The sequence below is a fragment of the Haemaphysalis longicornis genome, unplaced genomic scaffold, assembly GCF_048455015.1.
Source record: "Haemaphysalis longicornis isolate Haplotype H1 unplaced genomic scaffold, Haemaphysalis longicornis Haplotype H1 scaffold_7, whole genome shotgun sequence".
Classification (NCBI taxonomy): Eukaryota; Metazoa; Arthropoda; class Arachnida; order Ixodida; family Ixodidae; genus Haemaphysalis; species Haemaphysalis longicornis.
The window spans coordinates 104,057,572-104,118,519 of NW_027526422.1; the positions used below are offsets into that span (position 1 = coordinate 104,057,572).

The window sequence follows — 60,948 nt, forward strand, 5'->3', positions numbered from 1 at the left end:
ATATTTTCGCATTGATTTACAGAAGGTCCCCCCGACAGTTTTACATTGGGACCTCCTTCTGTACTAATAACTGCGTGCGATGTGTATGTACCGAAAAACCTTTTATAAAATCCTTGAAATCCTATTTGAGAATAACAGGTCACATCAAAGAAATAGAACACACAAGATTTCTGCGAAGATCTCGGGGAATAAATCAGGCATCTCCTGTCTTTGGGGAGTCTTTCATGCCAAGGTGAGTCCCTCGATGCTGGATGAGATGTGCCTTCATTCAGATGCACTTCACGCAAGTGAAAGACGCCATTGCTCCCTCGTTGTTCCCCCACGCCGTTACAGAAACTAGGACCCTTCCACCCTTACCGATTATGAACATTGACGAACCCGTGCCGGAACTCGATTTCCCTTCTACTTTTGGCTAACTGTAAGTAGCCGTTTCTCAAGGCAAGTCAAAATCAACTCCAGTCCCCATCACATAAAATGGCAAAACCTCCGAAACCTGTCCTCACACGGCCTCGATACTCGACTACATTTGGCAAAGCACTCTTGGAACTCAGGCGAGATACCGAACCCCTTGAGGGTGACGATCATTTATCCGATATTCAAGCCTTGTTAAGATCCTCGTATTTCTGAGTATCTTCGGCCCATAGCTCTAACCTCCGTAATACGGGTTTATCGAGCGTATGCTTAACGATGGGCTCGTAAACCACTTGGAAGGTACAAATTGGTTCACGCCTGCCTAATTGGTTTCTGTCCCCATATTGCTACCCACGGTTACCTATGGCTGCTCCGGAGAGTTATTAATCGAACCTCGCGCAACGCCTTGCCGGAATACGTACTAGCCTTAGACATGCAGAAATTATTTGATAATGTCAAGAAGTCAGGTAAAGTTCAAGAACGTTTACTCGACTTTTATAGACCAAAGGCTCAGAAATGAATAAGCCGTTTTATATATCGTCCGTCGAACCGTCTTAACCCTCAAGCACACCAGCCCACAACGTTTTATCTCCAGACAGGAGTCCCACAGGAGCCCATTTTGGCTTCTGTTCTCTTGAACCTGGCAACAAACCGCATGGACCGAACTCTTGAGCAGGACACTGCCGCATGATTCGCCATTTATACAGAAGATATTGGGATATGAACAGAAGCCTCGGATTACAACTCAAAGGAAACTATGCGAACAGAGTTGTAAGCAGCAGGCATGAGCTTGGAACGTACGCTTTAACACTTCCTGCTACAGCATTCCCCAACCAAGACAGAACTGCTCAGCGTTGACTGCAAGCTTGGCACAAATAAGGAACAAATTATCTGTTTAATGTGGGGGATAAGCTACTCGAATACCAAAATTACACTATTCGACTGCTGGGTGTTCCCATCAACAGTTGTAATGGCCAAAAACTGTGGATAGCCTCACTTAAGAAAACCCGGCGCTCCACCTTACACCGAATATGCAGCCGCCACCGTTGCCTCCTCAAATTCCCCCTCGCCAAATACCTGCGATGTCCTCCCGGTTGAAGGGGAACTTTCCCCGTTAGAAGGCCGGTGTGAGCGAGCCTATAATTATTCGTTAGCATAAAACGCTTTCCGAGCGACACATGCACCGGTATATTTCTCGCCTGAGTGTGCGCTCATCATCGGTTTCGGGTTTTGCGTGCACGGCTTGGGGATGCAAGCAAGCGGACGTGCGTGCACAGGTGGGCTTCATGCTGCTACTGATGACATTCCCGTTGTGCTGGTGGGAAATTTGAATGTGGAAGTCTCATGCCTAAATGTGCCCTATCAGTTGTCCGCCGCAATCGAGCGTTTCACGTAGGGGTTGGTGTGTTACAAACTTTTTTGTTCGGTCGAATAAAGCTCGAGGACTTCCATGATTTACCTCGTTATGGAACGGACACGTGTCGTTCGCATGGAGGAAAAGGAGCGGGATCTAAAGAAGCGTCGGCCCGAACAGAAGTGCAAATGGGTGTGAAACAAGGAAAAGCCGCGGCCGCCTAAAGTTCCAGCTGGTCCAGTAGCTGCGAATCCCTCCGGAATGAGCATCAACTATAGCCCGCTTGGAACGCTGGCGTGAGCCAACATTACTCATTCAGTTTAAAGGGACTCGGAATGGCATTTTTGACGATGTCATTCCTTTCTAGCAACGCAGACATAACCAGTTGCCGGTTGTGCGTGCACGGATGGATAACGGAGGGACGGGGGCGTGCACGTGCAACTATTGGCGTCACGCCCTTTCTGATGCCGTGCCCATGTGCAGGCGGTAGGTTTAACCGCCAACGTCAAAAGGCTCAATGCGACCTGCCCGGTTCCCTGAATGTGTCAAGCAGGTGTTGGTGTTTCACGCAAACAGTAAGACGCCTTTCGCAAGGAGGCAGACAGACAGCTCCATGATAATCAGCTAGAATAAAGCTAGGGTTCATCCAAGGTTCGTTCAGCTAATTGGCTAGGAAGTATGCTCAATCGCAAATCACAAACAAACTTGTTTTTCTTTGTACACTCTGTGCGGTACATCCCCCTTCGCAGGTCATCCTTCTTCACAGAGTGGAGGGAAATAATTTTTATACGGAAACCATATTAAAGCTTGGTGCTGTACATGCAATACTATTGAAATAGGAGCACAGTAACTCTCAGGCCTACCGTTTTTAGAACGATGTGCACAACTAGCATCAAGAAGCGCGTGGAAGTAAACTCAGACACGTGACATTCTTTTTAATGCTACTTTCTACCGTTGACGTCGAAAATTGTTGTGCTACAATATAGTCGTAACAAAACTAATGGCTCAGGCCTACGACTTCAAACCCGAACACGGCCAGGGCCAGTGGTTTTGATCCCGGGCGCGAGGATAAACGCTTCTGGCCGCGGCCTGGCCCACGGGCGAAGCTGATTTCGGGCTTTCCGGTCATCCCGGGCCCGTTCGGTCATCTAGGCAGAAGGCCAGCCAGGCCGACCAGACAGCTTGCTGCCCTGGAATTTAATTGGAGTAAAGTATTTGCCTTAAGAAAATTTATGAGGTGTCGCAGTCGGTATTAATCACGTTAGAGCCACATTCTCGCTATCCTTGTACTTGAATTTAATAATCGGAAGGTCGTTTTGTCCCTTTGAGGTACTGCAACGACATATTGTTTTTGCCGCGGTTTCCTGTTGCTTTATCTCCAAGCTTCGTACCGCAGATCCTTAGATCCATGGAACTTGTCGAGGCTTTTCGTATGGCGGATTTTCTATCTCTGGCATGGCATATGGTCGCAACGTTATGTTGGTATGCACTGGTACGGCTAAAGGCAGTCTAGGAAATTATAGGCGATAAAATACATCGCAACCCCTTTCTATCATGCATGAATATAATCATATTACAAGTGTGATGCTGTGCGTAGGTTAATGGCACACAATAAAACAGAGTACATATTACATGGCCTGCGGTACAGCAGTTCGGATGTTAAGGAGCCAGCAAAAAGCTACAGCCAGAAAGAAAACAACCTATAAGGACTAGTCTAGGACAAAGGCCTCTCCAATTTACGTGCAACCACTCCTTTCCTGCGCTATTGAGTCCATTCTTTACCCCAAGTTTTCTTATTTCGGCCCTTCATGGAGTTATTGGCCCTGCCCGGCTTCCAGTATCATCTCTTGGTATCCAGTCTCTTAATCTTCTGGTACATCTGTTTCCATTTCGTCTGACTACATGGTCAGCATAAGCCCATTCCTTTTTAATTGCTTCAGCTATGATATCATCTACACGGTTTTTTCCATAATTGAGGAGGCTCGCTTAGTTTCCCTAAGTGATACTCATATTATTAGTCGTTCCATTGTCTTTTGGGCTGACCCAGGTTGGCTTTCCAGTTGTGCAGCAAGTCGCCCACTTCCCACTCTAAACAACTCTCACCACAATTGAGTACGTGTAAAGTTAGTTTATACAAACCATTAGAGAACTCCTTGGACAGATTGATTGATTGATTGATTGTAGGGGTTTAACGCGCCGACGCAACGCAGGCGATGAGGGGCGCCGTAGTGGAGGGCTCCGGATTAATTTTGACCGCCTGGGGATCTTTAAAGTGCGCGGAAATCTCGTACACACGGATGTTTTTGCTTTTCGCCTCCATCAGAATAGTGGCCGGCACGGCCGGGAATCGAACCCGCAACCTCGTGCTCAGCAGCGCAGCTCCTTAGAAACTGAGCCACCGCGACGGGTGAACTCCTTAGACAGAGAAACCAGGGAGGGACAAAAAGAGAAAGAAACATGTTCAAGCTGGCTCTCATTGACATGTGATTTAAAAAGGCCGTGAAACCGTTTTACAAAGTACAGGTATTCCGACATGTTTTATGGGCATTCGCAACGCAGTTGCAAACCCTACATAAAAAATTATTTTACACGAACAATTACATAACTTCTTTCTGCTGTGAATGTTTCTCCTACTTCTGCTTTTAAACCTGCTGGCAATAAGCCCCTTAAATAAAACGGAGTGCTTAGCTTCTGTTTTGAGCTTCTTAACTGCTTAGAGTATCTAATTTGTATACAGAATCACTGCATTAACTACCACGCACAACGCCAGGCATATACTTTCCTACTCTGTCTGGCGTCTGGTTGTAACAGTCGAACCCTGCTGTAGTGACATTTGTGAGCGCAGCCTTATTTTTGATTTCTGTGGCAATCTTAAGAGGTAACGACGCGCAGCGATGGCGACGAGCTACGCAAAAAATGTCACTAAACGGGTACAGCAAATAGTGTTGTGCCAGAGCGCCTGGCCCAAAGGCGTTGCACGAGGCGACGCGCCGACAGCGAGGCTGAGTCACGCCTCTCCCTTTGTCGCTGCGGCGCGGCCGAATCCTGCATCTCGAAACGCTGCGGCGCGGCCGACTCCTGCATCTCGAAACGCTGCGGCGCGGCCGAATCTCTCAGCGGAGAACGACCCAAACAAGGGCATGTCGCTACGCTCGGAGGCGAGGTCACGGAGACGGCGGCGGCATATGGCGGCATCGCTCTCCCTTTCCCCATTGGCGGCGCAGCTGCTCACCGCTTCGCTACCATTCGTCGGAATTCAAACTTCAGGCAGCGAGAGCCCTGATTGGAGCATTTCGAACTTCTTGGGGCCACAACGAACTCCCGGGCTATAAAAGAAGCCCGGAGGCTCTCATCGTCGGCTTTCCTCGGCGGCTTCTCTCCGGCACCAGTCTCTTCGGAAGCACCGAGTAAAAGGGTGCTGTCGCCTTTGTGCGAATGATGTAACGTTTGCTTACCTTGTACATACTGTATATAAATGTTACTTCAAGTTTTCGTCGGCTCGAGAACTTCTTCGCTCGGCTCTGCGCCGCGTCGATAGCGGACGGAGCAAGGCAACATCGCTACACCGGTGACTGCGCTCGGGTGGCCAATCGCAACAGCGGAGACAGCGTCGGGATGGCTGATTCCCACCCTCGGTGACGAGCAGGAAGGCGAGTCACAACCTTGGCGACCGCCCTGGGATAGTCATTCCCAACAGTGGTGGCAGCGGTGGGATAGTCATTTCCCAACAGTAGGCAGTGTGGGCGACAGCGACAAGCGAAAAAATTTATCCACATGCTGCCGGGCGGTCACGGCCCGTCGCCTGCTCGATTCCAGAAGAAGCAGCTCACAAACGAGCAGCAGCGACGACGGCGGAACCCATTGGTGCCAGTGTATTATTTCTCCTCTCTTGTCCCTGTCCCCCACGCTATCTGTTTGTTGTATCTATTGAGTTTAGCTTTTCTCGACGCTTGTCGCCGTCGCGGCATGTGGTTACCACTTTATGCAAGTATTAAGAGTGACAGTCTTGTATTTGCAGCACTCATCCTGTGTATTTTCTTCTGTGTATATTTTAGGCTGTGTTGTTTCGCAACCTGCATGAATACCAACTTGTAAAAGCTTTGAAGCTCCGCCTTTACAGGTACACATGTACCTGCGTGCCAACTGTGCTCGGAGGGAAGACCTTAGTCAGGCTATTCACCGTTTGCCTTTCCTCCATTTTAATGAATTAAAAAAAAACAAATAAAAATATGAAAAAGTGAGCACTGTAGTCAGGCTATTCACCGTTTGCCTTTCCTCCATTTTAATGAATTCATAAAAGAACAAATAAAAATATGAAAACGTGAGCACTGTAGTTAAGGATATTTCTCCAACCAGGGAAAAAAGCTGGGACTACAAACAATCGGACGAGATTATGGCTGTCTAGTACGAAGTTCAGATTTAAAAAACGCTGAAGTGTAATTAGTGTCGTAGCAATTGTAATAGTCATCAAAGCTACCGCCTTTACAATATTTGGAGAACGAATGAGTCCTTAATAGCTCAAAACAGGAAAGAATGAGGGCCATTAACTTAGCTGCTTTACTTTCAGGGATGTAGATAGGCTAAAGAAGTGGTAGCAGAAACAGACTCGTCATGCCTCGTCATTCTCTCACCAGAAATAATATATTAAACCTGCTGGCACTTGTCGCACTTGTCGCGTAACCATGTCCAGCTGCCGAAGGGCAGCTGGACATGGTTACGCGACAAGTGCGACAAATCCTCGGGCTTTGCAACAAATCTGGTTCATATTCTGTGGCGCTGCTAATTTCTCACAAGCAAAACATTGCTAGCTTTTTATGGCCAGCTACCCCTAAATTTCCACGCATACTTTGTGACATTACCAAAATAGCAGTATGAAGCATGAAAAGCCGAGAAATGTCTTCTTTTTATTTAGCGCCATTGTTAATTACCCCTCTTGGCATGGTTGTTCAGCAAGTGCAACGTGCACCACTAACCCAGTTCACAACGCCTAATTCGATACAGCTGCACCGATTCTCACCATGTCCCATTCAGTGTAAGGCACTGCATTTTGAAAACAATGCATCACCTGCTGCTGCGGTCTAAATAGTATAAGGGTCATGTAAAGTTCAAAAAATTGTGGCGGCGTTTAGAAATAACCTAGATACAGAGCCAACTCTCCGCCCCTGAGTTTGAAATTGTAATAGCAAACACACAACTGCGTGGCCAAGCTATGCAAAATAAAGTAAGATGTAATGGACCTTGTCTTCCGTTTGAACGGCACCGTAACGTTCAGCTTAACTGTTTCTGCTGCATCGAAACAGACTGAAGATGAAATTTCGGAAGCTTCCCATCAGCAGTTTTTCAAAGCGATGCTTGTAAATATAAGGGTTATTACAGAGATTGTGTAGACTAAACTTTTGGGATTACCACAAGGTTCAGCCCTAGCATGTAAGAAAGCTCTGCTTTCTTCTCCTCTCGGCGATCCCGCAAATCATTTCGACAGATAGAATAAAGGTTTCGCCCTGTCTTTGCCTTTTTTCTTTAGTTCTCTCGTGTGTGCTTCTATAGATGAGAAAAGCCTAGAATGACATCAACGATTCAATGAAGAGCTGCAATAGGCAGAAAACGTTTCTGTAGAGGGGGGTGGGCGACAGCGACAGTTCAGTTCGTTCAAGCTTTTAACAGGGAATAACTAACAGAATACTTACTACAGCCTTCACGAAGACTTCTTCATCCCGTACCAAATGGTGGATGTTATGCAATGTGCAACAAAACTGAGTTCATTGCTGTGGACAGACGGTGTAGGCTGGAGATTTTTTTCTGTTTACGTAGCTAATATAAGATTATGAGTGGCTGTCACGGGTCTCACGCGGCAGAGAAATGAGGCTCGGGTTAAGGTATTCGATGTCCACACAATATATTTACGAAACACAACCTCAAACGAACGGGATCATAGCGAATGAACACACATATAACACTAAACAAAACAATATACAAGCACAACCTCACACTATCAAAAATCTACTCAAAAAGTCACTATGACACATTAATTGTCTATGCCAAATTCAAACAAATTCTACCGCCGGTACCACGATGAACCCGGTACGATGCCGATGACGTGGCCCAGTGGGCCGGCTGGCTTACGCGGTGAGGCACGCAGCAGCACGTCGGGATGGCGCGTGGTGGTCTTCAGTGGTCCGGTGACCGTGGTGCGATGGCACGGATTCCTTGAGGCGCACGCCTCAGCAGGAGGCCAGCAGTGAGAAGCTGCTGGTAATAGGTGGTTCCGAGCGCCGCTGCCAAACGGTGCGATGCCGCTGGTGCGTTGTGGGGCACGGCCCGAACTTGCCACCATTCCTCAGCCATCACGGAGCAAAGCAAAATCTACGGCGAAAGATTTCTCAAGATAGAGACAGCGCTGAAACCCATGATGTCGCAGGGAGTACATACGGAGCAACAATGAAACCATGTACAGCAGTGATTTTGGGGCAATGGAACTGTCGCGACCTCGATAGAAAATCGACAGTGCTACAACAATATATTGAGAACAGTGAGCAAGAACCTGATATACTTCTACTGCAGGAGACCTTATCGAAGACCCGGCCGTTACATAAATACAGGACAATTTGGTCGACAAAAAAGTATGGCAGAGGCTTATGCGTCATGACCAAGAAGACACACACCGCATTAGAAATAGAGCTCACAAACGTCGCAACCGACCACGCATTGGTGGGAGGTTGTTATCAGAAAAAGGCCAAAAAGAAGGAGAGCATCTATGTGCTGAATATTTATAGTAACCCGAGCAAACGCAAACAACGGTTCCGGGCACTCTTCATCAAGGCCAGCGCGCAAGCAAACGGGCCAAACTGCTCGTGTGCAGCGATTTCAGCGCGGCAGACCAGTGTTGGGGTTATATCAGAGTCAACGCGAAGGGCAAGCATCTGGCGGAGGACGCGGTCGACAACGGATATATCCTAGTCACGGACCTGACCAATCCAACGAGAACCGGAAAGTCCGTGTCCCGGGACACAACGCCTGATCTCATCTTCGTTAAGAACATTGCGGAGGAAGAGGTCACGTGGAGGAACACTGTGACGGACCTAGGCAGCGATCACGCTGTAGTAGATACCAGGATCAGATTAAAGACACGAACGCCACAAATACGAAAACACCACTGGGTCGACTGGGAAGCATTTCGGACGCAGAGGGCCGAACGAGCAGAGGAAGAAATCACGGACATAAGCGCCTGGACGGAGAGAGTCACTTGTGACGTCAATGCGGTCACGAAAGAGATTACAACGGTCGACGACAGGATAGATGGCGTCGACAGCCGGCTAGCCCCCTTCTGGAGGCCAAGCGCTCTATACGACAACGACGGAAAAAGCAAAGACTTAACAGGAGACTGCGCAAAAAGGTGGCTGAACTCAATTGCAAAATCGAGGAGCACAGCCGCGTGCTCAGCAACCAAAAATAGAACGAAATTTGCAATGGCGCAGACGGCCAAATGCATAATAGAAATACTTGGAATCTGTTTCGTCACCTCTTGGACGAAACCCAGACAAAATCTCACCAGCGGGACAGACTAGCAAAAATTATGCATCGGGAAATCAAAGAAAAGGGAGCGACGGCGGTGGCGCAGCAGCTACTCAAGAAGTACATTTCCGACTCGCCGAAGGTCACGCACGGCAAGTATCCAAGCAGAATGAACGAAAAATTACACAGAAAAATTAGTGTGGCGGAAGTACGAGTGGCATTGCAAGCGCTTAACAGCAGGTCGGCGCCGGGACCAGACAGGGGGCCCAATAGGGCGCTCCGGAACCTGGACGAAGCGTCGATAGTAGCGCTGACCAAATATTACAATGACTGATGGCGTACGGGAATCGTACTGCAAGAATGGAAGAGCACACGGATGCTCCTGATCCCTAAGCCAGGCAAATCACCAAATATCGACAACCTCCGACCAATCTCACTGACGTCCTGCGTGGGCAAAGTGTTCGAGCACGTCCTGATGGCACGGTGGCAAGATTACCTCGAAGACAACGACCTCTACCCCGCAACGATGATTGGGTTCCGGCGGCATCTCTGCACACAAGACGCCATGCTGCAGTTGAGACACCTAACCACCGACAGGGACACCCGAGAACCCAGGGCTGTATTGGGGCTCGACCTACAAGGAGCTTTTGATAACGTTAAATACTCGGCAATACTCGAGCAAGTTTCGAGGTTGGACATGGGCAAAAGGTCTTACGAGTATATGAAGAGCTTCCTGAAGGGGCGAACGGCGGTGCTCATCACCGGAGATGTCGAGACGAAAGCCAAGGAGATCGGAAACCGAGGTACGCCTCAAGAGTCAGTGATTTCTTCGCTCCTGTTCAACCTGGTGATGATAAGGGTCGCCCACCCGCTCGCAGAGGTGGAGAACATCAAGCATACGATATATGCCGACGATATCACCCTGTGGGTCAAGGGAGGTAGCGACGCCCAAGTGGAAGAGGTCCTACAGAAAGCAGTGAGGAGCGTCGAGGGGAGCCTCGAGGGCACTAGCCTGAGATGCTCACCGAGTAAGTTTGAGCTGCTTTTGTACAAGCCCAAAGACAGTCAGCGTGAACAACGAAGAGAACGAGATGAGATTAAGATATACACCCAGGACAGGGCGGCGATCCCCAGAGTATCCGACATCAGAATACTGGGCATGCTTCTCAACGAGAAGGGCAACAATGGGGGCACATTGGCGAAGAGCGCCGGTAAAGCGGCCAGCGCCATTCGGGTCATGAAACGGGTGTCCAACAGGAAGAGGGGACTGCGCGAGGAGAACCTCATACGACTAGGGGAGTCTCTCGTCATGAGCCACATAACATACGTGGCGGCGTTTCACAAGTGGAAAACCTGGAATCACTCATCCGAAGGGCGTATAAGACGGCCATCGGACTACCCGAATCCACAAGTACCGAGCGACTGATAATATTGGGCGTACACAACACCTTGGACGAAGTCATCAAGGCCCAACAGGTGGCGCAGCTAGGGAGTACTAAGCAAGTACCGGAAAATTGGCGTAAGAGCAGGATGAAGATGATATATAAAGGTAAAGGAGGCAGGGCTGATGCCAATTCGTACAGGCCTATTACAGTTACCTCAGTGGCATACAGGCTGGCAATGCAAGCTATAAAAGCGGAACTACAGGCTTGGATAGAGGCAACAGCATACTGAAAGAACTAAAAAATGGTTTCACACGAGACAGACGCTTAGAGGACAATTTATTTGTCCTAACCCAATGCGTAGAGGTGTCAATGGCTCAGGAGCGACCACTATGGATAGGATTTCTCGACATAAAGGGAGCCTACGACAACGTAGGTAGAGAACTTCTATGGAGCATACTTGAGCGGGAGGGATTAGGCCAGGACTTTATACAGCTGTTTCAAGGAATTTACAATGAGAGCGAGGTGCAAATTACCTGGGAGGAACAAAAGTGCACGGAACCGGTAGTCGCAAATAGAGGTTTAAAGCAGGGTTGTCCTCTGTCGCCATTGCTGTTCATGCTGTACATGGCTAGACTAGAAAGAAAGCTTGAAAGCAGTAAAATATGTTTCAATCTATGTTATAGCCGCAAAGGACAGGAAGTGGAACAACACATCCCGGGACTGATATATGCAGATGACATAGTACTCCTAGCAGACAGCAAACAGTGTCTGCAGCAGCTCACAGATATCTGCAGGAAGAAGCCACTGAACTGGGGTTAGAGTTTAGCACAGCAAAGTCGGGAGTTCTAGTTTTTAATGACAACGCCCGTAACAAATCGGTATTTGTTCAAAAAGCAGCAATATCGTGGGTAACGGAATACAAATATTTGGGCATATGGTTAAACGAAGGTCAGGCGTATCTAAAAACTTATGAGGATCATTTAAGAATGAAAGGCAGAAGAAACGCCTCTATCATGAAGCACAGAGCACTGTGGGGATATAACAGATATGAAGTAGTGAGAGGAATCTGGAAGGGAGTAATGGTACCAGCACTCACCTTTTCAAACGCAGTAGTGTGTGTCAAATCAGAGATTCAATCAGGGCTAGAAGTAAATCAGAGGGCCGTAGGTCGATTGGCATTAGGAGCACAGAGTAAAACAACAAATCAGGCAGGACAGGGAGACATGGGATGGGCATCCTTCGAAGTGAGAGAACCACAGAGCAAAATATGTTTTGAAGAACGACTTAGAAATATGGATGATCAGAGATGGGCGGCCAAAGTGTTACGGTATCTTTACATGAAAAGCTAGAACACACAATGGAGGAAAAGAACCAGAAGGCTCAGGACAAAGTAAATGAAATCTGGAAGTGCAGAGGAAACAACCAAGGCAATAAAAAATGAAGTGAAAGAAACAGAAACAATGACCTGAAAAAGGAGGATGGATGCGAAGAAGTCCTTAGATATCTACAGGATCGGGAAGAAGGAGATCTCAAGGAAAAAATTATTGGATAATACAAAAGGGAGTGCATTGCTTTTTGAAGCCCGAGCGGGTTGCTTGCGGACAAAAACACTTATCCGCGAGCCGGTACAGGAAGAACTATACGCAGACTGCGGAAATGAGCCGGAAACCATGCGACATATTGTAACTAAGTGCTAAAGTATCCGTCCAGCCCTCGATGATGGAGCCATGCAGCGTCTGGAAGCCCTTGGCTTTAAGGTTAGCGGAAAAGTGAACTGGACAGCAGTAGAGGTTAGTAAAAGAAAGTTAGAATGTTGGTGGGAAAAGAGCAGATAACAATCTGGGAAGGCATGCGAACAAAGAAGTCAGACCAGCACAAAAATTTCGTAAAAATATTTGCTTTTTATTTTGACATTTTTATTTATTTTGTTTGTATTTTTTGGCGAGGTGATTGTACAGTGGCGTTGAGACTAAGGCCGCTGTGCAACGCCACCCCATTACAAAGGGGAAGCCACTAATCATCATCATCATCATCATCATCACACCATAACCAAAGCAGGCAGATAAATCCTGGACCAGCTGGGATACAACTACCATGAACAGCAGGGAACCAAGACGCAGCTACGTGGCGACACAAGGGACAAAATCCAGGTGGATGCAGTCCCGCGCAACATGCACCCGGAGTACAACGAGGGCAGGCAGCAAGCACGGGCCAAGGCGCTGGCGGAGCTCCACGCCGGGGATGCTGGAGCACGCTACGTCGATGCAGCAGAATACTGCAACGAACGTGGCTTCGTTGCGACGGTGGTCGACGCCGAGGGCAACCTCCGAGCGGAGGCCAGCGTTGCAAGCGGGAGACCCGAGGAAGCAGAGGAGGTGGCGATCGCGCTGGCCCTGAAAGATACAGGCTGCACAACGGTCCTGAGTGATTCCAGGCAAGCTGTCACAAACTTCTCCGGAGGCAAGGTTTCCCCCGTAACGCAGAAACTACTGCGAAGAGAACCAAGCCTCATGGGGAAGACGAGAATCAAGTGATTCCCGGCACACGCAGGGACGGTGTGGGCACGTGCTGAGAACCACAATTAAACCGCACACGCTCGTGCGCGCGAGCTCACTAACCGTGCCGAGCAAAGTGGCGGAGAGCATTTGTGGCACAGCACACGCACCGAATGACTACCTACAAAGAAATTACTCAGGCCCATCCACTTGCCAGACGCAAGCTCCCGCCACGCTGCAAAGAATTTAACAGGGAGTAGGCGGTCATCTATAGGCAACTCCAAACAAAGACGGTCCCGAGCCCCTACCTAAAGCACAAGATGTACCCGGAGACACACCCTGGTGCCACCTGTCGGGTGTGTCGCAAAGCTCCAGCAAGGCTCGAGCACATCGTCTGGGATTGCCTCGCTAACCCGGACGAATCCTACACAAGAACGATGCCACCTGCCTGCGAGGAGGTGGTGCGGACTGAAGACATAAATCTTCAACTCCAGGCTGTCCAAGTCATGAAGACCTAGCAATAGGACTTTATTCACAAGCCCCCAAAAGTTTTTCCAATCGAATCCAATCCCTAGACCTCGTTCCAATTTGTCTACTCCAACTTCGTAGTCCTCCTCTTCAGTTGTTGTTGTTGTAAACTTTATTAGAAAGGAAGGCCTCTACAGCTCGCATTATACCGTGTGAGGCTGCCATTTGTTGGTTAATGGTTAAGCTAACCTCCTCCTCTTCCATCCCCCTGTGTATCTTCTTCATTGGTCCCTTAAAAATCCTTCTCGCCATCCCGTAAACTGATTCTTCTTTTTAGTCTTTTCTTCCATCATCTTCTTCTCGCGCCAATCCCTCTACGGGCATGAGCTACTCTTGCTTTAGTCACCGGGCCCCACACCTCGCAACATGACAGTGGCAAGAAACAAGCCAGTGCAATCCGCGGAACAGTCTATCGGCCCTTTTCTAGCGATGATTGCGGCAATGCAGTAGAGGAATCATCTTGCTTAACCTGTCCAGGCAAACAGGCTGTTTTAGATAGTTGTTCGGTGCTCCGCAGCTAATCCTTTTGTTCGGGACCTGTTGGTGCTCAAATAGTGCTAAAGCACTGTATTCTACGCTGCATTTATGGGCGTTTATTTGTTTGCTGTAACACGTGTTGCAGCACCCGGTTAGGGCTACGCTCAGTGAAACTGGGGCCCGTACACGAAACCTTCCGAAGGATTCAAGCCTTGGAGAGTTTTTTTCTCAGTTTTTTTTTGCTATTTAGTGCGTGCGGTGTGCCTCAGCTCATCATACGCCGCTATTTGTCATGGCTCGTGTGCAGTATGGCGACAGCGTAAGAAGCAGTGACAGTAAATATACGTCGAGAACAAAAAATCAAACACTGCAAATGGGTTACCGGCCAATCTGATCCTTCAAAAACCAAAAAGGACGAGGGAAATTAACCAAGGCAAGGCATAAGATCCAGAAAAGGGCGTTTAGAGCCATACATTCTCCTACTGGGATACCCCATGGTGGAATTTTTTTGGAACCACGGTTTCGCAATAAAACACAATTACTTCGTAGCTGCATAACTATCCGCTTGAGAGCCCATCATCATCACCATCAGCGGAAAGTGGCACGGCACGCAATTTAAGGCCCAAGCCACGCACCACGGAACAGTTTGCGTGCGTGGCTGCAGGAGCGCGAGGCGCTGGCCACTTCCAACCTACCGTGGACCCGGACGAACACCGCATCTATAGAAAAATATTTCACCTTGTTCTTGCAGTTGAAAAGATGGAATATACCCCCCCCCCCCCGTCCCGAATAAAAAAATATACGCCGTAAAGTCAACGTCTCCATACTGATGTTTTATCACTGTAAGAAACTATTCAGCCACCTATGATCATTCTCAGTTCATTCTATTTAATATCCGCATTCGATTGTTGTTACATATGCCATATGTGTAAAGAAAACTTGGAATAAATTTTCAACAGCGTGTCTTTAGGCGCAATTATTATTTAAAAATGTGTTGAGGTTTAGAAAAAAAAACATTCTGAGCTCCCATAAGCCCTCTTAGGCGCTTTGATGGCAAAAGCGAATTTCAGGACATCAAATGTCCGCCAATTTCTTCGTTTTGTCTGTCTTCTACGGGGAATCACTACTATCGGCTTTCTTTGTGCTCAACCCTGTTTGTAACTTCCTTGTCTTTTTTTCTTCGTCTCATAGCCCGAACTATATCACCATACAGACGACACACCACACAGCTTGCCTAAATACATTTTTCACAGTGGCTCATGTGTGCTGTTTTACTCTACTGACGTGCCTGAAATTTAGCTGTCAAGCGCCACAAACTGTTATTGACTTTTACTTTTTCAATTAGTAGTTTTGCTAATTTTGGGAAGAACTGTGCGGACTACTGGTCAACATACCGAATGGTTCTGTGCACTGAGAAAGAAACAAGCAAAATATTTCATTTGCTAAAGTTATTTGCACTTGGAAAGGGGAACCTCACACATACATCATTCAATTTTTATCAGTTAACCATGATATTTATTTCTGTAAAAAAAGCAAACGGACAAACGGAAACCAGCGGGTGCATCAGTGCAGTTGTAACTAGTGTGGCTACCTAAAAAAGCGCAAAACGTATTTGTTAGGTGCCAGTATACCTGCAATTGTACAGACACTGAAAATCACAAAATCACACATACGAAGACATTTTAAGGCACAAGTAACCATTGCAGTCCATCTTTGATCAGGGCGCACAGAAAAGGCGAACGAGTTAACGATTGTTCACATAAATCCTTTGCATACCACTTCAAAGCACCCCTATAGCAAACCATGCTCACATAATTCCTCGCGATTGAACGGGGTTTTTTCGGTGTACATATTTGTCATTTTTTAAAACTCTAAACGGTTGAAGCGGTTCGTTTTTTTCAGACGCTTTTAAGCACCCAAGCAAAATATCCGCTTTCGTCATAGTTAAGAGTTTGTTGATCACTGTTGCCTCTCAGATCAGTACAGCGCAATCACTCCCGCTGTGCATTGGGTCTCCAGGGGCGCAACCGAACGCGCTGCCGAAACTCCTGAGGGTTTCAAGTGGACCGTTGCATCTGAACTGAGCGTCCGGCTTGCCGCACTGCAAGAGACACGAGAAGATGAACAGCAGCTGTTTGTCGGTCAGTTCCGGGTAGCGGGGCAGCCGGTAATCTCCCCAATCTCTATCTCCGGCAAAATAGGCGTGGTATGTCATGCGTAAAGCGGTTGCCCGCCCCAACAGTTCGGAAGTTTTCTTGTCCCACAAAAAATGGCTTCCGGCCGTTGAAGTTGCTTTAGAAGTCGCAAAACAAGATGCCTTCTTCTCTAGATTCGTTAACGTGTCATTCCCAGACATACTAATTTGTTTGAAGATGAGCCCGGCGAAGCCAGAAGCCATCTCGCTGCCAAGGGCACCGTAGTTTGCTGCGGCAATGGTATCGTCATCGTAAAAGGGCTCCTCGAATGCAATAGGAAGCAGCTCGAAGTGGTGCCTTCGTAGTCTGTAGGCAGGCTGGACGTCCAGCTCGATGTAATCCAGCAATGTTTCGTTTACCTCGGTTATTCTTCTTGCAATTGTCGCTGCATTGATGTTGTGCCAGATGTCTGTGTTCATATCCGGGAAATGTACGTACTTGCTGTCAAGCATACTTTCATTGCATCTTCTGAATAAGTCTAATATGCTCGTTTCGTTGCCTATGCTCACTGCAGAAAATTGTGCCAGATGCACCTTGAAAGCCGACCTTTTGAGGGCTGTTTGAAATGCGGCAAAGACGTTCTTGAATATTTTACGAGCGCGGCTGACGGTTAGATGCCGAATTTTGTGGTTCACTTGTCCTGCATAAAAAGGAAGGCCAATATAGCTCAAGGTCATTGCAGAACAAAGGTTTGTATGGCCCGTTGACGCTTCGTGTTCACTAGTGTACGAGTACTCAATCAGCTCTTTAGATGCCAGTTGAGACGCTACCTGCACAACGCACCATCCTACGTAGTAGGCTATATAACTCTCTCCATCACTCAATAGCAACTGAAAGAAAGCAGCAAAAAAATTGGTGTTGTATATCGTGACGGAGTATTCATTGAAGCCTCCAGGCGTGCTGCTGAAGTAAGCTTTCAGTTGGTTGTCCCAGTCGGTTCTTTTTATGGTGTGCTTAGACAGCGCTACAACTTCATCAACGCTGGCGTTCGTCATTGTCGTCGAGTTCTTCATCCAGTAGACATTTCGTAAACGTTGTAGCACCCTAGACTCAATAAGTTTGTGCTCTGCGTAAGACAACGCCTGCGAAATAAATAAACACAGAGTTAGCACACGAGAAGTATCCAAATAGGCCGACTGGTGGAGTTCTCGAAACAAATACAAACAATATTACACAAAACAGCTTACTGACCATTGACAATGACCCCCCCCCCCAGACATTGAAGAATGTATTTTCGCAACAACATGGAAAGGGCTACATTACTTAAGATTGTCAGGTGCAATATTTTAAAGAACTTCTGCATACGACCGTATCATCACCCAAGGAAATAAATTATTACGTACGTAATAAATATTTGCCTGCTAGTAAGACTTTCCCGAAAGAATGGGAAACAAGATAGGCAAGTATGAATGCGAAGTGTTAATCCTGCCAGCCCTGGATTTTTAATTTCGAAGAAAACACTTTTGTTTCTGTGTTTATCGAGACTGTTGGACGCAGTGAGCTTACATAAAAAATGAGCTTGTGCGGCAAGTAATTACCCATTTAGAGGCATGATATTTAATTAGGTCATCAGATAATGAAAGTTGTATTTTCCAGGAAAACTTTTTTGCTTGTTTTCTTAAATTTTGAAAAGCCTAATCCCGCATACACAAAATACAGCTGGTAGTGCAAGTAGTTTTAGATTTACAGCCATTTCATCATACTAGGATTTCGGTCCGTCGGGCCACCCCAACGTCAGTCTGCTTTTCACTGCAAGGCCTTCCTTTATCTTTCTGTCAGCTCGAAAAAAGAACCAACAATAGTAACACTTATCGCAAAGAAACAGCCTTGAAGAACCAATTCCCAGAAAACTAGCTGTTTCGGTTTTGTTCTCGACGTGATAGGGAAATTTTTGGGTAATGTCGTCAAAGGAGCACATCAGGGTACTGCAATGACAATAAAATCCTCCGGTTTTAACAAACGAAGACGCCGCGTTTACCTGCAAATGATTTTTTCTATTTGAAACAAAACATCGCATCCTGTATTTTCAAAATGCCAAACGCATCAGTCCGGACCGGCCGACCAAGCCCTCTCCTACTACCCCCAATTGCTAGTCTTCCCAGCACTGTAGTCATGTGACCGGTTCATCTTGGGCGACGCGTGGTGGAAAGCGGCATTGTTTGCGAGACGTGCTCCGCCGCAGCTCTGAGTTTTCTAACGCTGGCGAGAGCGCCATTGCCTGGCAATTTCAAACATTGATTGCCTGAAGGAAAGAAAAGGTTAGGAGAGGCCCTGACGTCATTTTTTGTGAAGCCGCGCCCGCCATGTCGATGAGCCCACTCAGTCCAGCACTCTTCCCATTCTCCTCTGCTGTTTCCGGTTTGATAACAGCTTCGCGTCGCGGTACGGTTGGCTCCCGAAAGCGAACGCCATGGAGGAAAGAAAATGTGGCGAACGCAGACGACGGGAGCCGTGTTTGGGTCCGTACCGCACGGCGGTCTTTGTGCATTACGTCTCAGCTGCGAACTTCGCTTCGCTTCACAACGAAGAAACGCACAGCAAGTAAAGCACCGACTGTGGCTCTCCCCAACACTGAGCGGGGAGGCTTTTGCCGGCTCCGCTAATCTCGAGGTGATGCCAGCGCCGCTGCGGCCGGGATACGAGTTAGGGCCGCCTCCAACGGCGGAGTGTTCAAACTGACTTAATGTAAAAACGTTTGCCGTAGCGACTGCGCTGTGTTGCAAGCGTAGCGAGGCAACCCGATTCAAGCGCCGTAAAAAATTGTCCGTGGCATTTGGCCAGATTTAGCCGCCGCAGCCGTAAAAAACTAGGCAACGCTGTCTATGGGCACAACAAAAACGACGTCACTTCCTCCACACATTTAGCAATGCATTGAGATGCTAGGGGCCTCTCCTGAGTATTCTTTCCCCCATGATTGGTTGCCTTGACAACCAGGCATGAGCCTCTCTCGAATTCAGTTACGGTTGGGTGATCCCGGTTCAGATCGGGGCCCCACCTTACGACACGTGGGCACTGCAGGCGTACCAGTCACTCCCACAGGGAAGCGCGGGATGCGCTTGGAATTGTAAAATACAGGAGGCGATGAACAAAAATAGCCGTAATCCCGTCTTGCGACTATGACTGTCCAGCGAAGCTTTTGTAAGTCACTGCACATGGTGATAGATCATGTTATGTCTTGTTGTTCGTCATCTCGGCTGCCTTGTCGCTTCAGCTCGGCTTCTCTGGCGTCCAATGCTGGGTCATGGTTAGCTTGACACGCGCACTTGGCGTATTGGGCAAGAACTGCTAGGTCCTGACTAGCCTTACGCACTGGTTCGCCCTCAAATGATGCGAATTCCAGTTTTTGAGATCATCTGAAAACCTATTTCAACGAACACATGAGGGGTTCCCATTGTTTGCAGGTGCCTTATTTATTATGCAGTTTCTATGCTTGTTCCGTGGTGTTTTTACACGGATACTCAGCTCTGTGATGTATGTTTGATTAGCCTGACTCATGCACTCGGTATCTTGGTCGTGAACTGCTGGACACTGCCTGGCTTTCTTGCTTTCGATGATACGAAATTACCCGAACAACGAGTAGCAGCTTCTCTGGAAAAACTCGACAGCTTGTGAGCAACATGTTAATGGGGTGTATTTGCTGCATTGCTACGTTCGAAAAACAACGTTGAATATTCCGATTTAAAAACTGCCTACCAAATAAATGGGCTGAGAAAAGCTATACCGCCTCTTTACAATTTTGCAGCACTACCAAATTCGACGTGATTGTTTTTCTTTAGGTGCAGCTTATTGTATTAACCAGGTTACTCCGCTTAAAAAAGGCTTTGTTCATAAACTAGTATTCTCTATGCGTCTGCATTTCAAGCTTCTGTACCATTTGGTAGGGCTAAAAAAGTATAAAAATGTCTGTGCACCTTTCGGGGTTGTACATGAGAGCAACCTTCATCATTCCTTGTTTTAAATGGCGTCATCGCAAGCTGTAAACAACTTGATGTTAAATTTCAAGTCAGCACGGCTGCTGTTACACGGGGCAATTTACGTTCTCGTCTTAAGTTGAGGTTGGCCGTAGTGTACGGCACGACCAAGTGCGAATTATCTTTGCTAGAAGGACAGCTGAGAAGTACAATGTTTCTCTCCCATTGGAATAATGGCCCTAACTGAACGGTTATAAAGGGAGCAGCGAAAAAACGAGGTCGATGGCGACATAGCATGTATTTAGAAGAAAAAGGAGTAATAAAACGCTGTGAATGATGCCGCGTTCTTGTGCCGCTTCTGACAGGTCAATCTTCATAAGAGGAGCGATTACGAGTCATTTTCGCAGCCCACTGGGGTCTTTGGAAACAAAAAGCCCTAAACCCGTGTACTCAAATTTTCTATTAGAACAAACGCTTGGCATCAGATACGAACCCTAGTATTTCCCTTCTGTTCAGCAAAAAGTACCAGCTTTGTGTTTTTACTATTTGCTAGTTTGCGGAGGCTTTTCATTACTTAAGAATTTGCAGCTTCCTACCTTAGCTCTTGGTCTAGAAAAGTCTTCGACGAGTTTCTCGAAGAATCTCTGGTAGTAAGGTTTCTCCGACGCTTGCATGGCTTCAGTCTTCTTCATTGTTACACCAAAAAGTACGGCGGGCTTTGCTTCTAGAATACCAGGCCTGTTGACATAGAAGTGCACGGGACTTCCCCAGTTCCAAGCCAAGGCCATAGAAAAGAATATTTTCAAGACGTTCGATTTGTTGCTGATCTCTGGCCAGAAAACGCCGAAATCAATCAGCGAATCTTTAACCAGTTGAAGGTGATTGAAGTCGTGTTTTAGGACACCAAAACAGGACTGGTAAAATATTGCGGCTTTCTGTACCGCACTTTGTCTGCCTGTATAAATTACGGGGTTGGATGCCATCCTGGACACCTTCCTGAGAAACCTGCGCTCGAATAAAACAACAAACGGCAGAGAGTTAGGTGCATTTTATACTTGCAGCAACACACGTAAGACAGTAGTGAAATAGCAAAAAAGCGTAACTCAACACGCTATGCTGAAATTAGTACACTGAAAATTAGGTAAGTGTCTCGAAAGCCAAATTGATGTGCTAAAGCTGTCAAAATTTATACTGATCAGAGTTTCTCATTATGCTAGCCCTTTCCTGCAGACCGTGCATATATACGCCGGCAAGAGGCAGACATCTCCAAGTAAATTCAATCACGCGTACTTTGCGTATTCACATTACAACGATGTGCAGCGCTTGAAAATATTTAAAACACGATTTACTGCAGGTTCGCCATAAGGGCGTGAACACGTATCCACTTCTAAAGTTTTTACAGACCGTTATTTGCCTATGATGGTAGTTGTGATGTGGTTAAAGGTGCTTTAATTCGTTTAGTCATTACTGGTGCGGAGCCTTCGTATGTCATTTATGCCTGTTCACTCATATCGTTCACAGGACGATGAACCCTTTCACGTGCGGTAGGCAGCGTCGTCATCTTGCAAATGGCGCGCTGTCTCTAAGGGGCTCAGGCATGGCTTTGCGCCACAAACTCGAGTGCACTGTGTGTGCCATCTTCGGTGTATTTTTTATTTTTTCATACCCAACTGCTTTTTGGTGAAACCATTTTTGTGTATGATTGTAAGCTGTAAAGAAAGGGTTTCGTAGGGTCTCGAATACTGGTTTTGAAACTTAACAAGGTATAGCTTTGAGCCAGTTACAGATTCATACTGAACGTTTACTGTGCCGACTAGACGAATACGTATAAAAGAACACGAGACAATGCGCAATTTTCAACTAACTTCGTTAGGGAGACACACTCTTTTCTACAATCACCACATCACAAAGTCATCCTACCCTTTCTGCCAAACGACGCTTCTGGAACGCGTGCTGGCTCACTGCGAAACAATTATTTTTGAGACATGGTGATGCATTGTATTACGTGTAAATTTCGAACGCGTGTCCGGAAGCGTCGTCTGACAGAAGGGGTAGGCTGACTTGGTGATGTGGTGATTGCATGAAAGAGTGTTTGTTCCTAATAAAGTTGTTTGCAAGTTGCGCATTCGTCTAGTCTGCGCAGTGAACGTTCAGCAGGGTGGCTTGAACGGGACGTCAGGAGGATAGTTTAATCGTACCGGATAGTCGCCTCTCCAGATCACGGTGCGCATTACGGTGACGAATGCACTGGTTAAGATTACTATTGGGGATAAATGTGCGTATTTCTGGATGCGCCCAACTCCCACTCGTTAGGTTTCTAAGTTTTGAGCAATAGCTATAGCAAGAGCTTTTTTCAGTCCAGAATAACCGCAGTACGATACAATGTTTCGCTCATAGATTTTTTAGCGGTTAAAGTGCAAATACAAGCCGCTATTATGCGCAAAACTCAGTTCCACCCGCTCGGAGACGGTTGCAATGCAGTTGAGATGCTCCGTTCCACGCAGCCGGCGTCTTATCACGTAGACCGTTAGTGTTTCACAGAACACTTTCTTGGGCATTTCGTTTACACTCAAGTTTTCGCATAGGTGGTAACGGCTTGTTAGTTATTGTCGTCATGGTCTTATCACTTCAGAAACAAGGACTTGTATCTTGTTCCGATATAGTTTTACGATTTAGGTGTTAGTACAATGACGCCTCAAGTATGCTGGTGAGCGCAGCAGAAGCCACACAAATTTCCGGAAACACTGGGACCAACATTTTATGAAATGCCCTCGAAGCAGCGCGACCAGAAGGTTTACGATAATGAAGGTTGAAGAGTTTCGTCTACTGTCGAACCTTGTGTGAATATATGAGCTCTTCGAATTCGGCCATTTCTTCGAAACGACCTGGCTGCATCGGCAGGTTGCGTTCTTGAATTTGCTGATGCCGACACGGAGCGCTCAACCTAGACTTAAACAGCTTTGTTTGCCCGAGTTTGAGCAATCCAGCTCAAGAAGGAAAGGACTTCTCGTTCAGGTGAAGTGGGTGGACAATGCCCCTAGGATGAGTAAATGTGCTGTTTTCGTGTGGCAGGGCAGACATTTAAGCTTAAGCAAGGTTTATCTTTTTGCCAGTTGTCGTACAAATTGAAGGGTGAAAAATAGGGAAGCACCATGAAACTAGATGACAACTGTTTGTTAATCTAGCTCCATTTCTGTATCACACGATATTTTACATCACCCACCGTTGGGGCTCAGTGGATAAGGCATTGTGCTGCAGCACACGAGGACGAGGGTTCGATTACCGGCCACGGCGGCCGTTTTTTCTGATGGAGGCGAAAAGCAAAAACGCCCGCGTGTATGACATTTCGGCGCGCATGAAAGATTCCCTGGTGTTCAAAATTAATACGGAGCCCTCATCTACGGCACGGATCATCACCTGCGCTGTGTCGGCGCGTTAAAACCTACATCAATCAATCAATCAATCAATCAATCAATCAATCAATCAATCAATCAATCAATCAATCAATCAATCAATCAATGAATTAATGAATCAATCAATTAATCAATGAATCATTAAGTGAATAAATAAATAATAAATAAATAAAAAGGTAATAAAGCAAACAAACAAACAAACAAAGAAATAAATAAATAAATAAATAATAAACTAAATAATTAAATAAACAAACAAATAAAAATAAATAAATAAATAAACAAATAAATAAAAATAAATAAATTTGACGTCGACCAGAAAACGTTTGCAAATGTTTTGAAATACAGCCTTAGCTTGTGGGCTACAAACTGGCACTTACCCTTCCAAGACGTATTTCTGAAGTGACATCGAGTTGTTTGCTTCCCAGCCTGCGCAAACATAGTGGTGAAAGTCCTTGCAGGGGTTTCCTGATGGCGCCAATGTATTGGCTAGAAAGTCGCTGTACAACGTGCAGACGGCGTTTTCACAGACAAGGTACTTATGCCCGCTAACGACCACGAACACAAGAGCTACGATCAGCAGAACCAGCGCTGCGCATCCGATGCCGGCGAAAGTCAGCACGCCCTTCGGAACGTCTGCGACCCGCTGCCTCATGGGAGATGACTGTAGATTCGAAGGGCGCGTTGTCAGCAGCATGGCCAGGCTCTCGTGGTCAATTGGAATCTGAAATGAATTTTGGTACTCACTTCTTGTGGTAATGATATTGATAAGACAGGTTTTGGCAAAACTGCAAACATTTCAAGAAATATCATTGGCCCTACTGCATTTTCTGCCTGAAGGAAATGCAGAAGGCTCCCAGCGGTAACTTTTTGCGGGAGGGGTGGTATATATATATATATATATATATATATATATATCTATATATATATATTCGTGAAGTGAAATCCTTAGTTGCTGCAGGAATACGCACAAAGTAGAGTACGCTCTTCGGAGACTTTATTTCTAACGTTTCGACCTGAGACAGGTCTTCCTGAGACAGGAAGACCTGTCTCAGGTCGAAACGTTGGAAATAAAGTCTCCGAAGAGCGTACTTCTACTTTGTATATATATATATATATATATATATATACATATATATATATTTATATATAAAAAACACATGTATATGCTTATACTATGTTAGCGGCATTGTGGTCTAAGGTAGGTTCCTCAGACGAGTGCCACTTCTCCGTTTTTTGTCTACCACCTATGGACAGGCAATTTTTATTCTTCACGCAGACGCTTTCTGCGTTCATGTGAGGACACCAAAAATCAAGTGGCTCTGCGTGGAGCTGCATGAGTGAAGCCTCAAAAGCGTGCCCCACGCTGCACCAATTTATATATATATATATATATATATATATATATATATATATATATATATATATATAGATATATGAGAACAAAGTTTTACTGGACGCCGGTAGAGACTACACAATTTTTTCAACCAGGGTAAAAAAAGAGAACGGATATTAAATCTGTTCTCTTTGTTTACCGTTGTCAAAGACATTTTTGTATATATATATATATATAAATCTAGAGAAAGATAAACTCACAAAGCGCGCAGAAATAGTATAAGTAAAGAGTCGGATACACAGCAAGAACAATAACAAACAATGTTTACTTACGTAGCGGCAATGGGACTTGCCTTCATCAGAGTAAAGTTACATGATTATGGTGTCGCAAACATTGAACACATTTCTTATATAGGTTTGCATAAAACTGTAAGAAGGAATGGAAAATGTTTCGCAAATGGAGAGTGTGCATACAGTCAGGCTACGCCTACGTTACAACATCAACCAACAAACAACAACAACAAAAAAAAAATATGGGGGGGGGGGGGGCAAGAGAGAGAAAAAGGGGTCGTGTTAACAATGCAGCGTTCAAGGTTGCACCATGACGGGTCAACGTATGCCGCGCGGGCTGCAAGTTCAGACAATGGGGGAAAATGGTCAACCGCGACTGGTTCTAGGGGAAGCGAAGATGGGTGTGCCCCCAGCGGATGAAGAGAATAGATAGGGGGCACAAAAGAGCATTTCACAGAAGCTAGCAATCGAACAGGAAATAGGTAGGGTCACAAAAGGTTAAACATGAATAGATCACAAAGAGTTAAACGTTCTTAAGTGGTGGTGGGAACGAGGCCTCCTTCTCCCGGACAAATGGCATTGTTGAGCCGCATTAAGCTAACAAAGCTGCTGTATTAGGAGAGTTTCTGCGAATTCTGATGGCAAACTCGAGGGTAAGAATAATGAACATAGTTATAAAAATTATGAAGCCGCTAAGTTTATTCGAGGGATAAGCACGTTAGTTTTCCGTAACTTTCATTAATTCCAAGTGTGGCTGACCCAAACTTATAAATGAGATAAGATTCCCGAACCTCGCGGTCGTGGTGCGTTTTGAAGGCGGATTCTAAAATCGTTGCTTTAAGATGATCAAATGCATGCCCGGGACTGTTCACATGTCTTGACAGGGGCAAATAAGGGCAGCTTTTTGCATGAGAGCGGTGATTATTGAACCGTATTCGGAAGGGCGTTTCAGTTTGGCCGATATATTGTTGCCTACAAGCAGTGCACTCTAGAAGATATACGACATTAGCGGAGTCACAGTTAAAGTTACCTTTTATATTTACGTAGTAGTCTGAAGCCGTGCTGGTGGCGCGCTGTGTAGTGGTCATGTGTGGGCATACTTTACATCGGGGTTTATTGCAGGGCATGCAGCCAGTAGTTGCCGGTCGGTTGATACGAGAGTTAGTAAGAAAGTCCCCTAAATTCTTATTACGCCGGTAGACAACGCGTGGTGGTTCGGGGAATATGCTTTTTAAGCGGTCACTTTGCATTAGGATATTGTGATGTTTTTTTAGCACGGTTGACACTCTTGGAGCGGAGGATGAGTGGGTTAAAACTAAGTTAGTTTGCGGGTTCCCGTTCGGGGCTTTTTTCTTGCAGATTTCGTTACGGTCTAATTGGTTGGCTCGCACAATAGCGTCGTCGATAACTTTTTCCGGGTATGTTTTATTCAGGAGGGAGGTCTTGAGTTCTCGACAGTTTGAGTCAAAGTCGGCTTGGTTTGAGCAAATTCTCCTAAATCGGTGGGCTTGGCTGTAAGGTATTGCTGTCTTGCAGTGTCTGACATGGCTACTTCGGAAGTGCAAATACTGCCGCGTGTCTGTCGGTTTTCTATACAGTTTAGTTTGAAGCCGACCTTGGAAGGTAGTAACGGTGACGTCCAGAAAGTTTACACTGTGTTCCGAATAGGAATGAGCAAGGGAAATACTAGGATGGGCTAGATTAAATGCCCCAATGAAGGTGAGGAGTTCCGCCTCACCGTGTTGCCAGATCATGAATATGTCATCAATATACCTTTTATAGTACATTGGCTTTAAATTTTGGGTGTCAAGAAAGTTTGATTCGAGGTGAGCCATAAAGATATTAGCGTAGTTAGGTCCGATTCGAGTTCCCATTGACGTTCCGCTGACTTGCACGTAATGAACTCCGTCGAACTCAAAATTGTTAAGTTCAAGAATAAGCCTAAGGAATGTTTGGAGAGCAGAAGAATCGATAGGTTTGTCGCACGATGACTGCTCATACGCAAGGGATACAGCGGCGATGCCATCTTCATGGGGGATGTTAGTATACAGTGACGCAACATCAAGGGTGACTAGAAGGCAGTTATCAGGAATTTCAATTTTTGAGATGTCTGAGAGAAAGTCATTGGTATCCTTAATGAAGGAGGGAAAGCTGGGCGGAATGTCGCAAATGAGATTATCCACATAGCGCGAGAGGTTTTCGGTAACAGTGCCAATGCCAGAAACAATGGGGCGCCCTGGGTTGTTCACCTTGTGAATCTTTGGGAGAAGATAGAATTTACCGGCTACTGGGCTTAAGGGGACCAGGGAACGAGCCGTGGTTTCATTTATTGTTTTATTTTTAACAAGCTCAGCAAGTTTATCTTTGACAATTTGCTTATAATCTTGAGTGGGATCATTGGGTAGTGCTTTATAGAACGTCGATACTGATAGTTGCTTATTGGCCTCGTTAACATAGTCGGTTTTGTCAAGGATTACGATTGCGCCTCCCTTGTCGGCAGGTTTAATAATTATGTCGGGACAGCTTGCGAGTTCCTCTAGGGCTTTCTTTTCGTTGGTAGTCATGTTGTGGCGGAAAGAATTTTGTGTTTGGTATGCTTTTCGCACATCGCGTTGGACAGCTTTGATGTACATGTCGAGGCAACTATCACGCTGTGTGGGAGGGGTCCAGTGCTTATAGCTAGGTAGGGTTCTGCGGGCTTCTTCCGTCGCGGGGTGATCGTAGAAGTATTCTCGTAGCCTCATGTTTCTGGCGAAGTTATCTAAGTCCTTAAAAAGTTGAAATTCATCAAAACCACCAGTAGCCGGGCAAAAGTTTAGGCCCTTTGACAAGACGTTCATCTGAGCTGGGGAGAGGGTTATGCTTGAAAGGTTCATTACATTCCCGGTAAGGTTTTCTTTTGTGACGGCAGGCGAGGGAAAAATATTAGTACAGTGGTTTAACTGAACTGTTTGGGGTGCAGTAGTCGAAGCATTTATTACAGTCGTAGTGGCATTATCGGCCGTATTGTCAGGGCCGTATTGCCCCAACTCTGACAATACGGCCGATAATGCCACTACGACTGTAATAAATGCTTCGACTACTGCACCCCAAACAGTTCAGTTAAACCACTGTACTAATATTTTTCCCTCGCCTGCCGTCACAAAAGAAAACCTTACCGGGAATGTAATGAACCTTTCAAGCATAACCCTCTCCCCAGCTCAGATGAACGTCTTGTCAAAGGGCCTAAACTTTTGCCCGGCTACTGGTGGTTTTGATGAATTTCAACTTTTTAAGGACTTAGATAACTTCGCCAGAAACATGAGGCTACGAGAATACTTCTACGATCACCCCGCGACGGAAGAAGCCCGTAGAACCCTACCTAGCTATAAGCACTGGACCCCTCCCACACAGCGTGATAGTTGCCTCGACATGTAGTAGTAGTAGTAGTAGTAAGTATTGTTGAATAAGGCGGACTTAGCCTTGCATAGCTGCCGGCAATTGCTCCGCCTAATCGTCCCCAATACCATATCAAATCTCTCAAAGTCATAACACATCACTTAGTCCTAAAATAACAGACCCGCTATGTCACCACACCTCACTTAGTCCTGTGGACTGCAAGAATCCGAGTAGGAGATGAGACACCTCTCTTCGCACAATCCAGTGGTCCCTAGGAAAAATAATGTCCTCTGATGTAGCATGGGGCACTCCTAACTTCTGGAGATCACGAAAAAAGTTCGTCCGCTCAGGGTTGGTTTTGGAGCAGTTCATAATGAAGTGATCAATGTCACCAGTCACACTGCACGAGGGGCACAAAGGGGATGAAACAATGTTGATTTTATGTAGCCAAGCTGGTGTACGGGCTGAGTCTGTTCTTACGCGGTGGAGCAGACAGGCTTCGGCTCTTTTCAGGCCCTTCGTCACGACTGGTTGATGTACTGGTCGCCACAGCTGCCTAAAGTGCTCGCGAACGGTCTGTTTCTGTATGCGTTGGAAATCGCACCGCGTTTGCACCGTCCTTGTAGAAGATAAGGCGTCCTTGGCTAAGCTGTCAGCATGTTCGTTTCCCGCTACACCGACGTGCGACGGGATCCACTGGAATTGCACGGTGAAGCCTTCATGCTTAAGCCGCTTTAGTAGGAGTAGGGATCGCTGACAGGTCTTTTCAACAGGTATACCCCGCTGCAATAGGTGAAGAGCTGACTTTGAATCGCTGAATATTGTGACTTTTTGCCTTTCAAACGATGACAGTTGGCGCAACGCAGCTTCTATGGCAACACACTCACTCGCTGTAGATGAAACCAAAGGCGTCACCCTGGCAGCCCACGAAATATTCAAACTGGGTATGAAAAAAGCCGCCGCGCACACCCCACTATTTGCGTCAACCGATCCATCAGTGTATATGTGCAGAGAGTCCCCGTATTCCCGTTCCAAATGCTCCAGCACCAGCGATCGGGCTTCAGCAATAGGTGTACAACGCTTCGAGCGCATATGAGGGATGGTCAATGCACAATCCACACTCTCGTGGGACCAAGGCGGGTCCAAAGTAGCCCTTTTCCCAGGCCATTTGGGACACAGCACACCAAGAGTGTTTAGTGTTGCATGAGCACGAGACTCTACCCTTAATCGTAGATGCCGCAGCAATGCTAAGCCAGCACTTGTTTCTCCGAGGCGCAGCACTTGCATAAGCAAACGTTGAGACGCCTGAAGACGAAGGGGTGTTGACTGCGCCTCATGGAGGATCTTGTTGTTTCCAGCTGCTTGAGGGACGCCAAGAGACAGCCTAAGCCCTTTCCTGTGCAAGGATTCCAACCGCTCGTATTGTGTCTCTGAAGGCGATATGAGAGGCAGCTGATAAAGCATGCGGTTCAAGATCAAGGCTTCGTGCAACTTGACCATAGAGGCTGGGTGGTTTCCCCACGTCACACCGGCAATTCTCCGCAGTACATTAAGTCTGGGCGCCACAGAGGAAACCATAGAGTCGACGGCCTTTCGCCAATTCAACCTATGGTCGAGAGCAATTCCTAGAAATCGAACATGATTAGCTTGGCGGATGGGGATGCCATTCAGTTCTATCCTGAGACGCGCAGACCGGCGTCGTACACCAGGAAATAGAACAAAACACGATTTCTCCTCTGATATAGTCAGCCCTACTGTTGAAAGATACGCTTGGACAGATGAAACAGCATGTTGCGCTGTTACACGCAATCGCTTTGTCTGGTATCCGGTGAGCCAGATGCAGATGTCATCCGCATATATTGACAAACGAGCTTTTGACCGATGACTCTTCAGCGTAGAAGGCAGGGCAGACATGGCTACATTGAAGAGAATGGGCGACAAAACACTGCCCTGTGGTACGCCTCGTACTACAGTTCTTTTTGAACTAAAAACATTCTCTATCCGCACCTGCATGAAGCGGTCGGTCAAGAAGACTCGAATGAAGCGGAGTAGGTGTCCTGTCACCCCCATTTCTTGCAGATGACTCAAAATAGCACTTGGCAAGACAGAGTCGTATGCCTTAGCCACATCAAGAAACACCGCAACGGTGGACAAGCCATAAGCTCTATTATGTTCCAAGTGGCTGACCAAATCCAATACACTGTCTTGGGCGCTCAGCCGCTGGCGGAAGCCAGTCATGCAGGCAGGAAGCTTTTTCCGATGCTCTAGCCACCACATCAGTCTGGCACAGACTAGCTTTTCCATGAGCTTTGAGACACAAGAAGTAAGCGACACCGGCCTGTATGATGAGAGATCTGCTGTATCTTTGTTAGGTTTAGGCACCGGTACCACCCAGGCCAGCTTCCACGATGACGGAATGTCGCCTGTCGTCCAAATATGGTTAAAAAATTCTAGGAGACTATGCTGGAACTCCAATGGCAAGTTAAGTAGCATTTGGTTCGTGATGCCGTCAGGGCCAGCTGCACACCGTTTGCGTAAGTTAGCGAGGGCTGTTTGAAGCTCCCTCAGCGTGAATGGGGTATCCAGTGCTGAAACTGAGGAGTAAGCGCAAGCCGTTGATGCACTACTGCGTAGTTGCAGTGACACGTCTGTTACGCATGGTGATGTCGAAGATGCGTACACGTCAGCAAACTCCTCAGCCAGAGATGGTAAAGTCTTGCCTTTGATTAGAGCCATTGCCAGAAACGGCTTGGCAGGGCGAGTTTTCCCAAGAAGGGAGTTCACCACTCCCCAGATACGTGGCGATGGAGTAAATACACTTAATGTTGCGCAAAATGCCGCCCATTGGTTTCGCCAGAGTTTGTTTGTGTATCGCCGAATGGCTGAATTTAACCTATTGAAAGTCGTCTTCGATGCCAAATCTTTCTTCCGCGTAAGCTGACGCTCCGCCCTTCTTCGTGCCGCACAGAGGTTTTTAAGCTTTAAGTCAGGGACCGGGAAGTGCCTAGGTATCTTGAGCAGCGTGGTCGCTGCTTCCTTGCTTGCTGTCATGGTGTCCAATACGTTGCCAGAAGCCACTTCTAATTCCGATCGGTACTTGTCCCAGTTGACAACCTGGACAATCTTAGAGGCCCGTAGACGGTATCCTGCTGCGTCAATAAAGATAGGGTAATGATCACTACCCATTCGGTCTGGCGCCACTCTCCACCCTAACTGAATATCAGTGGAAATCAGGGTTAAGTCAATGGCACTGGTAGCACTAGGAGGCCTGAAGAATGTTGGAGTGCCATCATTTGCAACACAGAGGTCCAGCCTATCAATGGCGTCTGCAAGATATTTTCCTCGAGCATCTGTCGCTTTATCACCCCACAGCGGATGGTGCGCATTAAAATCTCCACATATAATACGCGGGGCTGGGCAACGGTCGCAGAGTTGCTCCATGAACAACTTCACATCTACCTTTTTCCGTGGTGGGAGGTAAACGGATGCAATGCTCAATTTCTTGGAGCCTATTTGCAAGCTCACAGCCACAATTTCGGCGACGTCTGAGCAAAGGTCCCGAACAGATATTACAGCGTGAGGAACCTCACGTCGAACATACAAAGCGGCGCTCCCATGTGGAAAAGTGGGAAGGCTGGGATTTTTATGGGGAACGTAACCGGAAAGTGATCTTTTCCCTAATAATCCGGCTTCCGTCAAAGCTAATATTGGTATCGGTGACTCTTTGAGGAATAGATTTAGCTCAGCCAATCGACAGGTAAGCCCAGCACAATTCCATTGCATAATAAAGGGCACTGATTTTGTCTTTGTGGCCGCCGGTTGCTTAAGCAGAGACATCATGCTCTGGCAGGAGCGTCGCAGATAATCCCAATATTACTGGTTCCAAGCTGAGCATGGTCTCAAGAAAGGTTTTTAAAAAGCTTGGGGCCATAGAAGCAAGATGGGACCGGAGGGCTGCAAAAAGGGCTCGTATAACATTCCTACCGTCCGCCATCTTAGTTTCCGTAGAATTAACACGGCGCTCCTTCAAGACGTTGGCATATCTTTCACGTCCCCTTTGAACTTCCGCAGTCTTGAATTCCGCGCCGAGATGAGGTGATCGAGGAGGGGGCTCTCGTGACTCCGGTGGTTGAACACTTCCCGGATTTTCCGTCGTGTTGGATTCATTGTTGGCTTCCTGTGCGTTGAGGGCCGGGAAGCTGGCTTTGTCGGGAGGTGTCAACAGTGCTGGAGAGGATTTGGGTCCCTCGATGAAGGCTTTCCTCCTGTGCAGAGCGCTGACTCGAAATGGGCAGCCGCTGTAACTTGCGGGGTGGTCGCCGTTACAGTTGGCACAAGTGAAACCCGCCGTGCATTTCCGGAAGTCATGCGGGCCGCCACATCGCTTACAGCGCTGATCTCCTCTGCAGGATTTTGCCACATGACCAAAACGCTGGCACTTGAAGCAACGAGGAGGCGTCTCCGTGTAGTCAGCCGTTTCATGCCTTGTAAATCCAAGGTTGATGGTTGTCGGCCGTTCAGTGTTCGGCGCGAACGACAATACCACAGCGTCAGATGGAGTGGTCTTCCATTCGTTCACCGACGAGTCCCTTCGACGCAGAATTCTTCTCACGTGCAGTACACCTTGAGGCCTGAGGTATTCAAGTAGGTCCTCCTCCGTATACCACTTGGGCACACCCTTTATGATGCATGTGTTATGCACGTAGGAGTGTGGGAGTCGAGCAGAAATGGCGATTCCTCCTACTTGGTCGCTTCGCAACAAAACATTCACCTCCTTTTCCGTCGCTACGTCGAGGAGCAAGGCACCCTGAGCAGTGAACCTGCTGCGAATAGGCGCTTTCCCAAGCAAAGTCTTGAAGGCTGAGAATAGGACAATGGGGTTCACCTTTCTGAGGTCTTGATCACTTTTAGCCGGGCACACAAGCACAGGTATGCCGACTGAGCGTTTTTTGCGATGGCTCACGACCTTAAAGCCTTCCTCATCGACGTCAGTCATCTCTACGCCAAGTTCGCTGCCACCAACAATCATGTCATCGTCTCCTTTAGAAGTAGCGTCACTGGCATTGTCTCCTTTAGAAGTAACATAACTAGTATTCTCTTCGCCAACGATGACCGGTGAGGGCTCCATTGAGGCCGCGAGGCGCTTCTCGGCAGGGGGAACCATGTCAGGATCACCGGTACCGGCGTCACTCGATCTGCGATGACCTTTCACGGTGGCGGACTCCGAAGAGGACCCGGGAGGGGCATACGGAGAAAACCTCCGTGATGAGGCAGGTGTTCTGGCCGAAATGATTGCAAAACTCGCAAAATTATCACAAAAAGAAGAGACGAAATACAAGGCAGCTTACGAGCGATCTTCTTCGTCCATGTACATCAAAGCTGTCCAACGCGATGTGCGAAAAGCATACCAAACACAAAATTCTTTCCGCCACAACATGACTACCAACGAAAAGAAAGCCCTAGAGGAACTCGCAAGCTGTCCCGACATAATTATTAAACCTGCCGACAAGGGAGGCGCAATCGTAATCCTTGACAAAACCGACTATGTTAACGAGGCCAATAAGCAACTATCAGTATCGACGTTCTATAAAGCACTACCCAATGATCCCACTCAAGATTATAAGCAAATTGTCAAAGATAAACTTGCTGAGCTTGTTAAAAATAAAACAATAAATGAAACCACGGCTCGTTCCCTGGTCCCCTTAAGCCCAGTAGCCGGTAAATTCTATCTTCTCCCAAAGATTCACAAGGTGAACAACCCAGGGCGCCCCATTGTTTCTGGCATTGGCACTGTTACCGAAAACCTCTCGCGCTATGTGGATAATCTCATTTGCGACATTCCGCCCAGCTTTCCCTCCTTCATTAAGGATACCAATGACTTTCTCTCAGACATCTCAAAAATTGAAATTCCTGATAACTGCCTTCTAGTCACCCTTGATGTTGCGTCACTGTATACTAACATCCCCCATGAAGATGGCATCGCCGCTGTATCCCTTGCGTATGAGCAGTCATCGTGCGACAAACCTATCGATTCTTCTGCTCTCCAAACATTCCTTAGGCTTATTCTTGAACTTAACAATTTTGAGTTCGACGGAGTTCATTACGTGCAAGTCAGCGGAACGTCAATGGGAACTCGAATCGGACCTAACTACGCTAATATCTTTATGGCTCACCTCGAATCAAACTTTCTTGACACCCAAAATTTAAAGCCAATGTACTATAAAAGGTATATTGATGACATATTCATGATCTGGCAACACGGTGAGGCGGAACTCCTCACCTTCATTGAGGCATTTAATCTAGCCCATCCTAGTATTTCCCTTGCTCATTCCTATTCGGAACACAGTGTAAACTTTCTGGACGTCACCGTTACTACCTTCCAAGGTCGGCTTCAAACTAAACTGTATAGAAAACCGACAGACACGCGGCAGTATTTGCACTTCCGAAGTAGCCATGTCAGACACTGCAAGACAGCAATACCTTACAGCCAAGCCCACCGATTTAGGAGAATTTGCTCAAACCAAGCCGACTTTGACTCAAACTGTCGAGAACTCAAGACCTCCCTCCTGAATAAAAAATACCCGGAAAAAGTTATCGACGACGCTATTGTGCGAGCCAACCAATTAGACCGTAACGAAATCTGCAAGAAAAAAGCCCCGAACGGGAACCCGCAAACTAACTTAGTTTTAACCCACTCATCCTCCGCTCCAAGAGTGTCAACCGTGCTAAAAAAACATCACAATATCCTAATGCAAAGTGACCGCTTAAAAAGCATATTCCCCGAACCACCACGCGTTGTCTACCGGCGTAATAAGAATTTAGGGGACTTTCTTACTAACTCTCGTATCAACCGACCGGCAACTACTGGCTGCATGCCCTGCAATAAACCCCGATGTAAAGTATGCCCACACATGACGACTACACAGCGCGCCACCAGCACGGCTTCAGACTACTACGTAAATATAAAAGGTAACTTTAACTGTGACTCCGCTAATGTCGTATATCTTCAAGAGTGCACTGTTTGTAGGCAACAATATATCGGCCAAACTGAAACGCCCTTCCGAATACGGTTCAATAATCACCGCTCTCATGCAAAAAGCTGCCCTTATTTGCCCCTGTCAAGACATGTGAACAGTCCCGGGCATGCATTTGATCATCTTAAAGCAACGATTTTAGAATCCGCCTTCAAAACGCACCACGACCGCGAGGTTCGGGAATCTTATCTCATTTATAAGTTTGGGTCAGCCACACTTGGAATTAATGAAAGTTACGGAAAACTAACGTGCTTATCCCTCGAATAAACTTAGCGGCTTCATAATTTTTATAACTATGTTCATTATTCCTACCCTCGAGTTTGCCATCAGAATTCGCAGAAACTCTCCTAATACAGCAGCTTTGTTAGCTTAATGCGGCTCAACAATGCCATTTGTCCGGGAGAAGGAGGCCTCGTCCCCACAACCACTTAAGAATGTTTAACTCTTTGTGATCTATTCATGTTTAACCTTTTGTGACCCTACCTATTTCCTGTTCGATTGCTAGCTTCTGTGAAATGCTCTTTTGTGCCCCCTATCTATTCTCTTCATCCGCTGGGGGCACACCCATCTTCGCTTCCCCTAGAACCAGTCTCCCCAGCCACTGAATACCTTGCTGTATACTCTTCCCTTTCTTTACAAACCGCGGTTGACCATTTTCCCCCATTGTCTGAACTTGCAGCCCGCGCGGCATACGTTGACCCGTCATGGTGCAACCTTGAACGCTGCATTGTTAACACGACCCCTTTTTCTCTCTCTTGCCCCCCCCCCCCCATTTTTTTTTGTTGTTGTTGTTTGTTGGTTGATGTTGTAACGTAGGCGTAGCCTGACTGTATGCACACTCTCCATTTGCGAAACATTTTCCATTCCTTCTTACAGTTTTATGCAAACCTATATAAGAAATGTGTTCAATGTTTGCGACACCATAATCATGTAACTTTACTCTGATGAAGGCAAGTCCCATTGCCGCTACGTAAGTAAACATTGTTTGTTATTGTTCTTGCTGTATATCCGACTCTTTACTTATACTATATATATATATATATATATATATATATATATATATATATATATATATATGCATATATACAGTCTAGCCCACTTATAACAATATCTAAGTGCCGAGGAAATACCATCGTTATAACCGGTAATTTTTATAAGCGGGTTGCTAAATAACAAGATGGAACAGAACTCAAAACATTTTATTCGCATGGCAGCAAGGTCCTGCTGCTACTAATTTGCGGAAAAAGAAGCCACAGTCGGTCACCTTTGATTGCCGCGTGTGAAACAAGCGCAAATCTTTGTGAAACAAGCGCAAGAACACCTATAGGTGCTTCATCTAGCTGAGGTAAATGTCCTTGGCGGAAACAAAGTCCCTGAGGGACTGTGTCACGCATTGATCCTCCTAAGAAGACACTACCTGAGTAGGCTGCGAATCCACGTCATTAGAGTCATCACTGTTGCCCTTTTGGTACACAATGTAACCGGATTCAATTGTTATATCCGATACTGTTGCACTGGAGCGTTGTCATAGGCGGTTTATTTCACAATAGAAAGAATGCAAAAGTAGCCAGTGCCATAGCTGTTCATCGTTATATCCGATATATGGCTATAACCGGCATCGTTATCAGTGGACTCGACTGTATATATATATATATATATATATATATATATATATATATATATATATATATATATATGTGGCAGAAGAGAAAGATACGGACTCACTCGGTAAGGACACATATCAAAGCTGCAGTCGTCATTGCCAGTGCTGTTCGGCTGTTTACGAAATATTTAATAGTGCCGAATGACATGTGTTTGTGATGTTTCTTTGATACATTGATAAATAAGCGAAAATATAAGTCCACAAAAAATCCGCCGTTTTTTCCGGGAGCGGGAGCCGAACCCACATCTCCGCATAACGCGTGCGGTGCACTAGCCATTATGCTATCCCGCAGCGGCTTCTCTCTCGACCTAACAGCGGGGGTTTATATTTACAAGTGCTCTGAGGACGGTCAACTAGCGCCGCCCCTCGACCACCGCGGGAGACGTAGAACGTCTTTGTTCCCTCGGCCGCCATGTAAGACGTGGTCGGAGGTCGGGGTTAGCTATTGGCATATCCGAACTGCTGGAGCCAGAGCCCTCAAATGCATGTAGCAGAACAGAAAGATACGGGACGAGGGACTCGGTAAGGACACACATCAACGTTGCAGTCGTCATTGTCAGTGCTATTCGGCTGTTTCCGAAATATTTAGTAGTTCCGAATGACGTGTGTTTGTCAAGATTCTTTGATACAGTGATAAATAAGCGAAAATATAAGTCGAGAAAAAATCCGCCATTTTTTCCGGGAGCGGGAGTCGAATCCACATCTCCGCATAACGCGTTAAATATTTCGGAAACAGCCGAATAGCACTGGCAATGACGACTGCAACCTTAATAATATATATATATATATATATATATATATATATATATAATGTTTACTTAATTAACCGTAGTGATAAAGACAAGAGCCTAACCACACCCCTATGCCTCCTTTGGCGTTGTAGACTGCTGACCTATCTTTCTGTATTTCCTCAACGAGCCCCTCATTTCCTTACTATATTATTCTGCGAAAGCCTAGCGAGGGTCTCGGTTCTGGCAGCCTTGATGCCTAGGTAGCATAAGAGGGCTTCCAGCCAGTAACCCGCTCATGACAGGCTGTAGATGTTCGAGTCACGCCCCGGGGGTTAAAAAGAAGGTCCCCTTCTCCCCGTATAGTCAGAGTGGCGCTGGCTACCACCCTCAAGCGTCAGATACACGTCTACTAAATATAAATAGCAGAGAAAGTGAAGGAGAACACAGTCGCCCAGATAGCCGAATTGGTAAGGCATTCGACATGTAATCGAAAGGCGTGGGTTCGGTCCCCACTCTGGGCGCGTGTTTTTCCTTCTTTCTTTCTTCTGTATAATTAAAAAAAATGTTTACTTAATTAACCGTAGTGATAAAGAAAAGAGCCTAACCACACCCCTATGCCTCCTTTGGCGTTGTAGACTGCTGACCTATCTTTCTGTATTTCCTCAACGAGCCCCTCATTTCCTTACTATATATATATATATATATATATATATATATATATATATATATATATATATATATATATATATAGTGGGTTTTTTGTTGGCAGGACGCTATAGCAAGGGCTTACTATCGCGGAGTCCAAACGCGTCCAAGCGAGCTCTCGGGTGTGGGCACCAGTCTTGCGCCCAGCGCTCTCGATGGGGCTGCCTAGCCCCAATTCAAGCACATACCCACTTGTAGTGGATGGTCCCATATCCAAGCACATACATTGTCTGAGGCGAGACTTGCATGGCACACACCCATTTAAGGAAATGGCCGTGATATCTTCGTTACAATCACCCCCCGGCCAAGAGAGGAGCCATCCCGGCGACTCAGGGCGATGCGAGAACGAGGGGGTCATAGTAAGGCTTCATACGCTGGACGTGCACTGTTTCTCGCCCTCGGCTACGAAGATCGTTTGTGGCAGCGATCGGCTCAACGACGTAATTGACAGGGGACGTTTTTTCGAGAACTCTGTAGGGTCCATGGTAGTTGTCTTAAAGTTTCGGCGAAAGATCGGGAGTCTTGGACGGGATCCACAGTGACATGAGGGATCCGCTGGCATAGGTAGGCGAGGTGGCTGAAGCGTCATGACGAGATTTTTGGCGCCCTTTATCCGCAGCGGTGAAGGATCGAGCCAGTTGACGGCAATCTTGGGCATGCTTAGCTATCTCGGAAATGGGCCTGCACTCGGAGGCGTCGGGTCGGTAGGGCAGGATGGTGTCTAGGGTGCCGGAAGGCTCACGCCCATAAAGTAGAAAGAAGGGCGAGAAGCCCGCCGTCGTCTGTGTCGCCGTATTATACGCATACGTGACAAATGGCAGAACTAAGTCCCTGTTTGAATGATCCGAAGAAACATGCATTGAAAGCATGTCGCCAAGCGTGCGGTTAAATATTTCGGTCAACCCATTGGCTTGCGGGTGATACGCTGTAGTTTTTCTATGAACGACTTGGCACTGGGTCAGCAAGGCTTGTATTAGTCCGACAAAAAAAAGTGTCCTCTGTCGCTCAAAAGCTCCCTGGGCGCACCATGGCGTAAAAGAAACCTCTGTAATAGGAATTGTGACACGTCATGGGCTGTAACGGTGGGGAGCGCGGCTGTTTCCGCATACCTGGTCAGGTGATCCACTGCAACGATAACCCAACGGTTGCCTGCAGTTGTGGTGGGGAGGGGCCCGTAGATGTCGATTCCAACGCGATCTAAAGGGCGCGCGGTGCTTGGTAGTGGCTGCAGAGATCCTGTAGGATGTCGCGGCGGATACTTGCGGCGCTGGCATTCGGGACACGAGCGATATTCGGGACACGAGCGGCGCTGGCATTCGGGCGATATAGTTGCGCCGATACATGAGTTCGTCAGGATACAGGAGGCCTGGTGATGCAGTTCTCGGGACGCCGAAACGGTGGACGGACTCGACAGGTAGTGCAGTATGGACGCGATCCAGGGGTCTTTTCGCTGCTCTGCGGCCATGTCGTGTATGTGAAGTGACGCCCGGGCGCAGTCCGTCGAGGAAATGCAGTCATTGTCCGACTCGTCGGAACATCTAGAAAGGGCATCAGCGTCCGTGTGTCTGCGGCCGGACCGATACACAACGCAAATGTCGTACTCTTGGATGCGAAGAGCCCAACGGCCATGTATGCCGGACGGGTCTTGCCGTGACGACAGCCAACATAGCGCGTGATGGTCCGTGACAACATTAAACGGGCGTCCATAAAGGTAGGGACGGAGTTTGTGAATCGCCCAAATTATCGCCAAACATCCTTTTTCTGTCATTGAGTAATTTCTTTTTGCGTTTGTGAGAGTACGGCTGGCATAAGCAACTACGTACTCCTGGGCGCATTCTCTTCGTTGTGCGAGCACAGCGCCGAGACCGACACCACTGGCATCAGTTTGTACCTCAGTTGGCAGGAGGGGGTCGAAATATCGCAGTATTGGGGCGACGTAAGCAAACGCCGTAAAGCCACGGAAGCTTCTGCGCAGACAGGCGACCAGTCGACAGATTCTTTAGTGGATCCACTGAGAAGTTTCGTCAAAGGTTCGATGATGGTGGCAAAGTTCCGGACGAAGCGCTGAAAATAAGAACATAATCCGACGGAACTTCGGCGGTCTTTAATCGTGGTTGGTTTCGGAAATCGGGCGACTTCGAGAAGCTTCTCCGAGTCGGGAAGGATGCCATCTTTTGATACGACATGACCAAAAATGGCCAGTTTGCGAGCAGCAAAGCGGCACTTTTTCAAGTTGAGCTGTAACCTAGCAGACATGAGGCATGTCAAGACCTGTTGTAGGCGCTCCAGGTAAGTGGTGAAATCGGGCGAAAACACGACAATGTCGTCTAAGTAACGAAGTAATGAGGCCTCGTAGAACACCGTCCATCATTCTCTCAAATGTTGCAGGAGCGTTGCAAAGTCCGAAAGGCATGACGTTAAATTCGCAAAGCCCATTAGGTGTCACGAAGGCAGCTTTTGAGCGATCAGGTTCGGCCATGGGGATTTGCCAGTAACCTGAGCGTAGATCGAGAGAAGAGAAAAATTCAGCGCCTTGCAAGCAATCAAGAGCGTCATCGATACGAGGTAGTGGGTAGACGTCTTTGCGGGTGATTTTGTTGAGACGCCTATAATCGACGCGGAACCAGATGGACCCATCTTTCTTTGTGACAAGCACAACGGGCGAAGCCCAGGGGCTTGAAGAGGGTCTAATTACGTTGCGCGTGAGCATGTCAGCGAACTGTTCGTCAATCACGCGTCGTTCGGAAGGTGACACCTGATAAGGTCGCTGCCGCAGAGGGGCGTGGGATCCTGTATCTACTTCGTGGGCGATCTGATGACTGTCGAAAGATTCACGGAAGCGATCGAGAACGGCAAGAAGTTAGTCGCGTTGTGCTGGGGTGAGATCTCCATCGATGGATGGTTGAAAAACATCGGGAGTTGCCTTGCTGGGATGAGGACTGAGGACATTCACCGAAAACGCTGATGATTCCTCCGGGACGGCCATGACCAGAATGGGGTCGAGAGCTTCCACGTACCCGAGACATTCCCCACGATATAATGTTGAAGGGCAAGACGATGGGTGGGTGACAAGCATCACACTCGACCCACATTGGACGTCGAGGACAGCAGCAGGCAAAGGCAGGCATTTGCGAGACGAAAATACACTCGATGGCGTGAAAACAACAGTTGAATCAGGCTTGACGTCGCAAGAAACAGGCACAAGCACGGAGGAATTGGGCGGAAAGGACTTGTCGTCCATCATGATTAATTTGATGTACAGGTCATTCGATGGCAGTTCGCTTGACGGAAATAGTTCGACCTGAGCACGAGCACAATGAATGATGGCGTGATGACGTGATAAGAAGTCCCATCCGATGGTGATGTCGTGAGAGCACGAGGGTAGGACAATGAACTCGATGACGTACGTGATGTTTTGGATGGCTACACGAGCGGTGCACATGGCTAATGGTTTAACCTCTTGCGCGCCTGCTGCCTAGCCCAGGTTCAAGCCCATATCCACTTGTGGTAGATTGGCCCATATCTAAGCACATACATCGTCTTCGTTACAATGTATATATATATATATAGAGAGACACGATAAGGACATTTCGAAGATTTGAAGAAAATTTTTTTTCTTGCACTAACCACATGTGCCAATTACGGAACTGTTTGTGGTTATCGACCTGGCGCGATAGCTCAGTGGCTATGGCGTTCTGCTGCTGAGCACAAGGACCCGGGTTCGACTCCCGGCCTCGGCGGCTGCTTTTATGAAGGAGGCGAAAAGCAACAACACCTGTTTTTTCGCGATTTTAGCGGACGTAGAGATCCCCAGATGATCAAAATTAATCCGGAGCCTACCACTACGGCGCACCTCATCGCCTGTGTAGCATCGGCACGTTAAACCCTAGAATTGATGAAATCAATTGATGGTTATCTAATATTTTTATGTATATATATCTGCAATGAAGGGGACGAGAGATTACATGGATTAGTAAGGAGGGGAATAGGCAGACAACCTATACTGAGAAACTTCGTAACAAAACATTGGTGCAATCGAGGTGACGTCCACGTGCGATTCAAGGAGATAAATAACCTGCGACCCCAGGATAACCTGTTCCGCACACACAAAACTGCATACACCGTAGGTTATAAACGCAGCCAATTTCATAGCATAACTATCATCAAGAAAAGTAACAGTACTCAAAATATAAGGGAACACCGCAACACCCCTACTACGCGCCGTTCGTGTCGGGAGCTGTCCTTGCTTGCGGGTTTTGCGGTGGACTTTTGTATGCGTTGTCCGCATTATATCGCAGTGTAGCTTGCCCTTCGTTTTGCGGATAACAATAAATATCACAGAAGAAACGAGCCATGAATACTAGACGGAATTAAACCCAGTTCAATCAGTGTGAAATTTGCTGAAGCAGCCGAGCTGTGGTTCGATTGTGTTGGCTGGGATGTCAACGTGCACTTGCAAGTGGACGGCAGCGCCTACACCGAACAAAATGTGCAGTTCTCGGAAAGGAATCCGTAGATTAGGGTCGGTGCGTGAAGCTCCCTCTTCCTCTTTTAGCGGGAAAGAGATGCCCATCCCTGTGCGGCCATCACGCCCTGTATCGGTGGGTGTTGAAACCGGTGAGTGTGAGCCCACCGGCATGTCTGACCTCGCAGCTTTAGGTCGTGCGTGGCGCAGGATCTACAGCTGACTTACGAAAAGGCTGTACCTATAACAGCACTGCTAATATAATTACGAGTCGTCGCAAGCGATATCTAAATTTCTCGGTTTCGTGACTTACATGCGCTGTGTACTGCTCAATTTCCATTTTCTTTCACGAAGTTGGAGCAGCACTGATCAACACCTACAGAGTAGAGGTAGATGAATATACTCGCGTAAAACAGTCAGGGCTCTTCTATTTCTATGGCCTATCTTTCATGGTCTATTTTCTTAAGTATTCCATCCACGCCATGACTCAGCCTAGGTGAGATCGCAGAAAGGTCTAGCATATATACAGACAAGTGTTCAGCGGAAGCGTGCGCAGAAGACGTGCGCATGGGCAAAGTGCCATTTCTTGAAGATGGCGGATATGCCGAAAACTCGTACTCTAGAAATGCTAAAGACTACGGTGACACGCCTGTAAGACGACCCAGGAAGAAATTTCTCGTGCAGGAGCAAGAGTAAAAATTTATGAAAACAGCTGAGCGCTGGAATAGGTGCTGGGTAGAAATAAAAAAAAACAGCAGAAATATTATGCGTGATTTCCAAGAAACCATCGCGCAGTTATTATGCTATAAAAACGCAAAAAACTTCGAAAACCCACTGAGAGCGTTATTCAGCTCTGCCATTAATAACACGTGACATTTTTTTATCGAGTACTTCCCCCCCGCCTCCCCCCCGGCCAAGGCGGTGTAAAGCCGTGGGTTTCCTAAACAACAGAGATTGGTCGGAAGTAAAATTTTTATTCTTCACAACAGCGCAGATGAAGAGCATTTTTCGAACAAAATTTTCAAGAACCGAAATATAAGAAAAATAAGAATTCCCCAAAATTATCGATAAGCGCAAAAATATGCATTGTATATATCTCCCTCCAAAACAGAACGATAAACAAAAAAGGACAAGAAAAATTCAAAGTAAGAAAAACATTGCGAAAATAAGCGAACGGTGTAGTGCCCAGCATTTCCACAAAAATGCATATTTCGGGGAGGTTACACCTTTGATTGAAGTGCTATCATAAATTAAGCATACTGCTCAATCAGAATTTAAAAAAAACAAAAATACAAAAAGAGACAAAATGAAATTTAACACACGCGACCTCGCATCAAAAATTTGCATCTTGTACATTAACCCCAAACTGAAAAAGAAAGTAAATTTGTGAAAAAACGTTTGAAATACGAATAAACAACTAGCAAGAAGAGACCAACCTTTCACAACTTCTTCCATCTTCGGAAAAAATGCAAAATTAGCTAAGTAAAGGCACTTGACCGCTATAATGGTATAAGTTTACATCATTGTCGAAAAGAAACAAAAAAAATTAAAAGAAAACATACTCCAACTTGTTTTGCTACTATTTGATTCTATACTTGGCTGTAAAGAACTCGCACTGTAAACAAGTGGAATAAGAATGCTACGCATTATCGAACCATTCTGTGAATATTTGCAGATTTTTGCGTAGGCAAGATGTACAAAATAGTACTAGAATGTCTAAAGTGGCAATACAGATGAAATTCCCCTTTTTTCACTCAGCTAATTCCGAGCAACAAAAAAAAGATTTTTAACGGAAAAACTTTAAAGTATACAAATATATCGGGGCCCTTCCGTAGCTTAGGGCCTTTGAAGGCCAAAGGCGTGCTTATTTGCTACTACTTATTATTCGCACTTTTAATGCGTAGCATTCTTTGCCGAGTACCCCTGCAGCCAGGACTGTGTAACGCCCTGCATTTCCACACATATGCAGATATCGCGGAAGTTAAACCTGTAATCGCTATAGTAACCTAAATGGAGATAACTGGTAGCACAAAATTTTGAGAAAGTAAAAATAAGAAAAATACGAACAAATACAGAAAATGGCCGAACGTGAAAGCCCTGCACGTCACAATAAGGCAGATTTCGCAAACGTTCCCCATTCCGCACACCCCCCACACCAGCAGGCGTTCCGGTGTCCATTCTTAGGTGAGACAAACTACGCCTGCTGGTGGTCTTTCCTTTCCTTGTTCATTCATTCATTCCACCTGTAATCGTTGGTCAAACGAAATTTTGGTCAAACGAGTATTGGTCTAACGAAATTTTGAAAAAAAAAATGAGAATATAAAAAAACAAACAAACTGGCGAACCTTGTAACGTCCGGAATTTGCACAATAGCGCAGGTTTTGGGAAAGTTCCAAATGTAGTCGTTATAACAACGGAAACGGGGATAATGGGACGGACAGGTGCTCGAAAAACCAAAATCTTTGGCTGCAAACAACTCACACTTAAGGAAAAACGCATAAGAATACTCATGTATAAGTAGTTATTTCTCTAAATTTCTGCAGAATTTTCTATAAGTATGGTTTCCTTGTCTTCACCGCTTTTATTTAATCTGCTTCTTTTTATACAACGTGTGCGCGTCACCGTCTTCGCTTTCCTTTCTTTATGTTCCGAAGAGTCGCGTCTGAGAGCAGACTGGCAAACACCCAGCTTCCCTAGAATAAGCGTTCTTTGCAGCTTGTTTTCGCCTTTCGAAATCCCGTGCCATCACGTTCTAGTGTCCCGCCGCACGCGTTATTCTTCATTATTAACGTTTCTAATTTATAGTTCTGTGAATTCTATGAAGCCGGCGCATTATCGCTTCAACGCTTTCCATCCCTGGCCAATCCCCAGATCGGGCTTGTGCCATAAAGAAATGACTGCGAGAACTTTTCTGACAGGCTGGCAATGGTCGGAATATGCGCAGTTGGAGGAGCACTGGGCCGCTACTGTGGAACGAACGATTCAAATCTAATCGGATAGATTTTTTTGTATCGTTATTTATTTACTTTTACAATGACAGCCAGTTGCTTGAGCCGGCAAACAACCGCGGAGCTTTTTTTCCAGAATGAGTAACGCACGGCGTTTTCTTCAACTATAGTTCCAATTGATGTTTCTTGGTCGTGGCTTAAGTAAGCCACCACCATGCAACCATATCACTTTGGTGTCACAAAGATATCCCAGGAAAGTGGCTGGGACGCGGCAACTGCTTCCTATTTTTAACAGCGAAGCTGTTTAGTAATTTGTAATTTTTTGTGTCCGAAGTTAAAAATACCAAGAAATTGCCGAGCGCGTGCGCTGGAACGAGAAGGACATGTCATAGCGTGTGTCACTCCAAGGCGATTTCCAATGAGTGTCACTTTCAAAACAATGAAAGAAGCTGCCACTTATAGCCACAATGATGGAGGAAAGGTGATTGCGGCGGCGAAGAAGAAGCAAATCGGCTGCAATCGTGAACTTTACTTGTGATCGTGATGTTGCATACAGCTTCACTTCCTTAAAGCCTTACGCGTTAGTGTGAGGAATTTCTTCATTTTTTCTTTAATATCTTGGTTACTTCTTTGAATTTTGCGGGAATATTGGTGTCAATACTAGAGACAGCAGCTTTCTAATTTAGCCAGCCTTGTATTGGTCTTCATGGACCCCTAAAGGTGGAAAATGTGGAATCTATGTGTTGATGGGCAGTTTAAACTGTAACAGTTCTTGGTTATTTACTGAAAATTGTGCAGTTTATGGTAGAACTGCTGCAGGTGGTCATTGCGAGATGCCATGACAATATTGTATAGAATTTTGAGAACGCAACTATACATAGCTGCTCTCTGCTCGTAGTCAATGCAAGTCGGTTTAGTTCTCACGTTGACACAAAAAATATTCGATTACTATTTTTTGCGAATGATATGTAGCTCTCTATTTGACGTAGGTATCTTTGAAAAAAAAAGCATGTCGTTCGTAGGAATAGTGGCTAGAAATGATACCTGGGATAATGCAAGCCAAGAAGTTGAAGATTTAGCCCGAGCAAAGAAAACAAGTTCGTTGTTAGAATAAGCCTGCACATCCCGTGATGAAAAATTGCCGTTTCTTTTGATGTTCAATGAAGACGTTCGACTTTGTAAGGTTCGAACCGTTCAAATCTCGAATAAGTGAAAGATACACCCAAAACATTCAGTATATTTTTATCGCTTACAGGAATCGATTTTGGTGGTTAGGAAGAATTGATATCAGTAATCTTGTAAATTGCTGACGCAGGTTTTGCAAAGTAGCCTACGAAACAACATATCCAGTTTCTAAGAAACCTGGGGATGAAGCACAGCCAAAAGAACTCACGTTTTACGTGGGAACTCGTACAATGAAACCACCTACATTTTGCCCTTATCAGAAGTGCACATTTTTTGCTAAATTGCCTGTTCACTAGCCCTGAAATTGTTGTGATAAGCTGAGAATGCACAAGTTGTGCAGCCTTTTATTCAATACATATTAAAAATTCTTCATTTCATGTTTGGCGCCTTAAAGGGGTCCAGAAATACCTTCCGCCGATGCATGGATGTACATGTACCCAAATCAAGCAATGTATTTGCAATCTCCTCCCGCAAGAATTTTGTTAAAGCGATGAGTATTAGCTGAGAAATCGTAAATCAAAAACCGCGCATTATCGTCGCTCCGAGTTTCCTCCTCCTTTCGACTTACTCTCCGCTGTTGACGGCGCACGAGCTTTGCCTCCCATGATGCTGCGCTCCGCAGCGGTGACGTACTTCCGCTATTGCGCTGCTCAGACTGTCGTCTGCTACGGGCAAGCTTTGTTGACACCATGAATCCCGCACTCTGCTCAAGGCTGGAAAAGCGAACAAAAAATCTGGCCGCATGTATGCGGCGGCCTGGCCTTGCCCTTTCGCGGTGTACGTTGCTGGAGGCACATGACTTTTTATCGGCGGCGAACTCGCAGCCGCACGGGGAGGGTCGTGCGCTCGTTCCCTTGATGCACCGCGCACTGTTTATCCAAAAAGCGCCGTATCAGATGTGGCCCCGCTGGTGCCGGGTCTTATTTTGCGGCGGTGGTAATTCCTGCCGGCGGCATGTGAAAAAGTCATATTAAACCGATAGAGAACCCGCGCACAAAACGCTTCAATCATGTGACCAGTTCAGCTTGGGGCGACGCGTGGTGGAGAGCGGCAACGTTGGCAAAACGTGCTCCTCCGCGCCTCTGAGCTTTCTAGCGCTGGAGCGAGCGCCATTTCTTTGACAATCTCAAACATCGGTTGCCTTGGCAACAAGGCACAAAACTCTCCAGAAGTCAGTTACGGTTCCGTGATCCCGGTTCAGCTTGGGGCCCCACCTCGCGACATGTGGGCACTGCAGGCGTACCACCCACTCCCATTGGGAAGTGCGAGATGCGTTTGGCATTACAGGAGGCGATGGTGTGTGTGTTGTGGACGCCTTTGTTTCGCGATGAAATGCGACGTTGTGCTTCTGCGGGTGGATAGTTCTTCCCATGGTCTGGATAATCTTTCTCGAGCGACGTACGACTCAACCTCGCATGGGGTATGTGCAGTGTGCGTGAATAAAAGCCATCGGCTTGTGCGCCAGAGTTAAGTGACTTGCTGTTCGTCCCCGCAAACGGCGCGCGAGGTGAGTACCGAATTTACGACGGGCAGGAGGCAACCCATCCTCTGTCAATCGTGGTTCACACTTTCAACGCATGTTGTGACGTTGTGTTCGTTAGAAACGCATCTCTGGATTGTTTTGAAGTTGAATAAAATGTATGCGTCAAACCCGGGCATCCGGCTCAGGGCGTTCTCTGCGATTGCACGAAAGAAGTGCCACGGGGCTTCAACGCTTTCTTTATGGAACGTACTCAGGTTAGAGAATATCCATGTCGTGTTATGGCCGTGTTACATTCAATACAAACGGTTAGGCGTTTGTTTTACACTTGTTTCGTTTGTCGTAAAATGCCCAAGCACTCCGGCACTCCGCTGACGGATCAGCCGGCGAGCCGACGCTGAGCAGACGACTCATCTCTTTGCCGGAAGTGCGCGAAAAAGCTGCCCAATAGCAGGATGTCTAGCTCATGACGAACATCTGGGAATCGATGATGTAGACATGTGAAGATGGCGGCGTCCAAAAACACGAAGGAAAGGGTGAGAAAAAAACGACAAACTTTGCAACAAAAGTGTGAGCTTTCCGCTGCCCGTAAAAGAGTAAAGGCCCAACCACATGCAGCGTATTTTCGGCGTCGCGCCAGCGTCAGCGTCGTTCGGCGTCGACGAGCGTCAGCGCGCGCGCCAAAATGCATGGCGACGCGGGCTGACGCTCCGGCGACGCCGATATCTACGCTCGGCAGATCTCGGCGCGAGCGCCGGAAGCGGCGCTGGTGCCTGTTTCCGGTTGTGCCAGTCCGTCTCGCAGTTTTAATGGCGGCCGACATGCCGAAAATCAACGCTGAGGCACTAATAAGTGCAGTCGCTGCCCGCCCCGCTCTATGGCAGGCTAAACATAGAGACAACAAAAACAAACACCGCAAACAGGCGTTGTGGGACGAAGTGGCAGCAGCCGTGGCGCCCGTGGCGAATATGGCGGCACACTGTTGCCACTGTTGCTCGAACGAAAGGCTTTCGTCGGCTTGATGCAGCCGGCAGTTTTTCTTCAGCATTTAAACAACGCAGTTGGATGCGGTTTAGCAACGTTAAAGTCACTTCAGTGCATTTATAAACAAAAATAAACGTTTACTTTAAAGCCTAATTACAAAAAACTCTGCACAACTTGTTTATGTTGGCACAGAGCTAGGCAAGCAAGTCTGGCAACACACACAGACGCAGCGTCGAGCGCGCACGCCGGCGCGTGATTTCGCCGGTCCCATTCGGTTACTCGCCCTCTCCTGCGGGCGCGCACGTTGACGCCGAACGACGCTGACGCTCGCGCGACGCCGAAAATACGCTGCATGTGGTTGGGCCTTAATACTTGGCACAGAGGACGTTGACGACCCAATCTAACGGTTGCGCTAGTTCATTTAGTGTGCTCAAAATGCCTTTCAGGGCCCCTTTAATAGTTACCTATAGGCAGACAATCTTATTACATTCCTGTGATTTTCTCCATGAGGTTATTTTGGGTGATAGTTTATTTGCTTTGTGTCAATAATCCTACAACTTTTTTTTCTGTCGTATTACCTTGTATGGTCGCCTTTTGCGAACATGTGGGTGATGCACACGACCCGAAATTTCTGTATACTACAGTTACCTCTTTTAGAAGAAGCATCTTGAGTTGGTCACTCTTTGCAAAAATGCGCTTTTCAAGCTATGCGCATTTATGACGCACTTATTTCGGGTTCTGTAGACCTCTAGCGCTGTCGTCTGCCTTTGCATTACAAAATATATGCTTGAGCCAGGTAAAGTTTTCTGCAACTTGCTTTGATTCATAGTGCAGAAATTTTTCTCGTGCGCGTATTTTAAAGAGAGTCATTTTTTATGTCATTTAAACATATATCGACACTGTATTCTACGCCATAACGCAACGCGCAGTGTTTTGATTGATCAGTAAAATATACCGGATATGTAGTGTCGTTGAATTTTTGATTCTGGGTTTTTTCGCACGTATCTTCCGGCGAGTAATTTCTTACAACAGTGAAATCCTACACTGCTGCAAAATAAAAATAGAACTTGTAAGAGCAATTTTATGTGTGAAGCGTGGTTGCCCTGTTATAATTAGGGAAATCGATTTTTTTTTGTGCTCAGATCAAAGCCAAGGCTGGTATAATAAATGTCCTTGTTTTTGCAAACGCTGAAAAGGGAACGTGTTTCGCAGAAATGTGCCTTATCGTTACCTGCCTAGTATAATATGTTTATAAAGAAAACAGGTTTATTGGGAGTAGACCAGCGGAATAGGCAATGCCGGGCTGATATCTGTCAAGCAATGCCCAAGGTATGAGAGGTTTTTTTTATTTGGAACGGTGTACGAGAAAGCTTCTGTTTGGAGTAGTTTAGCCAGCTTATTTTGTAGAAATACGTGGATTCCAATATCGACAACGTTTTAGTGTCTAGACCCCGCAAAAAATTGCGGAACGGTCTTGCAAAAAGGTACGAGGCACTAAGGGTAGGCGACTTGAAACTACATAAGCTTGACAGATAGGAATTTCGCAACCGTTACGTATTATAGTAAGCGTTTATGGGTACTTTATTATTTATATTGCGAGGCTTCTTGGAAGTAGGTATTTTAAAGCCGCTTCTTTAAAGCGAAAATGGAAAATGCTTAACAGTAAGTTACTGTAAGTTCAGTTCGGGCACTTACGTTGCTTCTAACGAAGCTTCAAAGTAAGCCCTGCCGAAAACACTTTGTACTTTCAAGGCGCTTTCGTGGTTTAGGTATTTCCTTTTGTATTGTCAATGCGTAATTTAACGACCTTATAAGACGCTGGAGCTGTACGCCCCCCCAAAGTTGTGTAATGCGGCTATACTTGTAAGTCCTTGCAAAGGTTTGTCTGTTACCTCTTTCAGGCTTTTGGACCGCTGCGGGGTTGCACGAGACGCGAGCGATACGGCGTCGCTGTCCTTGAATGCCGATCTTTTCTGCAAAAAAAGTTCCCCCCAAAATTCGAAAGGTTTGTTAGCGTATTACACTAAACTTATGTCGCTAGGTTTTTGTTTGTTTATTGTACACTATACCAGAACGTGAGTCTATTTTGAAGACGGTGTAAGGTGTAACTTGTAGACTGACTTAAAGACCCCTCAAGAGTATTGAGTTGTTCAGCACTGGTCAGAAAATGTTTTATTAAAGTAATGTTACTGGAAATATTAGTAACTTGGCAACGCAAGCACTCGTACATTTCTCACAAGAGTCGTTTCGTCACTTCATAAGAAAAAGTAACAAAACACAAACTAGTCATTGCAGCTGACAATCAGGGAAGAGTAATAGTAAATATTACTATTACAATTAAGTAATAGGCGCCTTACCCCAACTGAGAGTAAAAATAAACTATTATCCAGGTTAATAATAAGTGTGAGAGTGAAAAGTGCCAATAATATCATACAATTCGTCACAGCTACTCGGACAGGACCATAAAGAGTTACCCTTTATAATTTTATTTATCCAGGACTTCCGGTAAGGTCCGAGTATGTTACGAAAGCTACCTGGGAGCGCAGCAATTTTAGAGCTAGTGGCCTCCAATGAGATGATAGCGGCCGCTCAAACGTGTACGATTGATGGACAAATTCTGTAAGCGTCGGCAATATTGTCACGCAGCCAAAGACGATGCAGCTGTCTCCAAGGAAAAACAAGTTTACTGGAGCGAAATAGCATGCCCCCCTCCCACCCCCCCCACCCCCTAACTACTCAAAGAATACACAGGTGGCAAAGCAGCAGTCATTAAAGTGACGTGTGCAGGCGAGTGTCGGGTAATGGAATACTGCGGCGGTTGTCCTCGGAGAATTTATCGTTTCGTGCGATTGTTTCTCGAAACGTCTCATTACAACGAGAGCACTGGAGATTTAAGAATATCATTCTAGGCTAGTGATGTCAGGGCCAACACTCGCGCTATCAGAATAAGATAGCCAGTGGGGTATTAAAAAGAAAGAAAAAGGGTACATGCAGTTTGCTTGAAACACTGATAACACTGTCGGGCGGCCCCGGATTGTAAAAACAAAACAGAAGTTCACAAAGACAGTTCATGGGTCGCGGCAGTATGCACATGGCTGGAAACGATGTTGTGGAATTTAAGTGTAAAGTTACATGGTGAATGCAGAATAAAGATACCTGCGAAATACACGGTTAGGCATTAATTAAAATGCAATTATTGGCAGATGTTATTTATAAGATTGAAAATGTGTTGCGCGGTAATGCCAAAGCAATAAATCTCGTCTACACTTGTTAAGAGCGTTTGCGGCACCTGATCTTAAAGTGATTTGAATGTGCGTCTAAAAAGGACGATTAAAAGCGGAATGAACTTTGGCGGTTCTGCCAAGCTAAGTAGACACGGCACATTCATGCTCGCCTCATAAAAACCAGGCTTCATCAGCCGTGACCAGTTTAAAAAGAATTATTACTAGATGTTTTCTACAGAAAATGATGCGCTCCGGGGAACATGGCGACGGCTCTAACTTTTTCATTTGCAGTTTTATTTCGGCTAAAAATTCTTTTATCAAAGTGGCCCACATATGCGCATTCAAAATTTGAACATACACAAATAAAAATGGCATCGCTTACTATTTAGGCTATGGTGGGAGAGGCAGTGTGTGTGACCGACTTCACCCCAGCGCTTCGCGCACCTAGCAAGAGCAGACAGAACGCTGCTGCGCCCCCGTTCAGTGACGGCTAACATCAGCTAAACCGAATGGAGGCAAATCTACAGCCTTCAAGAGCATTGCACAAAGAAACATTTAGTTGTGCCCAGAAACTTCCATTGTCAAATGCAGAAACGCAATAACACTGCTCAAATAGTTAACTAGACTATGCTGTCGATGACTCCACGAAAAAATAGGTACATTTAAAATGTCCGCCCGATGAAAAAGCCATGATTTTTCTGAAAATATATTTAACTGGGTACTTACAAATTTTCTCGCGGAAAAAATATTGAAGGCACACAAATATACGAAAACAGTATGTTTTTCTCTTTCGCCTTTCCTTTTGCCTCTACATATTTTTATGGAGGACGTATACACCAAAGTGCATGCTAAACAGTGGAGCATCCAGAATAAAGGTTCGTGCTACACACCCATTCCCTTGTTTTCGTTGTACCGGTGTCTTTCGTGGGCTCCTCGTCCATAATTTTGACGGTTGGTTTAGGCAAAGAGGGCCCCGGTGTAGACGCAGGTGGTGACTGAAAAAGAAATGATGGCACGTTGAAAGCATCCTGAAAATTTTTCTCTAGGAACACTGCGAGTAAAAATGCAAAGAGGATTCGTTAACGTGAAAACACCCTTTCCGTCTCTACTTACCAGGCTGGCCGAGGGTGGTGTAGGGGAGTGTTCACGCGGCTTCGCGTCTTGATTTTGAGCCGTTAGTGTAGCGAGCGTAGCTTCCAACTCACCAGGTGGCTATGAAACCAGAAAGAAGAATTGTGAGGTTCTAGTAGATAAATAGGAAAGACTCTTTGTTGTCTCGGACATTCTAGGCAGCTTTATTGCCGGTTTATTTTTCTTTATACCATCCTTTATTTAATCCTCCCTTCCTTCGTTTGCTCACTACGTCAGTGCTCCCATTTCTCTTTTATTCCAAGGTGGAGACAAAGACGTCACCGTCACGGTTTACACACGGTTGGCGGCGTTTTAAGTGAAGTTGCTCGAGTCAAATTTGCAACTCCAACATACGTTGGAACTATTTTAGCCATGATTGTTTTTCTTGAATTCGCTTGCTGTGTCTGTCCCCTACCCGGTTGGTACATATGTAAACCTGCTCACTAGTGAGCCACACATCGACTAGAAGTCCGTGCGCCGGTGATTAATCTTTTGCGCAGGATCAGGGCGTAAACTGAAGGTTACCCACTGCACACGGTTGGGCCACGGATCTCATCGGTGGGTCACGGTAATCAACCACGAGGGAGGCATCATCTTTCTGAAAACGTTATTTTATAACTGCAGTAGGAAGACCTACCACAAATACATTCACTTCCAATCAAAAATTGCCCAGTGGATTTCTTCCCCTGAATTCTTCAAATTTGTTATTTTATTGAGTCATTGCTGTGCCATTTTGTTTACTCTTTCTTGGCAGCGATTCCGTCATAGGAATGGCCAACCTTGGGTACGCTTTGAGTAATAGAGGACCTGTGGCGCTACATTTCTTCTTCTTTTCTAACTCAAAAGTCAGTTGCCCGACCAGATAGGTTTGTTCTAGAGCCTGTATAGTTTTTCTGTTTTATCTCAAAAAAAGCCCTTCATTTTTTTTCGATGACCCTCTGAGCAGACCAAAGTGTTCTTTGCAGGTGCTTAGGGAAACAGCAATATTGTGTCCAACTTTCACAACTATACAGGCGCGTTACAGCCAAAAGTCTGAGGTTTCTGGTAGAATTCGACCAAACGCAGACATATTTTATATAATTATAAATAAGACCATCACAAACAATATCCCCAAAGAAGTTCTTGCCATCTGAGTGTTTCAGTATATAGGCCTATCTTGAAAGCTCTTTTTTATTGTCTTTAGGATTACTTCTAATTTCTTTGTGTTATTTCAACACCCAAACGTGAGTTTTCCGCCTTGAACTAATATATAGAAGTTCTGCCGACCATGCCCTGTTAATAAAATGTCATTTATTCCCAATGGCTTATTGAGGACAATCTACCGTGTTATCTTGGGAGGAAAGAGACGGGAGGGGAACGCCACGAGCTGGAAAGAGGAGGGAGGCACTTGCATCGCAGTGGCACAGGTCGACGGGTCGACTACCGCCTGTCGTCGCCATTTGCAACGAAAGGAGCAGATACGCGGCCATGATTTATTTACTGGATATCTAGCGGTCTTGGATGCTGGTGGCTTGCCAGAACACGACTGTGGATATTAAAACATAATAATTAGACGAAAGGTTGACAAAACATTTTAAAAGAAACCAAAGTGCTAAATTATGCCAGGTCCGGCTTACTGACATTATATTTCCGTTTTACTCTACGACTCCTAAAATTCCCTGTATATATTCAACATTGCCATTTTTCCCTTTTACAGACGAAAATTCCTCGAAAAAGGGTTAATTCCCAGCACGGAGCATCACTGCGCGGTTATCTGTTCGTTCGTAAATTAGTTGGTTTACGCCATCATTGTTACTGCCATAAATATTATGTGGAATAAATTTAAGCACAAATAGCTCATGCTGTTAGCTTTTAACCTCTGTTTAACTTAGGTCGGATTTTCGGGGTCTTGGCCAATCGCAGCGAGGTGTCCGTAATACCTCATAAGTTCAGTGAGGAAAAGGAACTAGGTTAGGGCAAGTTTAAAGGGTGGAGTCACAGGCGGAGCACGCATTCTGGCAACCACGCATGTGCAGGCATGCAGCTACCTCAGCGTCTGTGTCGCGTCGGGTTCCATGAGATGGCGGTACTTGGCCACGCTGGCGCCCTATGGAGCCCAGCACATGACAGCAATTGCTGTTTGATAATCCAAACTGTGACCCACCGAACGTAAAGTAATTTCTTGACGCCAAATACTGTTTCGTACAGTATCCAACCATCTATCTACTTCCACACACGGCTGAAATCGTCGCGCAGTTTGGTAAAGCGGTAAAAACTTCGGAGCCTTTCAACTACATCGTGATGCAACATTTTGTGAGCGTATGCTTCTTAAAGCCAATTGCTCCTTTAAGTTATATCACCTGTTCAAGGACAACAGCAGAGATAGCGTTGCCGAAATTGTTTTGTGGAATCCAAACCCAGCGATTTGTTCGAAGAGCATTTGCAATTCACCAGCTACCGTCGCATCTAAATGGATTTACGGGTGAAGCAGCTCCTGAAAAGCAATAGTTGGTTTTTGCACTCAACCACGGATTAGAGGGCACTTGTATCGACATCTGTGGTCGCAAGCAACTAACTACGGCGTCGGCCTCTTGCGCGCCGTGGCGCTTTCGTTCACAGCCGCCTTTTCATTCGCCAGTGATGCCAAGTTCTCAAGGGCAAGAGAGCGCCACTACGCTATGCGTGTGCAATTATGAATAGATCTGTTACCACCGCGGGCGAGAATCATATTGAAACGGGGCAGACGACGCACGTCGGTGTTTTTCTTTCTGCGAGGTGCGCGCAGGCACAGCAGCGCAGACATGGAGGATTTCAGTGTTGCCAAGCGAAGAATTCGCACGCTATACGTTTCAGTTTATACCGTCCATGGTCTGTTTTACGCATCGCTTAGCTTTCTTTAGTGAATTTTGCCCTAAAATCGGTACTTTATTCGCACAAGGAGATCTTTCGAATAAGTCAAACTTGCACTTTGTCCTCACCGCCCCTATAACCATTATGCCTCCTTGTAGCATTGTTTATGGATGTGTAAACCATAGTAAATTCTCACAAGAGGCACCTACAAGGGAGCGTAGAGACTCGAATCCTCGGCGTTTATATCATAAGGCTAATTATTAGAAGTGCATTTCGAAACTGGTTTTTCAATCATCGGCACTATTTTTATTTGATCAAGAATTTAAGCGTTACATACTATACTCGGTTACAACTCAAGAACGGCACCACCTCATGTAGTGTATCACTCCGCCAAAGCGCCGGACCCGTGACGTCAGTGCGCGCGCGTTTTTTAAGGGGTTTGCTATGAATGCGTGATATCGTCTGCCTTGCCTCACGCAGTTTGTTTGTCGTCACTGGAGTCGTTTATAAGCATATTAAGTCCAAAAAATCACGGGAATGGCTCACGCCATGTTTAAAATATTCCCAGTAACGCCCTACTTGCGCCGCGCGGAGAAACATCCAGCTACGGTGATAAGGCACGGCGGCAACTTCTGGTGCCGTTCTTAAGTTGTCACCGAGTATAGTTGCGTCTCACCAATCTTCACCCATCTAGAAAGGAAACTGTATGAACAAACAAGAGAATGCGGGTGTGAGTTGGTGAAGCCCAACTTGGAGTGTTTCTGAAATCCCAGGTAACGGTTGCACAACTAAGCTGTCTATGGCTACGCGGGCGTGATTTTTGTATCCGTGTGGGCACACCGTCGCAGCGGCAAAAAAAAAGTGAAAGCCCGAATAACTTGCTCTTTCAAAAAAGGAAGCTAGAGAGATGCGGATAGGAGGCAAGAGTAACGGGTCGTGAAACCACAAAATGTTCGAGCTTACTGCGTGCTATAGCTGGGAAACCCGAACTACCGGTCGACCAACTTCGGCTTCACTTCGCACTTTCCGCGTTCACTGAACCTTTGAACCCGCGGTGCGCATTAGCGTCTGCGTGTTGCCCGTGGTGGAATCAGAAATGGAATAGTTGGTCCTACTGGCTAGGCTCATCGAAGAACGCGCATTGCCTTTATCACCTTCCACGACCTTCTCCCCACATTTATAAACATATTTCATTTCGTGATTTTAAAACACGCAAGAAATTCTCTCTTCACCCCTCTTCACAGCGTGGAAGGGCGGACGACTTTCTAGCTATAAACTCACCCCGCCTTAATTTCTCTTTGCACCACGAAGATCAATTTTGCATTCGTCAATCGTTCATTCGCGATTAAATTATGTCAACTGTGTCAAGCACGCCTCTTTTGAAATGCCAGATTTAATCCGGGCACTAAGGCTACGTGCGCATAATTTTGACGTAGTCGTGATTGGTAGACGGATGCTGTACATATCAATGGCATAATGGGGCTGGAAACGACGTTGCTTAGCATGCAAAAAAAAAATGGCCGAACGATTGGGAAGCTTTTTTAACGCATAAAATGTAAACACCTAACACGTGCAATTTACACGTTCAAGGAATGGCTCTATAGGTGGCAACAGTAGAAAAGTCATACGTTGCCTTTACGTATAACTATCACAGGGTTTTTTCGTTCGTGATGTGGGTGCTTTCACGAGGGATGGGTCAGGCGTGGATGGTCGATAAAGTTGTTAGATGCAGAGCATCTCATTCACTCGCCTTGTCCCTCCGGCGTCGTCGTCGGCGTTGTCCGCCCCTCCCCCATTCTCCTCGCCGCGCCAGCTGCCCTCTCCGCCGCTCACCCCCTCTCCTCTCCGATAGCGAACACTCTCTCGCGAGGGGCATTGGATTGGATTCGATTGGATTGGCTTGGATTGGATTGGATTGGCTGGCTTGGCTTGGCTTGGCTTGGCTTGGATTTGGATTGGATTGGATTGGATTAAAGTGCATTGTGTTGGATTGTGTTGCGTCGTAGCCGCGGCAGACGCGCTGGGGCCGGCGAATGTGCAGTACTCTCTCTTCCGCGGTTTCCTCTCCTTCGGGCGCGCTGCGCATATAACCGGTGTGCCGTTCTCCGGCGAAGCAACATCCACGCTTGGCTCAAACACCTAGAGTCCACGCCGCTTTACAAGTACGCCAACGTCGTGATCGACTGGGACTGGCTTACGCAGTCCCCTCAACGTTATGCGCGCTATAAAACGCGGTCTCTTCGCCGCTCCGCCTATGCGTCGCGAGGGGAGGTGGGAGTTTTTTTTTTGACGAAAATTTTATATATGGCCCTTTGTTCACGGGGGAAATCATATGTTACGTTATTTTCCTGAAAAAAGATATTCGCCTACCTAGAAAAGTTCTCAACTCCGGCTCATCTCGCAGATTGGTTGGGCAAGTCGCGGGGAAATGGAAGTTATCGCGTCTCTAAAACACAAACTATTACAGCTGTTGTCGTGCGGTTTTTACTGCGAAAACATTGCATACTACCACATGAGCTCGGATGCTTCTTTGAGGTGAAATTGTCTTTATAAAAAATTAGGAGCTTGAGACTTCAAAAATTGTGAAGATGTCGAACCCTGTTTCTTTGCATCTAAACAAGCTACAGACTTCATTTTTTAATGCATTATTCCTCCATCTTTTCACATTCCTCGTGGTAATTTTGGTTTATGTAGACAAAGTGGTCAATTATAAACGACCACTGCATTGAAGGCCATTCGCGTATTTTGGTGTAATTTGAAAACCAATATAAAAAATGGGAATCTCCGATTTGTTTCGTACTTTCATCAGTTGAAATCAAAGGCGCTCCCTATCACATGCTTCAAAAGCATGTTTCACTATGTTTATAGTTTTCTAGCTATACAGCACTAAATATGACCTTTTAGCAGAATTGTTGGGATATGCTAGAGTGGTTTGAAGAGAACTGTTAACTACAGCGTAAGGCGAGAAATGGCCGGTACAGCCAAAAACAGAGGTCACCATGCTTTTTTGAAAAAAAAAGCTGTGAATAAAGTACGCAGTCCTTGAATGAGATGTAAAACACTGTGGCTCTTAAATGGATGATAGGTGGCTCATTTTGCTGGTTCTGCCTAGCCACACAGTTTCTAACTTTCGCAAGTAGCCTGCAATACGCAAGTGACCTGCAATGAAGCGCATTTTTATAACCCCTTTTTCTACATGTACTAAAATTGGCACAAAGAATGGAAAAGGAGGCAGAAATAACACTTATAGTGGAACTCTCTAGGTTGTCTAGATGCAGAGAAACAGGGCCCGATATTTCGCAATTTTTTGAAAAAGTGTCAACTTTGTATTTTTTCCTAAAAATAATTTTACTTGAAAATTTAAAATGTTTTCGTGAACTCGTTTGACGGTATTCAAAATCTGCGCAGAAAATAGGCTGCGGGAATAGCTGCAATTGTTTGTGTTTTACAACCATAAAAGTTTCAAATTACACGGGACTTGTCCAATGGATCTGCCACCCTACCTGGAGCCGAGAATTAGTTTTAAGTGCGAATGCACTTCTTAAGCGAGCCTGAATCGTCCGCCGCCGTCGTCCGCATAGCAACAGCTGCGGGTGCGCGCGCTCCTCGTCTTCCCTAGCAACGGGGGGAGATGGGCGCGCGCTGCCTGGCCGCGTCCCCATGGCTCATTCTTGTTGTTGTTCCTGCTGACATGGCACATACCCACGTGGGGGATTGGCCAGGAATCGGGCGTGAGAAGGGCTAATGCACCCGCTTAAAGGAGTACTAACACGAAATTTCAAAGCTGAGATAACTATGTAAAACGCTTCCTTTATATCAGGAGATATCTCTCAGCAAGTTGTAACAGCAACCGTTCAGCGAAACATATTTAAAATCCCTTTTAGTCT

General features: G+C 46.3%; 1 long non-coding RNA gene across 1 annotated transcript; it reads right to left on the minus strand.

Moving 5' to 3' along the window:
* Nucleotides 1–20,870: 20,870 nt before the first annotated feature.
* On the minus strand, nt 20,871–54,097 carry LOC144144731 (uncharacterized). The gene is made up of 4 exons (XR_013317324.1): nt 53,992–54,097; nt 51,770–51,850; nt 24,059–24,402; nt 20,871–21,273 (listed from the first exon to the last, which is right to left on the minus strand). It is a non-coding gene; the product is annotated as an uncharacterized LOC144144731 (long non-coding RNA).
* Nucleotides 54,098–60,948: the final 6,851 nt, after the last annotated feature.